The following is a 72,089-nucleotide window of genomic DNA, read 5'->3' as shown; positions in this document are numbered from 1 at the left end:
CATGCCAATCCCAGTGCAATGTGAAAGATAACTTGGGGTGCAATGGCCAAAACCCAGGAAATTATTGCTTAAGTTGCGCAAGCCAAACTTGTGGAGAGATACCATTCTCTAGGGCTGCAAAAGCCTGGACGATCATAGCCTTTCCTTGGCTATGATGAGCTCTTAGGCGACAGAAAAGCCACAGACAAAGGACAACCCCAAAACAACACATCGCTCCAAAAATGCCTACTCCCACCCATTCCTTAAAGAAAGAAAAGGCAGAAGACAGCCAATTCGTAAATTGGCCCAATGTCACAGGGTCCACACGAGTGTTGTTCAACATGGCAATTTGTGTCAGTTGGGTCTGGATCAACTTCTCTGCTTCCATGGACCAGTTTCCGGCCAGGTACTGTCCGATGATTTGAGAGGTATTTCTGGAATCATTAAATCTGAGAGATGTTATACATAGATGTGCACGATGATCAACACAACCCAAATGTACTAGGTCTGACAATTCCTCAATCTGAGCTTGGAGGAGATCCACCCTTTGATTAACGGCCAAAATTCCTGATAAAATATGTTGATTGATTTTACTTTGAGACTCTAAAATGCTGGAAGTTTGTTGGATGACCTGATTAACCATGGCCGCAGTCTGCACTTGACTAGCCATGGCCACTCCAGCAGTGACCGCTGCAGCAGCAGACACTGCGACCGCTGTCACAATAGCTGCCGTGATTCCAAAATCCCTACGGCTCCTGAGCACCTCAATAATAGGGAAGGAGTCCGGATCCGCAGTAACCGGAATTGGGACGAAAGTCGGGACCTTCATAACAACTGCCGTGCTCCAGGATCCATTCCAACACTCAGACAAGACACATGTACAATTAGAACAGTCAATCATATCCGATCCTGTAGTATTGGTATCATTGATCAAAAGGAACAGAAACGGAGAATGAAGACAGACTGCTGCAGGGGGCAGTGTAGCATTGGACACCTGAGAATTGTATGAAATGTTTTTAAGCCTCCTACCATTATCAGTGTCCTGTACAGAGCCAGACACATTAAACAGCCAACTCTGGACTCCTCTCAATTGAGCCAGAGCAGAGACATCGGCTGTGGCCCCCTTTTCATTGGAAATCAACCATTGAAACCAAGACCAGCCTGTTCCTGTAGTGGAATTAGCCTTGGAAGAATTATACAAATACCTTTTAAGAGAAGGGGAAAGACAGAAACCCACAGCAACTTGGCGCTTCTCCCAAGAATGATCTTGACAAGGCGTGAATGTCGGGGGGAAAGAATAGTACGGGGTACAATAAGGAGAGGCCTTAAAATAAGTGGCATTACTAGCGTTAGAAAAAGCCACCGGGAATGACACCTGGGAAATCATAGCCAAAGTGGTGATATTCATTTCGGTCGAATTTGTAGTCTCTCCTGAGCCCTCCTTCATCCCCGCACTCACTTGGCTAAGCGCCGCAAACAAGATTCCCAGTGAGACCCTACTGTTCTGTAAGGGGTCCTCCCAATTGGTCAAATTGTTGCGCTGTAAGCGAATACAAAGGGTTCTCAAGAAACTGAAGCAGAAAGTTCCCGTGATATTAACACGAGAAAGGTTGAAAACCCGTTCCCCGTCTCCTCTAGGGGAGACACAAGGGGCAGACATCTCACATGAAGTAGAAAAAAGAGTGGGGAGGACACTAGAATTTTTATGGACCGGCATCGGCATCGGCCATGTCCGAGCTACCGCCCACCACTGCATCGGTAACATCTGGACCATTATCGTCTGTGATAGGGCCAGGATACTCAGCAGAATGAAGGGTCTCATCGTTGGACTCTTGTAGGGTCCCCCGTTGTTGGTCAGTTGTCTTCGAGACTTTTCTCGTTAGTCGTTCAGGGATCCACACCGGCTCCGCTCGGTCCTGTGGGAAAACACAGACAGAACCTCGTGCATGCCAGCACGGGATCAGGCCCATACCATTGTCCGGAAAAGACATCTTTAACATACCCAAAATTCGGGGCAGAGGGCGAACAATGCCTATCTGCAGCAGAGCGCCCTTGAATGTCCAGATTTTAAAAATTGATAGTAAATAGAGCCAGGGAGAGGCGCTCTTTCGGGGAGTGGCCTAAGCCAATTCCCCCTTTTTGTTTTAGTAACATCTCTTTTAGAGTCTTATGAGAGCGCTCTACAATACCCTGGCCTTGTGGATTGTAAGGTAAACCATGGACAAGTTGGATACCCATCTGGCTGCAAAAGGAAGAAAATTGTCGCCCAGTATATGCTGGACCATTGTCCGTCTTAATGGACTGTGGTAATCCCCAGGCTGCCCAAGCTTCCAAGCAATGTGTGATAACATTTCCAGCTTTTTCCCCAGACAAAGCAGAAGCATAGATAATGCCAGAACAAGTATCTACAGATACATGGACATATTTAAGTTTACCAAAGTCAGGAACATGAGTAACATCCATTTGCCATATAGTTAAAGGCCGTAAACCAGGAGGATTTACGCCTATAGAGGGAGGATGATGTAAAATCACACAATTAGGACAATCCAACACAATCTGTCGAGCATCAGCACGGGAGATGGTAAAGCGTTTCTGAAGTGCTCGTGCATTAATATGAAACTCACTATGAAAGTTTCTAGCTTGATCTAAGGAGGAAATAGGGAACACCCAAGAAGGACGAGTAGCAAGATCTGCCTGGGCATTGCCTGCAGAAAGAGCACAAGGTAAACCTGTGTGGGCTCGAATATGCAAGGGGTAAAAACAGGCGGAACGATTCCAAATCAATGTTTGAATATGGAGAAAAAGGGAAGACATTACTCCTGATGTGTGTATGGGACCCACTGCTTCCAACACCTTTAAAACTTGAACTACATAAACAGAATCTGAGATTAAATTAAAAGGAAATGGACATTGTTCAAAAACTTTTATGACAATTTGCAGCTCCACCCATTGTGGATTACCAGGAGCAAACTGATGTTGGATAGGAGGCTGATCATTTACCACATAGGCTCCAATACCAGTTTTAGATCCATCTGTAAAGATATTTGTAGCTCCTGGAATAGGCGTAGAAGAAGTGATTTTAGGGAAAATGATAGGATGTTCCTTAACAAATGTAATAAGAGGATGTGATGGATAGTGATTATCTATCTCTCCTGGAAAAGAGCATCGTAATATAGCCCAATTATCCAAGTTAGCACATAAGACCAGAATTTGTTGACATGTATAAGGAACAATCACAGACGTTGGAGAGAAACCAAAAAATTGTACACTTTGTTGTATCCCTAACATAGCTAAGGAAGCAACTGCATCAGGATAATACTCAAGGGATTTTCCAGGGGACATACGTGGATGTATCCACAGTAAAGGACCATCTTGCCACAAAACTCCAGTAGGTTGTCGCACAGTGGCGAGCACACATAGTTGGAGAGGTTTATCCTCTTGAAACCTACAAAGGCTAGCATGTTGTATAGCCTCTTCCACTTTAAGCAACACTGACCTGGCTTCCTCAGTAAGATGTCGAGGGGAAGTAAGATCTGAATCACCTTTAAGAATTTCATACAAAGGTTTTAATTCAACATTGGGAATATGTAGGTAGCTTCTAATCCAATTTATATCACCCAATAATTTTTGGAAATCATTTAGCGTCTGTAATTTATCAGTCCTCAGAGTTATCTTTTGGGGTGTGATAGCTTTACGAGAGATAGTAGCACCAAGATAATTAATGGAGTCCCCCATCTGTACCTTATCAGGTGAAATAAGCAAGCCTTTTGACTGTAGCAAATGTACTAAGTCAGTATAAGCGGCCTCCAACATACCTTGGGTCTTTGCTGCTAACAAAATATCATCCATATAATGTATACACCTTAATGTTGGATATTTACAAACATTTGACACATGGTAGGACTATTTGCCATGCCCTGTGGCAGAACCACCCACTCAAACCTCTGATCAGGCTCCTCGTGATTACACGAAGGCAAGGTGAAAGCAAAACGTTCTGAATCTAGAGGATGTAATGGGATGGAAAAGAAACAATCTTTAATGTCTATACATATCACTGGCCAATTTTTAGGGATAGTAGAAAGCAAAGGCAACCCTCTCTGAATAGATCCCATGAGTTGCATTTGAGCATTAATAGCCCATAGATCGTGCAGCAACCGCCATTTTCCAGTCTTTTTTTTATAACAAAGATGGGTGTATTCCAAGGAGAAGTGGATGGCCTTATATGTCCTAACTTTAACTGTTCTTGAATTAAAACATGTGCTGCAGTCAGTTTCTCAGAGGAGAGTGGCCACTGAGGCACCCAAACTGGCTCCCCTGATTTCCAGGTAATGGGCACCTGATCCTCAGTGGCCCCTAAGAAAAACCCAACCCATGTCTGTTAAGTTTTGGTACTGATTGTATGGGACTTCTACGTCCCTGTAAATTTTTACCTAATCCAAGACCTGGTCTATATCCCATGTCTTGCATTATCTTTTGGGCAACTACTGAGTATTCATTACTAAGTTGAAACCCCATGTCCTTCATAAGATCACGTCCCCATAGGGAGATTGGAAGATCAAGTACATATGGTTGAAAAATGCCAGAATGTCCTTCAGAATCTTTCCATGATAGATGTCTACAGCTGACTTGTGGAGCTTGAGCATATCCTAAACCCCTCAGCGATTGATCCGAGAGTTGCACCGGCCACCCCTTTGACCAGTCCTTCATTGCTATTATGCTACGATCTGCTCCAGTATCCAGTAATCCTAAAATTGCTTTGCCTTCTATAGTTAATTTTAATGTGGGACAGTCATCCATTTCTAAGGACAAAAATACACAATTTCCCCCCGTTGTTCCAATCTTATCGTTTAATCTCAAATGGGAGCCAGCAGGAAAACGGGTGTGTAGACTGGGTAAAATTAACAATTGAGCAATCCGGTCTCCTGGGGAGATGGACACAATACCTTTCGGAGCTTCTACCATAACCTTTATTGTTCCTATTGTATCCGGATTAATAATTCCAGGGAAGATGTAAAGGCCTTGTAAAGCGGAAGAAGCACGCCCCACTAACAATCCTACAGTACCAGGTGGCAAAGGTCCTTTAAAGTCAGTTTCCACCAATTGGACTCCCATTTTTGGTGTTAATACGAGTCTGGAGGCGGAACAGAGGTCCAGTCCCGCGGCACCTGTAGTGGTTCTCCGCGATCCTTGGGATGTCGTAGAGATGGCCATGTTTCGCTCTCCAGGGTCCCATTCTCCATTGCCCCATATATTTGTGGGCCCTGAGGTCGAGGGCCCTTCCGGCCGTTTTTTGACACCTGTCTATCTGATATTGGCTGTCCATGAATGTCAAGGACATTCGGGAGTAATGATCTGCATTCATTAGCCCAATGTTTACCCTTCTTGCAACGAGGACATAGTCCTGGCTGTCGAACAATTGAGGATGACCCTTTTTTGTCCTGTAACTGACATGTTTGGGGACAATCACGCTTAAAATGTCCCTCCTGGCCACATCTAAAGCACTTTCCTGTATGAGGGGGTGGCTTTCGGGTTAGCTGGAGAACGGCAGCAGCCAAACCTGCATTAGTAAGTGGCCCACCTATTTCCCTACAGACTTTCATCCATGCCTCTATTCCTTTATTTTTATATGGGGTTATAGCTGCTTTGCATTCCTTAGTACATTGTTCAAAAACAAGTTGTTTGATCAAAGGCATAGCTCTATCAGGGTCCCCGAATATTTTCCCCGCTGCATCTACCATCCGAGCCACAAAGTCAGAAAAAGGCTCTGTGGGGCCTTGAATGATCTTAGTTAGATTACCAGATACTTCCCCTCTGTTAGGCAAGGACTTCCAGGCTCGGATGCAGATGTTGTTGATTTGCTCATATACTTCCGGTGGGTACCCTGTTTGTTGATTGGCAAATCTACCCTGTCCCAAAAGCATGTCCTTATCCCAGGCAGGGCGTCCCGCCGCATGGTTTTGGGCCACCTGCTCTACTGCCCCCTCTAACATAAATGCTCTCCAATCCAGATACTTTCCTGGAGAAACACAGGTGCACACCAGGCTCGCCCAATCAGACGGAGTCATACAAAAGCGAGAAAGGCCCTCCACCTGGGTAAGTGTAAATGCAGCATCCACACCATAGGTTCGGACTGATTCAGCCAATGTCTTGACAATTTTAAAGTCAAGGGGTTCATGATATCGCCCCGGATTGGCATCTTGAAACACAGGGAATGCTAGACCCATGTCCGAATGAACCTTTCTCCAAGTTTGCGCATGAAACGTCCTATTGAGTCCTGGGTTAGGATAGGGTGGAGGATCAGGAGGAATCTCCAAAGCATCCACCCTCTCTTCCTCATATCCCACATCTGTCTTTGGGTTCTTATGTTCTGTGTAGACAGCCTTACGGGGATCACCTCGCCCTTTAGTTTCACCTTTCCCCCTTTTGTCTCTAGCTTGCCGTGACAGCAATTCCAATACTTCCTCATTGTCTGAACTACTGTCTTCCTCAAAGGCTTTCAATTCAGTCAAATCTGGATAAAGTCTAGTCTTTGGCTGACTTGAACGTTTATCATCTCTATCACTTCCCCCACTCTTAATACTTTCAGCTCCCTCGGACCTCTCCTCATGCAATTGTTCAAGAACCTCCTGTCCTTTGGTTAGGGCGTCCTGACATCTACTGTCAGACAAACAACCCTTTACTAACTTCCATAAAGGAATAACCCCACCTTCGGGGGTCCCTTGTTCGTGTGCAAAATCTAAATCCTTACCTAGTTTTTCCCAGCTGGGGGTCGTGAGACTGCCCGAGTAAGCAAACCACGGGGCCGCTAGATCTACTTGTTTTAAGAACATCTGCAAAGTACTTTGTTTAACTTTTAAACCTTTAGATTGTAGCAGTCCATCCAGGGCTAACAGAATAGGGCTAGAAGCAGAGGCGCCCATTGCGTTAATGCAGAAAGCGAAAGCAAAGAAATAAAGCGAAAGTCCAAAAAATCCCCACTCTCTCTTTTTACAGAGGAGCTACCCGCTAATTTTCTGCGGATTCCCACTTACCTGGGAACTTACCGGTGCACCACCCTGACCGCTGAAAGTTCTGGATCCTGAGATTGAGAGGTATTCGGTTCCCCGTATGGGCCACCAATTGTCGCGACCCCCTCGCCAGCAAGGAAGACACGACACAGGATTCTTCTTTCAGCGGTTTATTCAGGCCTTAACTCTAGTCTTCTCTCAAGCGCTCTCCTCTCCGCGCACCCATACACAGCCTAATAAAGCTTACTCAAGTCCAATCCAAAGCTGCCACGCGGTGTTTTCTCATAGGGTATTGAGGGACAGCGCGCCAACTCTCCCAAATAAGGAGTTGTTTACCAAGATCCACAACGGAGACCGGCGCCATCTTCTAATGGCGGCAACGGTCTACAAACACGGCTCACCACATACTACTTTAATCTACGTTAGTGGAGTATGCTTCACATATTTCTTTCTTTTTCCCTCCCCAACCCACCACCACCACATTAAAACATATCCATCACTTGGACCATTTACCAGAAATTTCCGTGTGAACTGACACAAAACTCATGGTAAAAACTAAGAATACCATTAGATTAGAAGAAGGCTAAGGTACTCTGACCAAAAGACCACACAATATAGTGGTGGCCTGGTAATTGAGGAGCAAAGGGGAGGGACAAGAAGAAGGGATTCATGAGGGATTCAAGGAAACTTTGAGGATAATATATTTATTATTCATTGTTGTGATTGTGCTGATTGTTTCAAAGGCATATACTTAAGTCAAACTATAATAATTTTGGGTAGGGGGCTACCAGGAATTGAACTCAATCACTGTGTCACATCCCCAGCCCTATTTTATAGTTTTTTTTTATTTAGAGACAGGGTCTCACTGAGTTGCTTAGTGCCTCGCTGTTGCTGAGGTTGGCTTTGAACTCGCAATCCTACTGCCTCAGCCTCTCAAACCGCTGGTATTACAGGCATGCACCACTGTGCCTGGCAAAATGTAACAATTTTTCAGTTGAAATATGTGCAGGTTATTTTATGTCAAATATGCATCAATAAAGCTATTAACATATGTAGCTCAAATAAGATGAGTTTATTCCTCTATCATGTAAAAATTTGTTCTGTACATTATGACTTGAAAGTTCCATTCCTTAGATGATTCAGGTTCTGCCAATGTTTGTCTTTTCATCTGGCTAGGTTGTTGTCTTCATCTGCAGAGTCAATATTGGTTTTCTGACTGTCCTTCTGGTATAAGTCCATGAGAAGGAGAAAAAGCCAAACTCTAGAAAGGGCGAGTTATCTCCAAGGAGAAATGATGTGGAAGTTCAATTTATCTCTTCTATTCATAGTCCTTTCACAAACTTAAATATATAGTCACACCTATTCCCATGGAAAATTAGAATATATGGATTGGTGCCAGATGGATTTTTTTTTTTTTTTTGTTCAACTAAAACTATATTAGAAAGGAAGAAGGAGAGATGCCATTTTGGGAGGTAACTAAACATCTGCTGAAGCAACTTCATTTGTTGAATTCAAAATCTGTGCTAGGCCCTGTGATAATTACTTTAGTATATTATGTAATTTGTTCTTCCCAAGCCTCCTATGAGCAAGATGCTATTGTTTATTTAACAGATGCATGAACCACACGAGCCACACAGTTTCCATGTTACATAATTCTATGATCTTAATTCATACAATCTGTGTAATGAATGGTGCCTCTAGAATTGTGCAACAAATGGTCTTCACAACTGAACTCTTGGACCCTGTCTAGGACTTAGTAGCATTTATGAACCTCTCCTAGTTACTCGCTCAGTAGGTAAGTGCAGAGCTGGGATTTGAGCCCAAGCATGATGGTTCCAGCTTAAATTCTTAGCACACTAAATTCTTAGCACACTAAATGTGCTAATGGACTAGGAAGTGACTGTAGCTTAATGCATTAATCCTCTCAGCTAATGAATTTTCATCTTAATTGGAATTTTTTTTCTTTAATAATTGGGACTTTATAGAGAAAACTCTGCTTCTTAGCTAGATCAGTGGTTAGCAGTTTTCCCCTCTTTCCTGTAAAGGATCAGATAGTAAATACTTTAGGTTTGTAACCATATGGTTTCTGTCACAAATATTTAACTCTACAATTGTAATATGAAAGCATCCATAGACGATATGTAAATAAACGAGAATGGCTGTGTTTCAGTGAGAATTTATTTTCAAAGACAGGTGCTGGGCCAAAATTGGCTCATCAGCAGCAGACTACTAATTCCAGATTAGATAGTAATTTTAAACCAATGCATTGTACATTATGGCAGGTTGATATTTTGGGCACTCCTCACATAAAACTCAAATGACTTTTATCTAGATGTTCTGCTGAGATTTACTGTCAACTCCTACAAAAATAGCAGCTGTGGCCTGGCATGTTAGCTGCCCTAAGTTATTCTACTTGCCCACAAACAGCTTAACTCTCCAATTTTAAAACTTAATTTCTAGAATTGAAACATAACCATCTGAAATCTGTTGTCCTTTTTTAAACATCAAGACATTATGGTATGACATTAAAGCTCTAAGAGACAGAAATAATGTAAATTATTTTTTAATTGAAATTTATTTTTATTGATGTTTACAAATATAACAAGAGTATTTGTGGGATAACATGGTGATGTTTCAATACATGTATACATTTTATAATGTCTATATCAAGGTGACATATCTATCTCTTCCAACATTGTTTCTTTACAGTGATACTTTTCTGTTTTTAAAGTATATATGGTATTCCATATTTTTGATTGATGTGCATTAATTGTACATATTAATGGGATTCAGTGTGATATTTGAACATTATGCATGTAGCATGCACTTCACTGATGGATCATAGCATTTTTGTTGTTTATCATTTCATTATGTTTGGGGCTTCAAACTCCTCTTTCCTAGATCTTCATTAAACCATTGAATAGGTTCTTGTGAATGATATATATCTCTTTGTGCTGCAGAACACCAGAACTTGTTCCTTCTGTCTAACTATGTTTTGGTATCTGTTACCAAACTATCCTTTATCCATAGTTTCATTTTTATGATGCCCTATCCCTTCTTGCACACTTTGTGCTCTGTGTCACAACTGCTCTTCATGTCTTCAAAAGATAATGCCTCTCATGTTTCCTCCAGGCCACTACTGTTGCCATTCCTACAAGATTAGAAGACCTGCGGTGGGGTGCTGGGGTTGTGGCTCAGTGGTAGAGCACTCACCTCACATGTGTGAGGACCTGGGTTCGATCCTCAGTGCCACATAAAAATAAATAGATAAAATAAAGATCATGTTCAACTAGCACTAAAAAATAAATATTAAAAAAATATTATAAGACTCTTCCTTTCCTCTCTACTTGGTCAATCCTTAACCATCTTTTCAGGCCTGGAGCAAATGGCACTTATACTCTGAAGCTTCTACTACTGGCCTTCCCTTGACTCCAAAAGCGAATAATTCTTCCCTTATCATTACTTCTAAAGTATTTCTTATTCTCTCCTTGAACCAATTGCACACATCTGTCCTGATGAAGGGTGAACATCTGACAAGTAGATCTGTGTTTTAGTCAGCCTTTTCACTGATGTGACTAAAAGACCCAACCAGAACAACTACAGAGGAGGAAAAACATATTTGAAGGCTCAGGTTTCAGAGGTCTCAGTCCATAGAAAGCTAGTTCCATTCTTCCGTGCTTGAGGTGAGACAGAACATCATGACAGAATAGTGGGGCAGAGGAAAGTAGCTCACATGATGATCAGAAAGCAGAGAGAGACTTCACTCACTGGATACAAAATATATATCCCAAATACCTTCCCCTAATGATCCACACCCCACCTGCCTACAGTTTCCAGTTAATCCCATCATTCACTGGTTGGGTTAAGACCCTCATAACCCAATCATTTCTCCTTTAAACCTCCTTTTTTTAAGTTTTATTTTAATTGATGCATAATAATTATACATGTCTCTGGGTCACATTGTAATGTTTTAATATGTCTACATGTGCAATGATCAAGTTATATTAATTGGCATATCTATCACCTCAAATATTTATCATATTTTCATGGCATGAACAAAGTTCTCTCTTGTAGCTATTTTGAAATATACAACACATTATTGTCAACTACTGTCACCTATAGTGCAATAAAACACTAGAACTTGTTCCTCCTATCTAGGAACTTGATGCTCACTGATCAACCTTTTCCCATATTCCACACCCTCTCAAGCCTCTGGGAACTTCTATTCTACTCTACTGCTATGTGATCAACTGTTAAAGATTCCACATGGGTGAGACCTTGCAATTATTGTCTTTCTGTGCCTGGCTTATTTCACTTAACACAATATCTTCCAGCTTTCTCCATATTGCCACAAATGACAGGATTCCTTCTTTATAATGGCTGACTAGTATTTAATTATGTACATACACATTTTCTTTATCCATTCATCCACTGATGGATACCTTGGTCGATTCCATATCTTGGCCATTGTGAATAGTGCTCCAATTAACATGGGAGTGCAGATTCCTCTTTGACATACTGATTTCATTTCTTTTAGATGTTTGTCCTGTAGTGGAATAGCTAGGGCATATGATAATTCTATTTGGGGTTTTTAAGAAACTTCCATACTGTTTTTAATAATTGCTGTACTAATTTATATTTCTACCAACAGTCTGTAAGAGTTTTGTTTTCTCTGTGCCCTAGTCAGCATTGATTATTTCCTCATTTATTGACCTTTTTGATAATTGTTATTCTAACTAGGATAAAATGGTATCTCCTTGTTTTGAGTTGTGTTTCCCTGATAGATCTGCTGGCCATTTGTGTGTCTTCTTCTAAATATATATTAGGTCTACTGACCATTTCTTAAATTGGAATGTTAGGGTTTATTTTGTTTTTACTGTTGAGTTTGAGTTCCTTATATACTGTGAATATTAACCCCTTGTCAGATATACAATTTGCAAATATTTCCCCCCATTGTGTGAGTTGTTTCATTTTTGTCTGATTCCTTTGTGTAGAAGCTTTTTAGCTTTATATAATCTCATTTGTCTCTTTTTTGCTTTCTTGCTGTGCTTTTTAGGTCATAGCCACAAAATCCTTGTCCAGACGAATGTTATGAAGCATTATTTATGTTTTTTTTTTCTAGTAGTTTTATAGTTTCAAGAATTATATTTAAGTCTTTAATGCATTTTGACTTAATTGTAAACGTGGTGTAAGACAAGAGTCCAGTTTTAATCTTGTGTATGTAGATATCCAATTTTCCCAGCACTATTCAAAAAACTGTCCTTTCCTGAATTTTTTTTTGTTTTTGGTGTCTTTGTCAAAATATTTGACAGTAAACGTGTGGATTTATTTCTGTGTTCTATGTAGTGTTCTGTTGGCCTGTGTTCTGTTCATTCTGTTTTTTTTTTTTCTTTATTACTCTCTATGATAATTCATCAACCTATCTTTGAGCTCTGATATTCTCTCTTCCACTTGATCTAGTCTATTGGTGAGTCTTTTAACTGATCATTTTATTTGAGTTGTAAACATCCGCACATTCAGGTTATCTGTTTTGCTCTTTTTCAGAATTTCTCTTTATTAAATTGATCTTTCATCTCCTGCATTGTCTTCTGTAATACATTCAGCAGTATATTTACTTATATTCTTTTTTAATTCATTGATCATTTTAATATCATTATTTTTGAATTCCATTTCCATTTTTTTGGAAATTTATCCTCTTCCATATTTTTGGAATCAGTTATTAGAGAGTTTTGAACTTCTGGCAGAGTCCTGATGCCTTGTTTTTGCATATTTCTTGTATTTCTTTGTTGACATTCGTGGCTTCTCTGGCTGTAATTGGTGCATGTGATGAACACAGTGCATACTTAGTTGAAGCTGGAGACATCCACTTTCTATGCAGGTCTTACAAGAGTTGGATTTCTCTCCAGGCCGTGTGTTATAAACAGCAGAGTGTATGTGATGCACTCTCTGTTGTTACTCCTCCAGTCTTGTCAACAACATGCTGCCTACAAAGTATAAAATTGACCTGTCCTGAGGTCCCTCATAGGTGCAGTGTTCACAACAGTTTTTGTTATTTCTCTCTGCTTTCACTATGGATGTAAATATCCAGGAATGGGACCTCAGGCTTTCCCTAGCCTTGCCTACTTGGGTATAAGACACTGGCTTTGGGCTTTTGTCTCCACTGTCCTTTAAACTGATGTATCCATCAAGATTGGAGTTGGACTAGGTCACGCCAGGAGTAAGGTGCAATTCCTCTCAACCTGGCTGTGGGTATAGCTCAGCAGCAAAACCCCCAACAGTGTGTTCAAGGTGCTTAGATTAATCCCCAGGACCACTCAGACCAAAAACAACAATAACAATTGCAACATAAAAGCAAACCAGATGTAGAAGTAGAGTAACAATACATCACAAATGACAACAAGCACAACACCAATAGCAGAGAAAGGAACGAAAATGTCATAAAATAAACTAAAAAGTTGAAAATTTGTAAAAACTAAGCTTAAAAAGAGAAAGGGGAAAATGAGATTGTAAAGAGAACGATATAGAAAATCTTATTAAAGGATAATGGAAAAATAAGATACAAATAAGAATAAAAGAGTAAAAAATAAATAAATATAACCAAAAGTAGAATGGACATAGGAAATAAGGGGCGAAGGGAATGGGGAAATGAATAAAATATTCCTCCTAGTGAAGGTACTTGAATTAGAAAGGCTTCTTTTTGTGTATTCTAAAATCAGAATCCACCAGGTGTGGATGTTTGGTGGGTCACAGCTGAGATCTATTGTAATTCCTCTTAGTTCCCACCACACAGGTTGGTGCCATATATAGGCTGAGCCCTGCCCTGCATTTCCCATTTAGTGGATTAAAGTGATGTCCTCTGTGGTGAGGATGGATTCACTCCAGAGCTTCTACACTCTGTGGGTGGGCAGAGCTTACTGGCTCTGGATGCTGTTTGATGGTGCAGGCCAGGTTGTGGTGAGATTGCTGTGAGCCTAGAGGAGCTTTTGGGTACGTGAGCCAGTTAGATGCTCCATTGGCTCTCAGACTGTGCATGTGGGGTGTGGCGAGAACTGGAGCCGCTGCAAGTCCCTAGGGGATTCCCTATCCTGTGGGTTGGCCAGGTGCTCACTTGCTCTAGTTATGGAGCCATGGTGCAGTCTGATGAGCTTTGATGGTAGGTGGGCCATGTAAGTGTTCACCCACTCCAGAGATTCTCAGTCTGCATCTCTGGAGCCATGGCAAAAGTCCCAGCTGCCAGCTGCGGTGTATCCCCAAATGCCTCAGGCAGTCGGGAAAGTGGACAGACCACTGAGTTCTGTGTTGGCTGAAGGCAGGGTTTGTGGGAACCATGCAATCCTCAGGCTGCTGTCTCCGGCTTTTAGTTTGCCCCCTCCCTCATCCCCACATCTGTTAAACTTCTCTCAGCAGTTGGTGACAGACACTCCCCTTCACTACTGTTTCTATTGGTCATCATTCACCCAGTTACTATGACAGGTGACCCCAGAGACCATGACTTACGAAGGCCATGTTTTTCGATTCCAAGAGTTAGTTCCTAACAACAGGGTCCCTTCTCAAGATGGCATTCTGAGAAATGGAGATTGAGATACTGGTTTTTCTCTTGAAAGCAAAAACAAAAACAACAAAAAAAAAAAGGCTGGCACGTAATACAGAAGTGATTTTCAGACCATAACCCATTAGTAAATTTAAAGTTTGTGAGAACTGGGATTCTTCTGTGGCTTAGACTGCTGGTCTGTGAGCACTGGAGTTGCCTTGCCCTCTCCCGGCCTACCTTGAGCTTGTGGCATTGGGTTCTCCTCTTCTGTCTGGGAGCTGGAGTTGGAGTTTCTGCTTGCTTCATGTTTTTATGAGTTCTCTTTCTGCTTCTCAATGCCTTTTTAGTTTTCCCATCACGTCTTTCTTGATTCCCAGAACTGTTTCTCCTTTGTGGCTCTGAATATTCTTACCCAAATAATTGTGTGAAGGATAACTGTATTCTGCCCCTCTACCTTGTTACCCTCAGTACCTTTTTAAATGTAATTCTTTAAGTCTAATACAAGTTTTGTATAAGGGGTAACTTGGTTGTTTAAACCCATTAATAGTTCATTCCCTCTCAGAATGAAGTCCAAACTCTTTAATGGTTCTCAGCATTGGTTGCACATAAGTATCAATGGGAACTATTAGAATATGCCCATTTAGAGCCCCAGCCCAGACTGATTCAATCAAAAACTCTGGGAGGGGCACTCAAACATCAGAATGGTTTGATGCTCCCCAGGATTCCAATAAGCAACCCAGGCTGAGAACCACTCAGAATGACCTACAGATACAATTCTCACCTATGCTTGGTAAAAACTGAAATTTTAACTTGAACATATTAGGAAGCACCCTGATCTGCCTCACATTTTAAAAGTATCATTAGTTGTTATGAGGCAGTGCAGATAGTAGAGGGGCAGCGGTGGAAGATAAGTGAATCAGTTAGGTTATTGATATAGTAAGCTATAATTGTAGCAGTCAATGATAGTAAACAATTTTTTTCTGCTTAATTCTCACTTACTCACATAATTAAATTAGTGAGACATTTTTGGAGCATTACAGTGAATTGTACATGTATGTACAATGTACATATGTGTACATATATGCCACATTTGTGATACCATATGTTCCTTTTTAATTATTGAAGGACCTTATACACACTAAGTATTAAAAGCTTTATGTAATTATATCTTACTTGTAAACATCTCACATGTGTAATATGAGATAGCCACTAACATAAACTTTTATGGTGCATTTTCAAGCATGTAAAATTTAATATGTTTTAAAATAATCACTTTCATTTAAAATTTCAGTAGTTACTAGGCATGCACATTTAAGTTAAATAAGAAGGTAAATGTCTAATGAATAGGAGGGCAAAAGATTGCTGAATTAAGAAAGAAGCATTTTTATCACACATTTCATTATGTTTCAGTACTGTTGTGTGACTTTTGGATATTGATGCTTCCAGATGGTCCTCCTGTTTCTAAACACACCAAGATGTGTGCACTATAGCTGCCTCTGGTCCTTCCATCCCAACCCAGTGAGACTTCCTCTAATTGAAACACCACAAAGGTCATATAGATGTGCTACCTACTTATTCATTGAAAAAATATCCTTTGAGCACCTACTTTGTTTACTATACTGTATTAAGTCCTGTCATTGGCAAATTTAGCATAATCTTTCAATGATTGCAAAAACAGGATCTGGAAGTTATGCAGTCTGATAAATTCATGTAGTCAACAAACATTTATTGGGCCTCTACAAGATTTAAGGAATATTACTAAGAGTTTGGAGATTTTCAATAATTCAATAATTAATTGAAGGTAGAATGAAAATAAAAACCTGTCAAATAACATGTAATAAAGAAATTAAAGTCAGAATGTGAATCAGTGGCTCATAAAATCCAAAGTGTTATTTGTCATAAGGCATGGGCAGATCAAGTGCTATGGGGATATAAGGAAGGGAGAGATTGTAACAACTGGAGTGTTGAAGGGAATTGAGGAGAACTTCATGAAGCTGAAGGCATTTGGTTATAGACCCTGAAGGATGAGAAAAAATATGCATCCAGAAACATGTGGGAGAATGTTACATCTAAAATACTTACATGAGCAAAAGCAAGGAGGTAAAAAAAGTACAATAAAGTTGAAATGTGCAAATTTTTTTAAATGTATAACTTAATTTGCAATCTTTCCCTAACTTGAGAAATAAGAGCAAGAGACAGTTTTTTTTAAGAAGGTTTGACTGTTAAGAAAAGTGACTCTTGATTGCAAAACAGCCATTCTCGAAAATGAGACATGTTCAGAATTAGAAGTCACTTCTCAAGTTTGTCCCAAGTTTTCAGTTGAAAAAAATCTGGGTTTGATTCATGTTGAGTTATTGACTATAATCTAATAATTCTCATGCAGTTAGAATCACTTTTTTGGCATAATATGTTCATTTTTTTTTGTTTCTGAGTATCCTTAAATATTGCATTTACACATAGTGCAAAGTAGTCTTTTATTTGCTATTGTACTATAAAGAAAGTCCTACAGTAGCCGTGACCTAGATAGTGGTATTGGGTTAACTGCAGCATGCAGTGCAAAGCTGATGACTGGAACATGTTACATTTCCTGGTAGTCATAATAGCTACATTTTTGTAGATTTTTCTGTGTGTTAGGCACTCTTCAGAGAACTTGACATTCATGACTTAACATATTTCTCACTTCAGCCAGATGGGCTAAATACTAATATTTGTCTCATTTTACAAAGAAGACTATTGAAGCTCAGGCATATCAAATGTCTTTACCAAGGTTATGATAGTTAATTATGATAGGTTTAATTTGGAACTAAAATCTAGGTCCACATTATGCTCACATCCACATTATGCCATGTTTCAGAAGAATTAAGACACTTTCCCTAGCTCCTCTCATTTGCTTCAGTCCATTATCAGGTTGTAATACTAACAGTGCCCAGTGTACCTTATGCATACAAGACTTGAATAGTTATAGCCCTTCCATCTGGATTCAGTATCTCCTGAGCATCAGATTTAAGCATTCAGTCATTAGGTCAGTGAGGCATTGGAGAAAAACAATCAAATCTCTCATCAAATGAAAGAGGTCTTCCATAAATCAACAAAGTTCAATATTATGCCTAAATTGCAAAAAGCAGTTTCAGCATGGTGAAATCTGAAGGGAGAGGCACAATGCACATACCTGGAAATCTGACATTTGTCAACTATTGGACAGTGACAGTTGGCTCAAGTCCCTAGATGCATGTAGGAAGAGGTTTCACAATTCTGGAACTTTGTTTTACTGGGCATGAAACAACTGTTTTCCAAATAGAAGGACTGATTAGTAGTTACAAATAACATTAATAAGGAGATATTAGAGGACAGGAGGCTAAGTCACCATGATCATAGTAAGAGGAACACAGCTTGGGATAGAGTAAGGACCAAAAGGATGGAATCATAGATTTTGCAGCCAGAAATCTGTCTGGATCCCAGCCTTATGAGTCATGGCATCCTGGCTCACTGTGCAAAGGAAGGGCATTTGGTGAGCAATTCAGCTGTGCTACTTCCTCAGCTTCTATTTGGCTGGGTGCCATGCAGAGCGATTGCTCCATGTGCAAACCAATTTAAAACAGCCCAGTCAGCGCTCTTCCATTTCTAATGAATTTATGAAGAAGCTTAAGGGCTATAGAGATAACACAGTTAGGGAAAGAAAATGTGTTAATAAAATAAAATAAATAAATAAATAATTGCTATTAGTAAAGAGTTTGAAGTCAATGTGGCAGTAGAATAATAATCATCAAGACATCAACATTTCCACATTGAAGAGAAACTCAGAGTTAATGAGGGAAATAATGACCTATTTTGTACTGCCATTTTATTTAACTGAGTTAACAACTACTTATGAATCCAATGGGGTCAATCCTAAATTCATATGAAATTCAAGACTACAGAAAAATGGAGATCTGTTAAAAGATGTTTTAGGAAATAATATTCTAAACCCCTTAATTTTTTTTTTCCAAATTTAAGAGACAAGGTCTTTCTATGTTGTCCAGGCTAACCTCAAACTCTTGGGCTCAAACAATCCTCCAGCCTTAACCTTCCAAATTGCTGGGACTACAAATCTGCCCCACTGTGTGTGGTTTTAAAAATTACTTCAATAAAATATTGGCATATATAATACCAACATATTCATATTCAAAAATAAATGTCACAAGTGTTTTTACATGTTTGAGGCTATACATTTGTTTCCACAAAATGTTTTTGATAGAGTACATGCAGAACAATTGAAGTTCATATAAGTGGACAAACTTTGTTAGGCAACCAGTTGGACCACCCTGAAAGTGTTCTTATATTTTTCTGTGACCCTTCTACCCTGGGTGCAGTGGGAGCTCCCCCCAACACCCAGTTGTTACAATATTATGTTTACTATTAAATAATGGTTCCTTGATAATAATGACTTATTGTGTGACTTTGTAAGTTACAGGTAAAAGTCTCTTTTATTTATTTGTTCTACAAAAGTTACATCATTTGTTTAGTTTATTTATTATTTATTTTGTACTGAGGATTGTCCCAGGGTGTTCAACCAGTGAGCCACATCCCTAACCTTTTTATATTTTATTTTGAGATGGGTCTCACTAAGTTGCTTAAGGTCTTGCTAAATTGCTGAGGCTGGCCTTAAACTTGTGATTTTTCCTGCCTTAACCTCCTGATTCACTGGGCTACACACAAGGTATCTTAAATGTATTAACTTAATTTTACAAGTACTGAAATTTAGAATGTCAGTAACGTTAGAGACTGGTTGATAGAAAAGTAAACAAGATACAGATTTTTGCCTCATGATTGACAATATAGTGAGAGAGATGTACAAGAAAAAAGTTAACATATGTTTTGTACTTCTAATATTATCAGGGCATCAAACTCTGAGTGGGATGGAGGAAGATGTCAGGAATATTTTAGGATCAATCAGCTAAGAATTATAATGGGTAGAAAAATGTGCTATCATTTGGGGCACCTGTGGGCTGAGCAGGAGAATCGGTGTATTCTTTTGTTTAATAATGGCTTTGCTTTTCTGATCAGCATATCATCAGTTTGAAGGAAATGGCAGCATTCTGCCTTTGCAAACCCTCAGGAGGTCCCTAAAATCTTGTGTTAGTGAGCTACAGGCTAATGGAAAGATGTAAACTCACTGTCCCACTTCTGACTCTCCTTCTGTATTCTTCTAGGTTATGTTACCATAAACATTGGTGAACAATGGTTTTTACACTAATTTGGCCCATATTTTCTCTACATATGTTACCCATGGAAGAGTATGTATGCATATGAAATTTTGGCAGATTAGAAGATAGAGTTTGAAAGCCTGGATTCATATTCTGATGTATTATGTGGAATTTATGATCTCTTAAGCCATTAATCACATGGTGATCATCATCCATAGCTTCTGAATGACTTCTCTAAGGGTTAAAATTTTCTATCATATTATGCAAAATCCCAAGGATCCTGGGTACCAGACAGAGATTATACAGGGAGGACAGGAGAAATCAAGAACAAATCTAGACTTATATGTAGGAAATGCACAAAGTGATTGTAACATAAGACACTTCTTGTTAAAAAGTTATTATTAAATTGTAGTATAAAGGTGTATTAAGAATTGTAATGCAAAAAAATTATGAATGTAATGCACTCCACTATTGTCATGTATGTAAGAAATAATAAAAAAAATAAATTTAAAAAGTTAAAAAAATGAAAATAAAATAAAATAAAATAAATATTTTATTTTATAAAATAAAATAAAATATGTTCCTCAAAACAAACAGAAAAAAAAAGAATTAGACAACTTGTTTGATTATTACCAGATATGATCAATCTATATGTCAGAGGAATATATTCTATTCTCTGCTTAAGAACTATTTTTTGGTCTTAGGAAGAGGTAAGCTGGAATAGAAACTCCAAGAATAAAAATAAATAGCATGAGATAAATATTAATGAATGTTTCAGCCAAGTTACTTAGAGTAATAATGAGCAATACCAGATACTGATAATGAATGGAAGCTATTTTACTTTTGCACTCTAATTATTTTTAGTGTTGTATAACTCATTAGTGATGAGCAAATAGAATAAAATATTCAAATGACTACCATTGTGTGTGTGTATGTGTATATATGTATATATATATATATATATATATAAAATTTTAATCATGACCTCTAAAAATCCTTATCTTATGATTAAATAAGAAAATTTATTTTTAAATGGTCTTCTTAAAAAAGTGATCTAAATGCATACATGCAAAATTGGCCCAAGTAAGTATAAGACTGTCAAAACTTTTTTTTTTCCAAGAGGAATGAATCTATGTAAATGATTTGGCTAGATAAAAGTCTAATAAAAGTCATTTATTAAGGTGGTTTGGCTTTAAAAGTTCCCATTTCTTTACAGTCTTACAAACGGAGGAGAGAGAAAGGCTGAATTTATTGTTGAAGATAATAAAGAAACTCAAATTAGCTGTGGAAAAGTGTATTGAGAAAATGTAATAGTAATATAATAAGTTATTGCTCTTCTTAATGATACAGATATTTATGGCTGTGACATTCCTATGAACTAGGAAAACCCACCCAAATATTTCTGCATCAAGAAAACACAAGAACTTAAAGAACTTAAGTATATATCACTTAATTGGAAATGCCCTGGCATAGAATATTTTCCTTTTTTCTTTAGTGAATATATTCTCTTTACCTGAAATATCATGCTCTTTGGCTTGGCTGCATTCTGTGCATTAACAAGAATTGAAAAATCCCAGGTGAATCTGTAACAGAGACTAGTAGACAGCTCAAGAAGGTTAAAAGTCAGATGGAGTTGGACTAGGGCACAAACTCAAGAGCAGGGCAAAGGAAATCGTTTAAGACAATTGTGGGTCCAAGAGAGTGGGATTTTTATTGGAGAATTTCCTTTTAGTGTTCATTGAGTTCAGCCTTATTCAAAGGCAGCTATTGAACTGACAACTAGACCACTTATTGATATTTTTTTCTTCTGAAAGTCTTTTGCTGAAATTAATGTTAACACTTGCTTTTCACAGATGTGAGAAGTGTATTGCTTCTTGGAAACTTTTTAAAAATAAAATGTAGTCTAACATTAGAATACAACACAGGTCAACACAGATGCCTTTAAAAACGGGCCAATGTTTTTAAATAAGACACATACATTTTCTCATTCATTAATTAGTTTAACAAATACTTGAGCATATCTTTTGGCCAGACGCTGAGCCATCTTTTGGCCAGACGCTGAGCCAAGTCCTGAAATCAGGTAGTGACCAAGCAGACATGCTGCTGTGACAGAGTCAAAGCCAGTGAAGGCAGCCTGATTAAATATTCTTGACCTAGTTATTCACCAGTACATAACCTGCATTTATTTCTCGATTTCATGTTAAAATTCCTCTCTAATCAATTCAGTTTTTACATAATCTATTTTAATCTGGGTTGACTGTGAACTAAGTTCTTTGGGAAAATACGCATGCTACTCTTGAGATGAAACTACTAGGATGTGGTTGAGTTTCCTAAACCTCAATGGAAAATTGAACTGAATGTACCCTGAATTTTACTCCTGAGTTTATTTCTCTAGTGGATCTATAAGCTCTGCTGAAAGCCAGAATTACTTACTAATGGATCAATAATAAAGCTCAAGAAAGATGGATGTTAATGAAATGGCTGAATATAAAACACTCTAGAAACCTGAATAATGCTGTAAATGTGAATAAAAATATCATATTTTGTGGTGAAGCATATAAGCAAAAGGAATCAATAACTTTTCAGGTGAGCATGATAAGCTCCAAGTATTGTCAGACAACACTCTAAACCAGTCACTGAGACATATTCTCCCAGGATATTTTATCACTGTTAAAAATTGAAAATATATATATAAAGCCAACAAGAGCAATCATATCTTTGCCTCCTATTAGACACCATCATGGCATTCTGACTTGATTAGATCCTGAAAATATGCAAAGCATTTCAAGAGCCCTCCATACGTGAAGGCAGATATTCAGACCAAGACTGCTGAGGAGATGGCATGTTCTGATGAGTCCTACTGAAGTAGTCCAGATAGATTAATCAGTTTGTTCCTTTGACTAACAAACTCAGAGACCCAAACTCAGCTGTCCCAAGAGCCTGTCACAGAATTAGACCCATGAGGGATTCATGGGATCGATGAGAGAGACTGCTGTAAATTAGATTCCCCAGAAGCCGATCCTGAGAAAGCAGTTTGGATAAAAGTAGCTTATCTTGGATGTGATTCCTGAAAGTACCAGGAAGGGAATGGACATTGATCAGAGGAGAGGGCAAAGGCAGTAAAATAAATGCTATCTTGTAGGTTACTTCTATGGGCAGCTGGGCTTAGCCCCCCTGGGGACTTGCAGGAGACAGTATACAACATGCCTCAGAGTTCTAACCAAAGGGTGACAAAGTTGGGATTTTTTTCTCCTGCTCCCCATCTGTCATTGGTTTGATGGCTGCCTCTAGTGACAGTAATTTCCTGGCACTTCCAACTTGCTCTGCATGCAGACCAAACATATTCCCTCAGCCAGAAAATAAAAATAACCCATTTGCAATTGCAGTAGGAAGACTCCATCATTTAGAGGTGATTTCTGATGGGATATGAGACCACAGTATCTTCCACAAAGGTATACAGCTGAAATATCTGTCCAGTCAGGTGTAATTTATGAAGGTTGTATTAGAGCTGAATAGCCCTGGGTTTAAATCTTGATTTAAATTTAAATCTGGGTTTAAATCAAATATGTAACCTTGGTAAAATTCCTTAAGTGTTTTTAGCCTCTGTGTACTCATTTATAAACATATAAAGTCTACATTAAGGGGCAGTTGTAAAGATTAAATGGGACTGTAGATATACAGATCAACACATATTTAGGCACTTATTAATGCCCAGTGACTAGAGGTTTATATATTAATTCATTCAGTAAATATTTAAGTATTTATTCTGGGCCAGTCTTGTGGTAGATATTGAAGTCATAGAGGTGAATGAAACAAAGCATAGCTTAGCTTGTGTTTCACTGGGGATCACATATATTGGGAAAACACATAAATATTTAACCTGAATTTTTTCTTACGACATTTCTCTAAAAGGCCCTCTTCTTGCAGGAAATTTATCTCTGATTCTCTCACACTTCTTTTTGAGATGCTTGTCCTTTTGCTAGAACCTCTTCTACCTCTCCCTAGGGCTTACTGTTGCTGTTCTGTGGTTGCTCAGGGTGACTTTGAAAACTGTCCCTAACCCTCTTCCTGGGCAGTGTTCCTAAAGCGGAACTCTCTACACCTTCCCTCTATCAAAACATACATAGAACATTTTGTTTTGTAGGGAAGTACTTTCTGTTTATTTGTCCAACCAGGAACATTTGGAGATAATCATTCTAAATCAGTAGTCAATAGATGATTTGCCTTAATGAATTACTTTTTTTACAGAATTTTCTGTCTTTGAAATTTCAGGTTAGTAGAGTAGGCTGTTTGGATCAGGAAACAAAATGAATCTTTGTGATGACTGTCTACTCTGTGTGAAAGAGCAGGGAAGGGTGTTTTAGGTGCTTGCCATTGAATGAGCAATATACCTCAGCCTTCATAACCACTCCACAAGGTCGATATTAATATCTATGTTATATGAATAAAGATGTTGGAATTTAGAGAGGTGTTGACTTGTCCAAGGTCATTAGGCCATGACCTGAAGATATGAGTGTTGGAAATCAAGTCTAAAAACCATTTGCATTTTTCTAAAGCATGGTTATAAGGCATGTCACAACGTGGAGGACTGTGGGGATATAGGGCCTCTGGGATGGGTAACTAGAATGCTCTTGTTTTTTTGGTGTTTTTTTTTGAGTGTGTAGCAGATAATTCCCTTGTTTTTGTCATGGTGACGTTTGAGAATGAACACATTTCTGAGGAGCAAAGGTATTATTCAACAGAGATGAATCATATGGGCTGATTTGGAAGGCAGCTATGCTCACCACTATACCACCAACGCTATGGGCTGATTTGGAAAAACAAAAACAAAAATCATGCACACATATATTTCTAGCTTGTGATTGCTTTGTCATTTGGTTATAATTTGGAGAAGTAAAACTGTTTGACAGAAGAAATGCAAAGTTCCACGAGAGATGCCATTTCCTGTGAAGAGATGTCATCTGAATGTGATCCCCAAACAGTGGAACTGGCTTAGGAAGTGGCTGGGCTAAAGAACATTTTCTAAGAAATGCAGTTTGATTACCTTCAAGTTCAAATGCTAACACCACCAATATGTGGATAAGAATGAGAATGAATGTGAGACAGAAAGACAAACTTCAGTCTAAAACCATGATCTCCCAAGTCACACAGTTCCCAACTTCTTTTACATCACACAGTTAAAAGGTGGCAGATCTGGGATTATAAATCCATTGTGAATCAGAACTAGAATTCTTAAAAATGTTCAACCCCATTTGCTTATCAACTGTAATAGTGCTTCAGGTGAGATGTAACCCATGATCCCACTCACAACCAAAAGAAAACCCTGAACCTGACCCGATATTGGCTCATGGCTGCTGGAGCACTGGGCTCACAACTTGATTCTCTAGTACTGTGGGTGGAGCCTTTCCTCAATGCTTCAGCTGTTCCTAAGGGTCCAGATTTTGTTATCCATTGCTGGGGTTCCAGTTCCCAACTCAAACCACTTCTGCTATGCTCCTATGTGTCCAGCATCATCTCCTCCTGCCACTCTTCAAATTAGAGTGACAATTCCTCTCTCTTCCAATTTTCACTGTCTTTACATCCCTTACCTTTTCCACCAAAGCTATACTTTTTCCTTTTTTTATTTCAAAGTTCAGATTAAGCATTAGATTAAATATTAGATTCATGAAAGTGCATAGTCCAGAACTCTTGTCAACTGTTTTCCTCACAGGAATTAAAGTAATTTCTAGGACAAGGTTCAGGCACCAGGATCCATTTCTAAGATAGAAATTGTTACAAAATCTGGAGAAAGTTTTGCTGGGTGGAGTTAATCTTAGACACAAAGGTTAATTCCCAGGCCCTCCCCAGGTGCCAACTACAAGAACCACATACAGTAAAAAGGCAACTGCTTTTCACTCACCTTGGTGCAATTACCCCGGCTCCGCCTTGAATGCTCAGCTTATAACTCTGGTCTTTATTCCTATCTGATTTTCTCTCTTCAGACTTTTTATTGAATGCCCCAAAGGCCTTCCTAATAGTCATTTGTTTGGACTGATTACCTTAGTGTTTTTATTTGCATTTTATTAAGAACACTGCCTCTCTAACCAGCCTCCTGGATCTCATATACTGTCCTGACCCATGCTATCTGGGCAGTAAAAAGTACATTATTATTGTTATTGTCATATAAAACTCTGTGCCACCAACTGCTCAAAACGGTTTTGTCTACATGTCCTTCTGTCTCTGCCAGCACTCTTCCCTCAGCAACCTTCTGTCTCTTCACTCCTTTTACCTTGTTTTCTTGCCTTAGACTTCTCACTGGGTTTGGTAACCAGGTGTTGGGTTCTTTTTTCTCCTTGTATCTGACTCTGCTTTTCAGTGTCTTAGATGAGGTGATGTTGAGTTTTAGACTTTCCTTACACACTGACTACATCATCCCAGGGTACTGACTTCCTCTTCTCCCACCTGATGGGTGTGATTGATCTGCTCCAATCCATCCATCCCTCACAGTGTTCATTGGAAGAGCATGAGCTGAAACTCCAGATGGAGATTACACATGTTCTTCATTTCTCTTCTAGAACTAAAGGTAACTGTGCAAACTCTAGCACCTGATCTCTCCCACAGCTTTTGTTCTAATGTCCAGCTGAACCAAATCCAGCCCCTTTCAGGGAAGACTTTGGTGGTATTCAAATGGAAGGCATTGTCCTGGAGGCAACCTGAGTTCAGGGGACAAAGTTCCAGTCATAGAGGATTAAGGGGACAAAGATCTCCTGGGGCTCTGGGCAGGGTAAAGAAAGGAGTGCTTCCCCCATTAATGGTGATAATGAAGGAAGACATTTCAAATGAGCCTTGAAGAATAGGTAGGTAATATCAATCATTAACATAGTTGCATAACACATTAAAATTAGAATTCAAGTGAAGACCTGGGCATAGAGTTAAATCCTAAGTCTTAGGAATCCTCTGCATAGAGCTTAATAGGCAGAGGGAAAGAGAAAATTCTTCCAATGACAAATCAATGAAGACACAGATGCAGAGCTCAGAGTATGCTCAATTTAAATGGAAAGGAGGATACATCATTTGAAATAGCAAGAGATGAAAGTAGAAAAATATTTTGGAGTAATTTTCAAGCTCTTTGAACCATTTGTCAAGAAGTTTGAGAATAATTTGATCTTTAATTGATTCAGAAATTTTTTATTGAACATTTATTAAGTATGAGGCATTAAGAATGCATTAGTGAATAAAATATTTGCTAATATTGAGAAGGAAAGGGATAGAGTAAGGGCTTGAACGAAGTTCATGATGATTGCTCTGGAGGCTGTTATAGGAGCTTAGCTAGAAATGAGCAAATGAACTGCTGATACTTATTCTGTAAGCAGTTTCACAACTACAAGTACAGGGATAGCACTCACAAAGAGTCACATGAATACCACATTCATTATGACTATCATTGAAAAAAATCTTAATGACCTATGTACATATGGAGCAGTACAATGTGAAGAAGCAAGTTCAATGTTTTTGTCTTTCAAAAGAGCTGCAGGCAAGAAAAAGTAGCCTAAAAGCAAAAAAGAGAATGCAAGGTGTTATTATCCTGGAGAGCCAATGGTGTGTAATAAAAGATGGCTTTGATTTTTCTGCCTTTGAATGCAGGGTGTACATTTTACAAGTTTGAGTTATGGAATGTTACATTAAGCAATATGGTTGTAAAAACTAGGAGGCTTTTCTGCAGAGACCCAGGGTTTTCACTATTCAGCAATATTGACCAGCTGAAAACCATCAGAGTCATCATGCTTTCAAAACAATTGCCCTTGCATTAAATACCACATCTTCTTCCCTTCCCAGTTTTCCTTGCATCTCTTTCCTTCCTTTTTTTCCCATAAGACAGACAAATATTCTTTGAACATTTTAGTTATGCTGTGAGCACTGTTGTGTAGATTACAACTTCTTAATTTAGTAATGACTATAAGATTGTTGGAAGACATGTATGTTCTTCATTGCTTGATAATGTATAGTACTATAGGCAGTGACATTCATAAACCATGAAAATCATAAGATAAAAATTAAAGAGAAAACATCCATTTCAGTAGTGAATTTTAGCTGGGCATGGTGATACATGCCTGGTATTCTAGCAACTCAGGAGGCTGACACAGGAGGATTGGATCACTAGATCAAAGCCAGCCTGGGCAACAGTGAGATCCTGTCTCAAAATCATAGATAAGATGGCCTGGGACGTAGCTTATTTGTAGAGTGTCCCTGAGTTCCTTCCAGTATTGCAAAGTAAAGAAAGAAAGAGAAAAAGAAAAAAAAAGTATTGAATTCTATACAACTGTCTCAAAGCCAATACTGTTACAATTCTGAAGTATACTGCCATATTACCATCCAAAAATGGGCTAAATTTAATCCTCAGATCAGATTTGACCCTTGTTAGAAATCCTCCAACATTTCTCAAGGATTAATGTCACATAGCTCCTTTTTAGTTTGTCTATGGATTGCTAAATTGTCTGGTAGACATGAAGAGAGAAAGCAGGAGTAAAATTTATTATAAAATGAAATAGAGCTTGACTAATTAAAATAAAGAAAAGCATTGAAGGACAATGGAGTTGTAAGGTCGAAGATTTCAGGGAATCAGTATCTTACAAGGTGCAAAGGCTACAATGTTTAGGGTAAGAGGAAACATGGGTTGTTGGCCAGGAATTCTTTAAGTTGTAAAAGTACAACTTAAAAAGCTAGATTCGCCCCACTTTTAACAGACTTGCCGAGCCTTTTTTTTTTTTTAATATCCACCAGGTTGATTCAATATTCCCTTTAGATTTAACATTTTTCTCTAGACCAGTGATCAGTTCCATTAGAGTTAATGTCCTCTTTTTATGATTCTCTAGATCAGTGCTCAGTCCTATTAGACTTAATGTTCTCTTTTTATAATAATTACTTCTTTATGCCTGCTTTACAATTCTGAAATGAAATTAACAAATGATAACCTATTTACAAAGAAAAAAATTTAAAAATCAATATAATGCCATAATTATCTTCCAGGGATATAGTCACTGTGTATTTCACAGGAAGTTGAAGTTCGTCCTTATTATACCAAGAGTTTTCATCTTTGAAATTCAAATGACCTACAGGAACATTGCTTGTAGTATTTGAGGATAGAACATAGCTAGAGCATTCTGAATTTGAAGTTGTACATAGAGTCATATATTGGGCTGCTTCAATATGTCTTCAAATGTAGCCATGCAAGAGTGTTTACATCTTGAGATGCATATTACATTACTTGATTTTTATTTCTCATTTGTAGTTAGAACAATTTTATTATATTTTGAAAAATTTTGTATGTAGATGGATTATCTATTAATTTCATTTTAGAATGGTAAAACAGGCCAGGAGTATAGTAGTCTCAAGACTGAATAATTCATTCATTTGGTTATTGGCAAGATTTTGTTTCTTGTAAACTATTAGACTTATGACTCCAGCTTTTGTAATGTAGACCCCTGAATGGAGTTGTTTACAACATGGAAGACTGATTCCCTCAGGGCAAGTAATAAGACAGGACAAGAGAGGAAGAGAGAGAAGAGAATTAGAGAGACTGAGAAAGAGAGATGAGACACTTGGAGGGTGTACCATGAAAGGTCAAAGGCTGGTATCCAAGAAGAAAAACTAAGGATACATTTAACCTAATTTTCTAAGTGGGATCCCTTTATTCTGCCACATTCTATTTACTAGATACAACTCACTAAATCCAGCCCACACTGAAGGAGAGATCACACAAAGGCTGGAACCAGAACGTGAAGGTTATGGGGCCATTTCTGGGCCAGCATGCTATATGGTGGTCACCCATCCTTCAGAGAAGGGAAGAGGAGATGGAACCCATGTCTTATCTTCATCTTCTGTGTTCCTTTGCATACTTCACCATCCTTGCTTTTGCTTATTTTTCCTTCCCTCAAACGTCCACTCAGTTGATATCAGCAGGTTCCTTTGTGAATGTATCCCTCTCTGCCTTTCCCTCTCATATTAACCTTGAGAAATCCTCTCTCCATTTTCCCTTTCTTTCTTTCATTCTCTTCTAGATATATAACAGATCCTACCTGGTCACAATTTATTGATGTCAGTATTAAGGAAAATAAAAGAATAACCTCATATTTTAAGTAAGATTCATATTAAAGAAATAGAATGGCACCTCCATATTACCATCTCTCCTAGATTTGGAATATTTCCTGAAGTTGACCACTAAACTTTTACAAATCTTCATCACCTTCCTTATATTCATCCACTTTTCTGCAAGCACCTGTTTTTTTTGTTGTTGTTGTTGTTTTGTTTAGAACTGTGTATCAGATATTCTTTCTGATCTATTTTGTTCAACTTACCTACTGCCATTGAAATCATTCCAAGAAAATTGTTCAATTCTTTCTAAAAAGAGCCTACACTCCATCAACATTTATGAGATAACATATTGTAGTGGCATAAGTACTAATCTAGCCGTCCTAAATCCCCTGTTCTTACTTTGATGTTGCCTAGTACTAGTCTATTCCCTGATCACATTGTGAAGCAGATTTGCTATAAACTGGCTACCAACTTGTCTGAGTTCAGCAAGATAGACTACCCACACACAAGGAAGTATTAAAACAGATTTATTACTTACAGATAGGCAGCAAGGGGCAACAGAAGACTGGGATTCATTGCAAGCTGACTCTCATGGCTCAGGAAATCTTGCCCAGGATGGTTGGAGTGGCACTCATACTGCAGCTAAAAGACCACGGAAAGTAGCCACCCTGAGTTTATACCCCTGGGGAAACATTGAAGAACATCCTGTTCCTGGAGAAGAAAGGAATAGAGCATATGCTATTCTAAACAGTTCCTCCTTGTCTCAGGATGTTGAATTTCCAGCACATTCTGCAGTCATTCTGGAGAACAATAAACAAAAAAGGAGGGAGAAATGACTTAACCCAAGGCCTCCTAGGGAACTTCCCTGTGCACATTACCTTGAACAAGTCACAATACCTCTGAGTCTGATTTTGATGATAAGTAAAACCACGACACCTACATAAACTCTTAATGGGTTTCTTCCAAGATTGAAAAAATAATGAAGATATATTTGATATATTTGAAGCTGACAGTAAGGCTGCTTCATATTACTGTAATAAAATACCTAAGGTAATTTATTTATAATGAAAAAAATGATTATTTGCCTCATGGTTATGGATTTTCCAGTCCAAGATCAGGTAGCGTCATTGCTTTGGATCTCTGGTGAGGGCACTGAATGAAAATAGTCAGAGTGCATATGAGACCAAAGTGCCCACAGACTGAGCCAGAGAGCAGAAATAGAAGAAGAGGGTCTCACAATCCCCTTTGATGGCATTACATCAAGACCTCCCAATAGCACCACCCTGAGGACTAAGAATTTAAAACATAGGCCTTTGGGAGACACCATCCATATTCAAACCATGGCAAAACCTTAGGGAGTTATTTATATTTACACAATTGTTTCTATAAGGAAGACTTGAAGTTTAAAATAACACTCACGTGGATGAAATTAGAAAAAACAATCCATTTGTATGTTGGTAGTTTCCTATATTTAAAACTTATGTTTATATAGATAAAATTGAGTAATTTATACATAAATCTTGAGAAGGATATTGACAAATATTTTTATCCAGCTTAAATTTACATTTTTTTTGCCTGAATTATTTTTCAAACTCAATAATCATGTCTTTAAAACACACAAGATTGGGCTGGGGTTATGGCTCAGAGGTAGAGCACTCACTTTGCATGCATGAGGCACTGGGTTCAATCTTCAGCACCACATAAAAAGTAAATAAATAAATAAGATAAAGATCTTGTGTCTACCTATAACTAAACATAAAACAAACGAAGAATGAAGAAAGAGAAGTAAGATACAAAATCTTTCAGTACAAATGTTTTACTTTGGTATCACAAGTGCATAGTGCAAACATACAATAGGCAATTAATGAAGGTCTTTCATGGAAGGCAATTTTAGTCACACATACATAGCCACAGGATACTGTGAAGTATAGAAAACTATTGATTTTTTTAGTTACCTGGGTACCTAAAAAAGAAATTAGTCACAATGAACTCTCAAAATAGCCTCTAATACAGTTAAATTGGTGGAAATATTTATTATTCCTTATAGTCCTCATACTTTGAATCAAAATAATTTCTGAGTTCCTATGTAAAATGCAACTTTGCTGATAAAGTTAGCAAGAGACATGACGGATCATTCTTGCAAGACGTGTGAGGTTGTTTGTGACTAGTGGGAATGATTCTTAACCACCTGGACTTAAAAGTTTTAAGTATTTTCACGTTAACTAAAAAATGCAAGTCTGATTCACTATTTCTTAAACTTCATATTCTGGTTGGATGCAAAGGACAGGCAGAGAGCTACAAGTAAGAAATATTATACTAGTCAGGATATATTTTGAGGATTTGCCAGCATCATGACCCTGATGATCTGATCATTATCACCATTATTGACCATCTAACCAATAAAATATTACATTGTTCTGGGTTATGAAAATAGGCTTATTGCCAGAGAAAACAAAATTAGTTTACAGACAGATGATAAATTAGAAAATGTTGGAGTTAAATGGACTTTTCTTTGTACAGATACATTTTTAAGCAGAATAAAATTAGCTGAAAGATAAAGTGAATAGTAAAGCCTTAAAGTTCAGATTGTAGGTACAACCTCTTTCTTAGGACTGCTCTTCCTTACACTCCTTCCCTTAAGTCTTCAATTTCTTCCTTCCTTTTTTATGTATTAAATATTAATGCTCAGGTTCAATACCTAACATTTTCCAACCTCTGCATAATCACTCAAGTGCATTCCCATTGTTTAACTTCCGTTTGCATGTTGATGATACTGAGCTCCTACATCTATCCCAGGCATCTCTCCAGACCACTACATTTCATTGACTCTTAGATCTCTGGACCCTTGTAAGCTGTCATTCATTTATGTGGACTGAGTACCTTTCCTTGTCTCAGACAAGGAAAGGTCCTTTTAAATAGAATTAATAGAATTAATCCACAATAATGTGGAAACACAGGAAAACAAAATCAATATTATTTGAGAAATTTTTCAGAAGCAGTGCACAAGATGGTACAAGATCAGCAGAACACACTCTACTGAATTCTTGAAAAAGGGAAGAGAAAGAAAATTCTGTAACTGAGTCAAGTTCAGAGACAAAAGAGAGGAAAGGGAAAGGGGTAAGGGTAATATTTGCGGTGGTTTAAAGAATTCAGTTCAGGGAAGATGGTAATGTGCTTTTTTTCCTCTTTATTCACAATAGCCCCACCCACCTTTCTTCAATACGTGCTTGAGTCAAATGGTGGTTGCAAAGTGATTTACTATCACATAGAAACAATGAGTATTGGAATCTCCTAGAGAGGAAAAATGAGGAATCCTAATGACTGGAAGATGAACTAATGGCATTAGGGTTGTTCCTGGCACCAAACTCCACCCCTTTTGTGTAATAATGGAGGAAGGTATAGTAAACAGATATCTCATCCTTGAAAGAATAGAAAATTCTATGATTCCTAATTACTTCAGGAAAATAAACATGGAATAGAGGTGATACATTTTATAAGAGAAAAAATGCAACCAGAGAAACAGAACTGTCAGAGGAAACAAAGGAATTCCATAGATAGTTATCTCAGATGCATAAATGAGAACATACATTAGTTTGACTTCTTTGATGTCAGGACTAAGGATAAACCATAGTTAAATTTTAAAAAGAATTTATTAGCAGAACATAACAAATGTTAATAGAATTAATCTGAGGCAGAGACCCAGGATTAGAAATAGGAGAAGGCCAGGGCCTAATACATAGGGACTATTCTTCTTCAGAGATGGCATCTTCAAGTAATCATACTCCACACATTTTTTTTTCTCTTTATTATCCCTGGGAATCCAAGTTCTGAACACCAATTAATAGAATTACATGGAGGACCAAGAGACCAGCAAGGAGTTAATAATAAGGTTTGGTAGACAGTCTTTTCATGTCATTATTTCAGTATATTTCCTATCACCATTACCTTTTTGACATACGGATCATTTGGGTATTTCTCTAGTTACATTATTTGATTTCTACCTTAATCATATTATAGTTTGAGAATATCCACGAAGTGGTACCAATTCCTTGGAGACTCTTCCTTTGACTAGGATATAGGTTGCTGCATGTTGTGGATTTCCAGGGTATTTCAAGAGAGTTCTGCTCTGCAGTCTCTGAACAGTGTTCTATCTGTGACTATAGGGTGTTAAGACTGTTAATTAGGTAGTTTTACATCTATGTTCTTATCAACTTTTGTTTCTTATATACATTATATCAGATTTAGCTCAATTACATTTCATATTATTTAAAAGATATTTTGTTTTCAAGTTCGGATTATTCACCACTAATGTACATATGAGGTCTGTAGACTCCACTCATATGTGGAAATGCAGCTGATATTTATAAGTTGATTTTGTATCATATAAACTTGCTAAATTGATTTATTCATTCCAGTAATATTTCAGTTGATTCAAAAAGATTTTCCAAGTGGACAATCGATTCTATCAATAGAAAATTCCTAAATAGAAAATTTTACTCTTCCATTCCAAACTACATCATTTTACTTATTTATTTGTGATTCTACTGCACTGAAAAGAGCAATACAACATTACCTCTAACACACTATTGAATTGAAAAATTGAGAGTAGACATTTCTGCCTTGTTCCTGACCTTTGGAGGAAAGCATCTGGTCTTCAGCAAATATTATTGTGAGCTGTAAATTTTTATAGATTGCCTTTATCTAACTGAGGAAATTCCTACCAACTGTAGTATTCTGAGTTTCCATTAGGAATAGATATTGAATTTAAAAAAAAATTTCTTCATCTGTAGAGGGGATAATATAGTTTTCTTTTTAACTGTATTAATAGTTAATGATGTTGATTCATTAAGGGATATGCCAATATTAAATTTCTGGGATAAACCCTACATGAACATGATATATTATCTTTGCATGTGCTGGTGGATCCTACTTGTTGAAATTTAAAAATATTTTCATGTATGTTCATGGTGGCTATAGGTTTCATTTTATTTTCTGTAATGCCTTTGGCTTTGCTATCAGTAACACTAGATTCATCGAATGAGTTGGATAGTATCCCCTATTTTATTCTTTTTCACAAGTGCAGAGTATTCTGTGTGTCTGTGTATCACAGTTTCTTTACGCATTCATCAGCTGATGGACACTTACGTTGTAAATATTAATATTATTTCTCACTTTATGGTAGCAATTATGTTGAAGATCTCTGGGTCTAGAGATTTTGTTTTTTGTCTTGTAGGAAGATCATTAACTATAAATTCAATTTCTTGAACTTGGTTATTCAGGCTATTTCTTCTTGAATAAAGTTTGTGGGAGAAATGTGTCCATTTAATTCAACTTGTTAGATTTATAGGAATAACATTCTCTGACTTTTTTCAAAGTCTAAAAATGTATTGTGGTGCTCGCTTCGGCAGCACATATACTAAAATTGGAACGATACAGAGAAGATTAGCATGGCCCCTGCGCAAGGATGACACGCAAATTCGTGAAGCGTTCCATATTTTTAAATAGTGCCCAAAACCAACAGCGGGAGGTATCTCAGTAAAGGGGGAGGAAAACAACCAAAAAGTAAAAACTAGCCAAACTAAAATAAATAAATAAATAAACATGACTGGAAGTACAAACCATATTTCAATTGTAACCTTAAATGTTAATGGCCTAAACTCACCAATCAAGAGACACAGGCTGGTAACCTGGATCAAAAAAAAAATCCAACAATATGCTGCCTTCAGGAGACTCATATGATAGGAAAAGACATACACAGGCTGAAGGTGAAAGGTTGGGAAAAATCATACCACTCACATGGCCCTCGGAAGCAAGCAGGAGTGGCCATACTCATATCGAATAAAATCAACTTCAAACCTAAGTTAATCAAAAGGGATAAAGAAGGACACTATATCCTGTTAAAAGGAACTATTCACCAACAAGACATAACAATTATCAATTTATATGCACCAAATAATGGTGCAGCAACGTTCATAAAACAAACTCTCCTCAGTTCAAGAGTCAAATTCACCACAACACAATAATTATGGGTGACTTCAACACACCGCTCTCGCCATTAGACAGATCCTCCAGACAAAAGTTGAATAAAGAAACTATAGAACTCAATGACACAATCAATAACCTAGACTTAACCGACATATATAGAATATATCAACCATCATCAAGTGGATACACGTTCTTCTCAGCAGCACATGGATCATACTCAAAGATAGATCATATATTATGCCATAGGGCAACTCTTAGTAAATATAAAGGAGTGGAGATAATACCATGCACCATATCTGATCATAATGGAATGAAACTGGAAATCAATGAAAAAAGAAGGAAGGAAAAATCCTGCATCACATGGAAAATAAACAATATGTTACTGAATGATCAATGGGTTACAGAAGACATAAAGGAGGAAATCAAAAAATTCTTAGAGATAAACAACAATTCAGACACAACATACCGGAATCTATGGGACACAATGAAAGCAGTTTTAAGAGGGAAATTCATTTCCTGGAGTTCATTCCTCAAAAAAAGAAAAAACCAACAAATAAACGAACTCACACTACATCTCAAAACCCTAGAAAAGGAAGAGCAAAACAACAGCAAATATAGCAGAAGACAAGAAATAATTAAAATCAGAGCAGAAATCAATGAAATTGAAACAAAAAAAACCATTGAAAAAATTGATAAAACTAAAAGTTGGTTCTTTGAAAAAATAAATAAGATCGACAGACCCTTAGCCATGCTAATGAAGAGAAGAAGAGAGAGAATTCAAATTACTAACATACGGGATGAAAAAGGCAATATCACAACAGACACCACAGAAATACAGAAGATAATTAGAAAGTATTTTGAAACCCTATATTCCAATAAAATAGAAGACAGTGAAGACATCGATAAATTTCTTAAGTCATATGAGCTGCCCAGATTGAGTCAGGAAGACACACACAATTTAAACAGACCAATAACAAAGGAAGAAATAGAAGAAGCCATCAAAAGACTACCAACCAAAAAAAGCCCTGGACCAGACGGGTATACAGCGGAGTTTTACAAAACCTTCAAAGAAGAATTAATACCAATACTTTTCAAGCTATTTCAAGAAATAGAAAAAGAAGGAGCTCTTCCAAATTCATTCTATGAGGCCAACATCACCCTGATCCCGAAACCAGACAAAGACACTTCAAAGAAAGAAAACTACAGACCAATATCTCTAATGAACATAGATGCAAAAATTCTCAATAAAATCCTGGCGAATCGAATACAAAAGCATATCAAAAAAATTGTGCACCATGATCAAGTAGGATTCATCCCTGGGATGCAAGGTTGGTTCAATATACGGAAATCAATAAATATTATTCACCACATCAATAGACTTAAAGATAAGAACCATATGATCGTCTCGATAGATGCAGAAAAAGCATTCGACAAAGTACAGCATCCTTTTATGTTCAAAACACTAGAAAAACTGGGGATAACAGGAACTTACCTCAACATTGTAAAAGCTATATATGCTAAGCCTCAGGCTAGCATCATTCTAAATGGAGAAAAACTGAAGGCATTCCCGCTAAAATCTGGAACAAGACAGGGATGCCCTCTCTCACCACTTCTATTTAATTTAGTCCTTGAAATACTAGCCAGAGCAATTAGACAGACAAAAGAAATTAAAGGCATAAAAATAGGAAAAGAAGAACTTAAAATATCACTATTTGCGGACGATATGATCCTATACTTAGAAGACCCAAAAGGGTCTACAAAGAAACTACTAGAACTAATAAATGAATTCAGCAAAGTGGCAGGATATAAAATCAACACGCATAAATCAAAGGCATTCCTGTATATCAGTAACAAAACTTCTGAAATGGAAATGAGGAAAACCACCCCATTCACAATATCCTCAAAAAAAAAAATAAAATACTTGGGAATCAACCTAACAAAAGAGGTGAAAGATTTATACAATGAAAACTACAGAACCCTAAAGAGAGAGATAGAAGAAGATCTTAGAAGATGGGAAAATGTACCCTGTTCATGGATAGGCAGAACCAACATCATCAAAATGGCGATATTACCCAAAGTTCTCTACAGGTTCAACGCAATGCCAATCAAAATCCCAACGGCATTTCTGGTAGAAATAGATAAAGCTATCATGAAATTCATATGGAAAAACAAAAGACCCAGAATAGCAAAAGCAATTCTAAGCAGGAAGTGTGAATCGGGAGGTATAGCGATACCAGATTTCAAACTGTACTACAGAGCAATAGTAACAAAAACAGCATGGTACTGGTACCAAAACAGGCAGGTGGATCAATGGTACAGAATAGAGGACACAGAGACCAATCCACAAAATTACAATTTTCTTATATTTGATAAAGGCGCTAAAAGCATGCAATGGAGGAAGGATAGCATCTTCAACAAATGGTGCTGGGAAAACTGGAAATCCATATGCAACAAAATGAAGCTGAACCCCTTTCTCTCGCCATGCACAAAAGTAAATTCAAAATGGATCAAGGACCTAGATATCAAATCAGAGACTCTGCACCTGATAGAAGAAAAAGTTGGCTCCGATCTACACATTGTGGGGTCGGGCTCCAAATTCCTTAATAGGACGCCCATAGCACAAAAGTTAATAACTAGAATCAACAAATGGGACTTACTCAAACTAAAAAGTTTTTTCTCAGCAAGAGAAACAATAAGAGAGGTAAATAGGGAACCTACATCCTGGGAACAAATCTTTACTCCTCAAACTTCAGATAGAGCCCTAATATCCAGAATATACAAAGAACTCAAAAAATTAAACAACAAGATAACAAACAACCCTATCAACAAATGGGCGAAGGACCTGAACAGACACTTCTCAGAGGAGGACATACAATCTATCAACAAGTACATGAAAAAATGCTCACCATCTCTAGCAGTCAGAGAAATGCAAATCAAAACCACCCTAAGATACCATCTCACTCCAGTAAGATTGGCAGCCATTATGAAGTCAAGCAACAATAAGTGCTGGCGAGGATGTGGGGAAAAGGGTACACTTGTACATTGCTGGTGGAACTGCAAACTGGTGCGGCCAATATGGAAAGCAGTATGGAGATTCCTAGGAAAGCTGGGAATGGAACCACCATTTGACCCAGCTATCGCCCTTCTCGGTCTATTCCCTGAGGACCTTAAAAGAGCATACTATAGGGATACTGCCACATCAATGATCATGGCAGCACAATTCACAATAGCTAGACTTTGGAATCAACCCAGATGCCCTTCAATAGATGAATGGATTAAAAAACTGTGGCATTTATACACAATGGAGTATTATGCAGCACTAAAAAATGACAAAATCATGGAATTTGCAGGGAAATGGATGGCATTAGAGCAGATTATGCTAAGTGAAGCTAGCCAATCCTTAAAAAACAAATGCCAAATGTCTTCTTTGATATAAAGAGAGCAACTAAGATCAGAACAGGGAAGAAGAGCATGAGGAAAAGATTAACATTAAACAGAGACGAGTGGGGGGAGAGAAAGGGAGAGAGAAGGGAAACTATGGAAATGGAAGGAGACCCTCATTGTTACACAAAATTACATATAAGAGTTTGTGAGGGGAAAGGGGAAAAAAAACAAGCGAGAGAATTAAACAACAGCAGATGGGGTAGAGAGGGAAGATGAGAGGGAAGGGGAGGGGGGGATAGTAGGGGATAGGAAAGGTAGCAGAAAAGAACAGTCACTAATATGGTATTATGTAAAAATGTGGATGTGTAACCGATGTGATTCTGCAACTTGTATTTGGGGTAAAAAGTGGGAGTTCATAACCCACTTGAATCAAATGTATGGAAGATGATATGTCATGAGCTTTGTAATGTTTTGAACAACCAATTAAAAAAAATGTATTGTGTTATCGATTATATTCTTAGTGATCATTTCTCTGCCTATTAATTATTGAGAAACTGGTATTGAAATATAATTGTTGATACATCTATATCACTCCCATCAGTTTTTTTTTTTCATTCTTTTTTCCCCATACTAAAAATATTTATAGCCTCAAACATTTGACATCTATTTATGGTAAAAACATTCAAATTCTATATTCTACCTTTTGAAACATATAGTACAATTTTGTTCTTTATAGCTATCCTACTGTGCAATAGCATGCTAGAACTTTTCACTCCCATCTATTTGTTACGTGGTACCCCTGGATCAACCTCTCCCTGTCTCTCCCCCATCTTACTCTCTCCAGCATCTCGTAACTACCATTCTATTCTTCTATGAAATAAAGATATTTTTAAAGTTCACATGTTAGTGAGATCATGAGGTACTTCTCTTTCTGTGCCTGGCTTATTTCATTTAAGATGATGAACACCAATCCCATCCCTGTTGCCTGAAATGACAGAATTTCATTCTTTTTTCACAAGTGCATAGTATTCTGTGTGTCTGTGTATCACAGTTTCTTTACCCATTCATCAGCTGATGGACACTTACATTGTTTCCATTTCTTGACTATTGTGAATAGTGCTGTAAAGAACATGGAAAGGCACATTTCTCTTTAATATACATATTTCCTTTCCTTTGGATATGCCCAGTAGTGGTATTGTTGGACCATATAGTAATTATATTTTTAATATATTAAGAAAACTCAAAGCAATTTTTCATAATGACTGATCTAATTTACATTCCCACCAATGCTGTGTAAGAGTTCCCTTTTCTTTGTATCCTTGCCAGCACTTGTTACCATTAGTTTTTTGTATACTATTTATTTTTACTGAAGGTAGATGATATCTTACTATGGTTATGGTTTGCATTTCCATGATCATTAGTGATGTTAAGCATTTTTTTTTCATGTACTTGTTGGTCATTTGCATGTCTTATTTTGAAAAACGTCTATTTAGATTCATTGCCTATTTTTAATTAGGTTATTTATTTCTTTTATGGAGCTTTTGGAGTTTCTTATATATGCTGAATATTAACCCCTTGTCAGATCTATTTGTAAATATTCTCTCACAATATATAGGTTGTTCAAAAAGTCCTTGTCAATTGCAATGTCCCAAAGAATTTCCCCTGTTTTCTTCTAGTAGTTAATAGTTTTAGGTCTTACATTAAAGTCTATAATCCATTTCAATCCAGGTTTGTTCCAAATACATCGTTGGTGTGCTGTTCAGAAAGAACCAAGAGAATTTCTAGAAAGAGTAGTCTATTCCCACAGGCCTCCCTGGGGCCAGTATAGGCCCAGATGCCTCATCCACAGATACAGGCTTGTGGCCATGAATCGCAGGATTCAGTTCAGCTCTGGGTAGAGTCACTGAAGATGAAGCAGCCCCAGGCTCATGTTACACTTTGGGCTTCAATACCACCAAGCTGAGTCATATCCTGAGCTCACAGCTTGCTACCAGCACAACACTGTGGGGAAGACCAAGGCCCACGCTGTAATCAGCTGCCTATTGCTGAAGTAGACTCATGGCTTAAGATCACTGTAGTCACCCACAGGTGATGGTAGCTGAAGTAGTCTAATCGACTGGGCCTATGAAATTGTCACTGAAGCTGGTCTAGAGGTTTCACTCACAGGCATGCCTGGGAATAGTGAGTATTAGTATCTGCCCAGTGTTAAGTTTCACCATCCCAATACTAAGTTCCAGGGCAAAGTTTTGTGCTCTTACTTTCCTACCCCTCAGTAAATGGCTCTCATACCACATTATGCTGCCTGAGGTTGAGGTAGTGCTGGTGAAGGTAGTCTCTTGGCTACTTAGGTAGATGCTAAGCTGGGGCATGCCTGAGTCTCATAGCCATAGGATCCTTCTCAATCTCAGGGATGCACCAAGTCCTCTGCTGGTAGTGATTGCAGGCCAAAACACGAGTCTGTCCAACTTCGACTTGTAACCCAGTACCAGGCCTGCCACAGTGAAACCCAGTCCTGGGCATAGTCCTACGACCACTACTGCCCATGCAGTACTTGTAGACTAAATCACCCCTGGTACTGCATTGGCTGTGTAGCTTACTCCTCCTCCAACCTCCAATCTAGGCTTAATATGTTCTGTCTCTTTACCAGACACTGGTCTTTGCCTCTTAAAGGGGCAATTCTAAAGGCCAGCTCTATCTGTGAGCACTGGCCTCACAGAAGCTGACTGCGGGGGCAGGGTGGTGGAGACAGTCACTTCCAAGACTAACAAACTGGGTGGCATATGAATCTCACTGCTACATGGCCTGTACAGCCTTGGGTCAAAAATTTGATCTGTCCCCCAGGCACACACGTCTCTGGCATATGTTACATTACAGGTCCTTTGGTTTCTACTGGTAGGTAGACCTGCCACTTGGTTCTAAAACAAAACCCTTTGCTAGTGAGCTTTTGTGCCCTGTTCCCAGTGAGCAGAATTTTGGCTCCATCTGTTTACCCAAGGTTGGAGGAGGAGTCATTCTCCTGGCTCATGCAGTTCCAGAGGTTTAGTTGCAGGTGTCATGGGGTTTTGCCCAGAACTGAGTTTCACTGTGCCAAGCCTGGAACTGGGTTGCAAGTCTAAATCTTGAACTTAATTCTCTCTTCACATCACAACTAGGAAGCATCTCTCTCCTGGCTGAGTTGCCTGGAATTGAGGTGGGGTAACCCCGTTATCTCTTTCCTTCCTTCCTTTGATACCTCTTTTCATTTTGTTGTACTAAAAGCAGACACCATGATTTCTCTCAGGGGATAGCCTTTGTGAGGGTAGTTTGTGCATGAATAGCTGTTCAATTTGGGGTTTCTGTTGTGATATGATCACTAGAGGATCTTAGCTGCCAGGTTGTTGGGTCTCCAGTTTCATTATTGATCCCATTATTTATGTTCCTGCCTGTGGGTTTATCAATTTTATTGATTTCAAAAAAATCACATTTTTACTTCATTGATTTCTCTATTTTTTTAAAAATTTCTGCTTTATATCACTTTTCTTCTGAGAATGCCTTTAACAGACATAAATTTCTGCTGGTGATGAATAATTTCAATATTTATATGCCTGAAAATTTATATTTTTTTCATTTTTAAAAGATTTTAAAATATAAACAATGATAGGTTGCTATGGTATATCTCTTAGTGCCCTTAAATATTGTTCCACCATCTTCAGGTCATATTATTTTGGATGAGAAATCTGCTTTTCAACCTTATCTTTGCTCCCCTCTCTATAATGTGCCTTCTTTTCCTGGCTTTTAAGATTATTTTCTTTAACACTGGTTTTAGGAAATGTGATTATTAACATGCCTGTCTTCTTGGTGTGACCCTAAGGGCTGCATCTTTTATCCACCTGTTCCTTACATCTAGTAGAGTATCTGACTAGTATGTATTGATTACACAGTAAACACATGTTAAATGTAAATAATTCATGAATATAACAATTTCTCAGAGATTTCAACCTTCTCCCTTCAGTGAATGTGAGTTAAGCTACCTTAAAATTTGATATTTATTATTGTTATTGTTAAAGAAAACTTTCTTCAAGGAGAAAATATTCAAAAGAATATTTTTCCCTTTGGCCTTACCCAAGGAGGTCATGCCCTATACTTTCAAAGTGGGTAAAATCACAATATTATTATTAAGGTCAATTTAATTCTCATGGTTCTGGGGCTCTTTAACTGTAATTACCTTCTTGTACTACTAATGAGGAAGAGAAAAATGTACACAAAGTAAGACATTCACCTTGACAAAACCAAGTTCCAAACAATTCCAAGATCTTCACTCTTTCCATGGTTATTATATTTTTAAGGGGTCAACATTAAAACAGATTTTATGTCAGGTACTGTGGCACAGGCCTGTAATCCCAGCTGCTCAGGAGGCAGGAGGATTACAAATTCAAGGCCAACTTCAGAAATTTAGCAAAAGCCAGTCTCAAAATAAAAAATAAAGAGGGAATGTAGCTTAGTGAGTTCAATCCCCAGTATCCCTCTCCCCCACCAAACAAAATAAATAAATGAAAAAAAAAACAACAAAGCAAAACAGATTTTAAGCAAATATGATCATTTCCTCAAGCAAATATGACAAAAACCAAAGAATTATAAACATTTAAATTTATAATCTCTATAATCATTTAATCTTTCATAAATGAATTGTTAAAGTTGCAATTGATCATGGCTTTCATTAAAAATTATTTAAAGCTCCCTTTAAGTACTAAAGATAACAGAAAATCAAATAAATTTCTTCTGTGGTTAAAAAAAAGAGGAATGTGGTTATTATGTTATTATGTGCCTTTTTCTGATAGGCTTTGTTGAGCTTCTTGAATCCATGGGTTTATAATTTTAAATAAAATTTTAAGTATTCTTGGTTTCTCTCCCTCCTAACATCTACTGGTTATTCTTAAGAGATTTCTAATTATAAATATTTTACTTCCTTGAAGTTGTCCTTAAATTCAAGAGGATCTTGTTTATGTGTACATACAAATACTTTTTTAAAAAAACTCTTATTATTTTTATTTTTGGTACTGTTTATTGCTACTTCTTCAAGAACATTTTTCTTGTCTTTCACATTGTATAATCTGGATTTAATATGATCCAGGGCAATTTTTCATTTCAGACATTGTATCTCTGCAAGTTTGGTTTGGGGCTTTTTATTTTTCGATGTGTAGTTTAAATGTATAATATTTCTTCTACCACTTTGAAAGTTTAGAATACTGTTATATTGGCAGTTTTAACCTCCTTGTTTACTTATTTTGTCCTGTCTGTTATCTTTCTCCTCATTGTGAGCCATATTTTCCCACCTGTGTGTCTTCCTGGTAAGTTTTTGTTGAATGCCAGATCTCATGAAGTTTACCTTGCTATGTATGGCCCTATATATTCTTGAGCTTTATTCGGGGATATGGTCAAGTTAGTTGTAAGAAGTTTGCTGGTTTGGGGGTCTTGCTTTTTTTAGCATTGTTAGGAAAGACTAGACCCTTGCTTAGTCTATGGTTAATTTCCCCCTAATTACTGAGGCGAGAGGTGGTAGTTGTAACTGAAGCTCTTCAAATTATGAGATTTTCTGCCCTGCATGTTGGAAGCAGGCACCATACCAGCTCAGTATGTTTCAACCATCTTTCTTCTGTAGGGTTCTATCTCTTATTGTAGGAACTTTCTTCATCTCTGTCAGTATATTTAAGATTGTCTTTTAAATGTTTTACATAGTAATCCCTTTTGCATTTTAGTATGTATCTCATACATTTTAGTATCAAAGGTCTGTTTCTTTTTTTCTGCTAATTCTCAAGCATGGCATCCTTTTTTCTTGTGTGGTTACTTACTTTTGATTGTGAATTTATCATTTTAAAATTTATTATTTTGATTGTGAATTTATTACTTCTAAAATTGGTGCTGATTTCTCTGAGGTTTACAGTCAAAGTGGCTTCCCCTAGAGATAATGTGATTTTGCTTTTGCTAGGCATCTAGTGGGCACTACCAATATAAATCCTCTGTAAGATGAAAGGATTTTTGAATCTACGCAAGTGAGAATTTTGTTATCATTTTAAATTTTGATGTCTCGATCTGCTCAGTGGTAAGACGGCTTTTCCTTATAGTGATGAAGGTGGGGATGGGTGGTTTGTGTATTTGGTTTATCTTTATATCTTGGGTGCATCTCTTTGGGGTCCAAGATAAAAAGAAAGAGGTTATCTTGTTAATATTCTCACACTGGAAATAGACTCAATTTGGAATTCTATTCAGCTTTTACTAGTTTATCCCAAAGTAGTAGATAAACCAAATAACCATATCTTACAATAGCAACAGCTTCTTCATTTTTAAGTAAACAACAGCAGTCTGTTTCCTATGTTCCATGTGTCTTCTTAATTCTGGTATGTAAACTTGGAGATTTAATCTAAAGAGCAAAGTATGCCTTATTGCTAAAAACATAATACTTAGATTTTCTTGAATCATACATGCTCCCTCTCCGCCTGCACACACTAATTGTGGTAAAATATATGTAATGTGAAGTTCATACTTTTTAACCATTTTAAGTGTACAGTTCAGTAGTATTAAATTCATTCACTTCATTAACCATCACCAACATTTGCCTCCAGAACTTTTTTCATCCTGCAAAACTGAAATTCTTAACTGGTTGAACAACTCCTTATTTCCCTTCCCCAGTCCCTTGCTTCTGTCATTCTACTCTGTTTCTATGAATTAGATCATTCTGGATACCTTGGGTATGTGGGATCATAAATATTGTTCTTTTTGTGACTGGCTTATTTCATTTAGCATAATATCATGAAGATTCCACCCATGAAGTTATAGAATGTGTTCAATTCTGTTACTCTGAAAGGCTGAACAATCTTCCATTGTATGTATTTATAGCAGTTTGTTTATCTGTTCATCTGTTGATGGACCCTTGGGTTTCTCATAGCTCTGCTGCAATGAATATGAGTGCATAAATCTGTTTTGAGTTTTTGCTTTCAACTCTTTTAGGTACATACCTATAAGTGGAATTGCTGGGTTACACAGTGACATTATTTTCAATTTAATACCAATTTTAATTCTCTTTATTAGGAACCTCCATACTATTTCCCATAGTAGTCATACTATTTTATATTCTTACCAGCAGGGGTTCTAATTATTCCCCATTTTTGATAACATTTATTATCTTCTAATTTTTGTTAACAGTTGATATGTATGACATGGCATCTGACTGTGCATTTCATTTGTATTTCCCTAATGATTAGTCACGTTAAATGTTTTATCATGTGCTGATTGGCCATTAGATGTCTTTTATTATGAATGTCTATTCAAATTCTGTCTCCATTTTAATTGGGTTATTTTTGTTATTGTTATTGAGATGTAATATTCTTTATATATTCTAGATATCAAATCCTTATCAGATATATAATTTATAAATATTTTCTCCTTGTAACTCTGCTGATAGTATCATTTTAATGTAAATTTAGAAAATTGTCATAGTCCAATTTATGTCTTTATAGGAGAAGCAGTTTTCCTAGTATGAGAAATTAAAAGGAAAAAAAATATTTTCTTTATACAAAGTTTATTAGACTCCTTTGTATTCTGAAAAGTTCATCCAAATATTTAAACTTTGAACAATTAAATTTTAATAAAGACAAATTTTCATGAAGGTATTTAGCATGATTCAAAATCAGCCCTAATTTATCCAGTATTTTAAGTTTGATGATATGTAATATAATTAAAAGAAAAATTGTAATTTTTGTAATGGTTATTTTGTGTGCCAACTTGATAGAGTTAAGGGATGGCTAGATAGCTAGTAATTATTTTTGGATGTTTCTATGAAAATGTCTAAGAAGAGATGAGCATTTGAGTGAGTAGGCTGGAGAAGATCATACTTACCTGACATCTTCCAAAGGTGATGCCATAGAGTGGACATCATCCATTCTGTTGGGGATACAAGTAGAACCCAAAGGAGAAGAAAGTGCTCTTTCCACTTGAATTGAAGCATCCATCTCACCATGACCTCAGACATTAAAGGTCTGGCCTCAGGGCTTTGGACTCCAGGACTTAAACCAGAATCTTCCCATCCCCAGGTGGTCAGACCTTTAGGCAGACTGATTTACACCACCACCAGTTTCCTAGTTGTCTGGCTTGCAGATAGCATATCATAGGACTTTTCAGCTTCCAGAATCCTGTGAGTCAATTCACAGGATTTGTCACTCTGTCTTTGTCTCTCTGATCAGTCTTTGTCTCTCTGTCCCTGTCTCTCTTCTGTTGATTATATTTCTCTGGAGTACCCTAACTAATATAAGTCCTTTGGCATCACATCTTTATGTTGTTCATTTTTCTGGAAGGGCAGACATTTGTGAATTTCAAGAAGCCTACAAATTTTCAGCAATTTGATTAGAAGGGTCTAATTTACAGAATTTTCTTCTTCATTTCCCTGGTTGCAATAGCAAATTGAGCTGAGAGCTTATATTGTTGATATTTTATTTTTAGGTTAATCCTGCCCTTCCACACTAAGGCTTATGGTATATAGTGTAGTTCCTTTCGAGAGACACACAAAATAGGAAAACATCTGGTATTGTAATTCTATCAATTGGGGAGGTACTTAAAGCTGTTGTTTTTTGCTGCTAAATTAATATTGTTGAAAATATTGTGTCTTTTCTTATTATTTTTCAAAAAATAGTTCCTTAGGGAAATTTTTCAGATAGCACTGATGTGAAAAGACTTAATTCATTGAATACAATGAATTAAGAAGTTGCATAGAAGATTTTTGCCTAGAGTATACTTTAAACATTTTTCTGAAATGTAATCTCACCTATTACGATTGATATGTTGTTCTTTGTGCAAAATTTAAGCAATAATGCCTATTGAAGTGTTCTTAGTATTCTCTGAACACACTTTGTTTCTAAGACAAAGCTGTAACCTTCAAATAATGTAGTGTCTACTCTGAAGGGTCAATGCATCATTATGCCAGTGGAGGATTATAGGGTGTAGAGTAATTGGCATGTCATTTATACCAGTCAGATAGTAAAACACCTAGTGGGCTTTTTTATTTCTCCTCTTCATAAACCATTCATGGACCAGAGGATTTTGGCTTTTAACCATTCATTTCTATGAGTATAAGATGTAATTTATTGAATAACTCTTCCTTTATCACTTTCACATCTGATACATAAATAGTTACAATCTGACTTTTAATTTTTCCCTTCAGGAAATAGTTTAGAATTCAAGAGATAGGTTCCATGAGAAAATGAGCCTATTGATTTATGATCTGAACCAGAAATGTTTGACTGAGTTCAGCATCTGGGGTGAACAATCCATTCAACTTATATTTCTAAAATTACTATTTTTAGTAAAGTTTTTACCCTGAAAATGACTTCGGTAAATGAACATTCCTTAACATTTTATAGGAATGTTTATTTGAATTCCACAAATTTTATATTTCAATTTACATGGCTGGTGTGGAAATGTGGTTTTTGTCAGATGTGGAAATAACCAAGGCCATTGTAATTGAAACATTGAGTTAGTCTAAAATTATCAGTCTAAAGCAGATATTTGCTATTGATAAGTCAAAAGAAGAGGGAGGAGCAATCTCTAGATGCAGAATACTATCTTTCTTCCCATTTTACTTAAACCCTTGAGAAGAAAGAAAAATAAATTGCTCCTACCCACTACCATATAATTATGGAAAGAATTATAGTTAAAAATTACAGTTATTTCATTCTGAATATAAGTAAATTAATATTAAATGAGTGTTCATAAGGAAATAGTGTTACTACAACACCAAATACTTAGAGGACACCAACACTGAATATGAGAGGAATGCATTATTAAAAGGGCATGTTGAAAACCCAGGAGGTTTTTGAGAAAGCCAAATACTATGAAAATGCAAAGTATGCAATATTAACATTTCAGAAATAAGGAAAATGGAAAGATATAGCTTATTGAATCGTTAAGTACATTGTTTGATATTATTTACTTCAACCTAATAACACACACACACACACACACACACACACACAGGGTGTTCACTGTGTTTCAGGTGGTGTTTCAAGTGCTTTACTAAAGAAATCATTTATTCTTCATTAAACACCACAATGCAGGGCTATTCTTATCTCCACCTTAGAGAGGAAGCTGAGACACAGAGACCCTTGGTACTTTGCTCAGATACCTTATTGTATCATAATGTTTTGATTTTAATTGCACTGTATTAACGTGTATGAAAACATCTGTTAAGCACAAAAGTGCTATAAAATCCCATTTCCTATTTTGTATTATACCATATTCTTATTTTAGATCAGAACTAGATAACAGTTTTATTTATAGTCTGAAATAACTGAGTAAAAATTATCGCAACTACTTAGCAATTACACACTGTTTCAATCTATACATTTTCAATTGAGTATAACTTTCAGCTCAGTCCTGCCAAAGTTAGGAATTTGCTCTGTATAAAACCTACATTCATTTATAGATGTGATCTAATGCATGTGAAAAACTATTAAAATAGTTTTAAATAGCAAGAGTAGAAACAAAGTATTCATCTTAAGAGGTGGGATAAATTATTACAAGATGGTGTATAATCATAGAATTTATTACTGACATCTTTAAAAGGGAATGAGGTACAAGGAGTGATAAATCCAGGTACCTCCTAATAAAATAAGTAAAACATATTGTAGAGCTAACAGTAAGCATGATCCTACATAATAATAATAGATATGTAGACAGATAAATAAACATACAGACTCTTATTCAGACATACAGGAAAATTTGAGAAAAACAGAACTGCTAACAGTGACCTCTGGAAAACGGAAATGCAGACAGGTGTTTATCTTTTATTGTTTTAAATCATTTGGCTATTTAAAAATTTACAGTACAGAAGTACAGTATAAATTTTGTAGAAATGTATAAAATCAACAATTACCTAAAATAAAATTCCACTCTCAAATACCTAAAATGTGTGGTATTTAATCAGAAACACATTAAGAATCACCAGAAGTCAAAGTTCAAACTCTGAAATCTGGTGCATTGGACCCAATAATTAGGCCTCAATGGTCTCTCTTGCCCAGCTCTGCAGAATTCCTCCTTGAATTCGACCTTCCAGGCATCCATAATACATGTAAGTTCAGGAATTAAACATGAAACTGCATGCATTTTTTGCCTTTGTTCTTCTGGCATAATGTCTCAGCAATTCATTTTCTTTGTCTTTACTTCAATAAGTACTAACTGTCATTCCCCTCAAGGTCAACCTATTGCGGAAGGCTGACACTAAGACCGTTCCTGAATCCTGGACACCCCTAATTCTTAGTTCATTCCATGGTCGCTAGAATGCAACGATTGGAGACTTTACCTTTTTTTTCTTTTGTTAATAATTTATTTATTCATTTTTTAAATTAGTGCATGGTAGTTATATAAAATATTTAGGTTAATTTTGATATAATTATAAAAATATGAAATATAATTTGCTCCAATTCAGTCCCTAGAACTTTTTCTTTTTCTACCCCCACCCCCACTCATTTCCTTTCCTTTACTGAACTTTCTGGTATTTATTTATTTATTTATTTATTTATATTTTTAGGAATTAGTGCATATGGATATACATAAAGGTAAAATTCACTGTAGCGTATTCATATATGTACACAGGAAAGTTTGATCAGGTTCATTCCATCATTCCTCTCTTTTCCTCTTCCCTCCCCATCAATTCCCATCCTCTATTCCACGTTCATTCTTCTATTTTCATGGGATTCCCCTCTTCTTTTTTCCCCCTGATTTTGCTCTAGCCTCTCTGCATATGAAAGAAAGTATTCAATCTTAACTTTCTGGGTCTGACTTATTTCGTTTAGCCTGATGTTCTCTATTTCCATCCATTTACCAACAAATATCATAATTTAATTCTTCTTTATAACTGAATAAAACTCCATTGGGTACATATACCACAGTTTCTTTATTCATCTTTTTTATTCATCTGTTGATGGACATCTGGGCTGGTTCTATAGCTTGACTACTGTGAATTGTGCTGCTATAAACATTGATGTGGCTCTATCCCTGTAGTGTGCTGATTTGTATCTTGATACATAGCAAGGAGTTGGATAGCTAGGTCTTATGATGATTCCATTCCTAGTTTTTTAAGGGATTCTCCATACTGCTTCCCACAGTGGCTATACAAATTTGCATTCTCATCAAAAACATGAGTATAATTTTTCCCTCACATCTTGCCAACATTCACTGTTATTTGTATTCTCAATAGTTCCCATTCTGACTGGAGTAAGATAAAATCTCAGTGTAGTGGTTTGTTGTTGTTATTGGTGCTGGTAGTGGTTTTTGTTTTTGGTTTTCGGTTTTGTACCAGGGACTAAACTCAGGGATACTTAACCACTAAGCCATATCCCCAGCCCTTTTCATATTTTTATTTAGAGGCAGGGTCTCACTGAGTTGCTTAGGGCTTTGCTAAATTTCTAAGGCTGGTTTTGAACTCCTGATTCTCCTGTCTAAGCCTCTGGAGCTGCTGGGATTACAGGCATGTGCCACTGCTCCCTGCTTAATTTTTATCTTGAGACAAGGTTTTGCTAGATTGCTGAGGCTGGCTTTGAACTTGCAATCGTCCTCCCTTAGTCTCCCAATCTACTGGGATTATAGGTGGAACCACCATGCTGGCCTCAAAGTAGTTTTGATTAGGCATTCCCTGATTGTTAGGGATGTTGAACATTTTTTTTTCATGTATTTGTTGGCCATTTGTATTTATTATTTTGAGAAGAGTACCTTTAGTTCTTTTGCTCATTTATTAACTGCGCTATTTGTTTTTATATAGTTTTTTTTTAGTTCTTTATATATTCTGGATATTAATTCCCTATCTGAGGAGCAGGTGGAAAAGATCTTCTTTCAGTCTGTAGGCTCTCTTTTCATGCACTTGTTTCCTTTGTTGTGCAGAAGCTTTTTAATTTGCTCTCATCCCACTTATTCATTCTTGGTTTAATTTCTTGGGCCTTAGGGTTCTTGTTAAGGAAGTCAATGCCTGCGCCAATAGGTTAGAGCATTGAGCCTATGTTTTCTTCTAGTAGTTGCAGAATTTTTGGTCTAATTCCTATGTCTTTGATTCACTTTGAGTTGACTTTTTTGCAGGGGGAGAGAGAGGGATCAAGTTTAATTCTTTTACAAGTAGATATCCAGTTTTACATGCAACATTAATTAAAAAGACTATCTTTTCTCCATCACAGTTTTGGATAAATTTGTCAAATATTGGATGACTACCTATGTGGGTTTATCTCTGTGTCTTCTGTTCCCTTGGTCTTTGTGTCCATTTTGGTACCAATACTATGCTGTTATTGTTACTATAGCTCTGTAGTGTAATTTGAAATCTAGTATTGTGACGCCTCCAGTATTGTTCTATTTGCTTAGTATTGCTTTGACTATTCTGGGTTTTGTATTCTTCCAAAAGAATTTTATAATTGTTTTTTTCTATTTCTGTAAAAAAAATTGTTAGCATTTTGATAGGAATTGCATTGAGTTTGCATAGTGATTTTGGTGGTATGGCCATTTTGATAGTATTAATTCTTCTATCCAAGAACCTAGGCTGTCTTCAATTTCTTTCTTCGGCATTCTAGAGTTTTCATAATAGAGGTCTTTTACAAATTTATAGACTTTTTTCCTAAGTATTTTTTTTAAAGTTATTGAGAATGGAGTAGTTTACCTAATTTCTAATTCAGCAGATTCATTTTTGGAGTATAGGAAAGCAATTGTTTGTTGATAGTTATCCTGATATTTTGCTATATTTATTTATTAGTTCTAGAAATCTTCTGATGGGAAATTTGGGGTTTTCTAAATATAGAACCATGTCATCAGCAAACAGATAATTTGACTTCTGTTTTTCCTATTTGTATCCCTTTCATTTTCTGATCTTGTCAGATGGCTCTGAATAGAGTTTCAAGGACTATGTTGAATAGCAATAGTAAGAAAGGGCATACTTGTCTTGTTCCTGTTTTCAGTTTTTCTCTTTTCATTATGGTGTTTGCCTTGGGTTTGTTGTATGTAGACTTTACAATGTTGAGGTAAGTTCCTCCTATCCCTGGTTTATCTAGTGTCTCAAATATGAAGGGGTGGTGGACTTTGCCAAATGCTTTTTCTGCAACTATTGAGATAATCATGTGATTTTTGTCCTTGATTCTATGTGATGAATCACATTTATTGACTTGTACATGTGAAACCAACCTTGCATCCCTGGGATGAAACTCACTTGATCATAGTGTACTTATCTTGTTAATATGCTTTTGAATGTGGTTTGCCAATATTGTATTAAGGATTTTTGTATCATGTTTTTCAGAGATATTGGCCTGAAGATTTTTTTCCTTAATGTGTCTTTATCTAGTTTCGTATCAGGGTGATGCTGGCTTCATAGGGTGAATTTGGCAGTGTTCCCTCTTTTTCTATTTCATGGAAAAATTTGAGGAGGATTCAGCCTTTATCTTTTAAATTATTATTGTGCATAATGGTTTTCACTATAGCCACAGTGTTGGCAGGGATAATTTTTTCTTTTAATTCTATATCCAAGTGCTAATTTCAATATGTAATTCTTTAGATGATTGAGTTAAACCTAAGAATAGCTTGAATTTTGTATTTAAATACTTACCAGGTATAAAAACATGAGATAATCTTGATTTTCAAAATACATGTTTCTATTAGACCCAAACTTGAAATATCTTTTTAATAAATATATTAAGTGAAGAATGCTAAAAAGATCATGAAGGGAAATTGATATGAAAGCCTGAGTTATGTGAAGATATAAATGAAGTAGAACTTTGGTGACCAGGAACTGGGCTGAGGGATGGATGGGGAAAGGGAGGTGCTAGTCAAAGGGCACAAATTACAGTTAAAAAGGAGGTCTGGTTTCTTGTGATATAGCACAGTGACTATAGTCAATAATAATGTATCACATATTTCAAAATAGCTAAAGGATTGGATTTTAAATGTTCTCACCACGAAGAAATGATAAATATTTAAGCTGATGGATATATTACTTAGCCTGATGTATCAAAGCAATACATTACATGTATTTTACCTTACAAATATATACAGTTTTTATTTGGCAATTAAAATAAATAGCAGAAATTACCTTTCAGGATTCCTGTGTGACAATAGAGCATTGAATATAGAAGCTCTATGTAAATTATTATTAAAGAAGATATTGGTATTTAGTAATAGTATGAATTTAAAAGAACTTAGTTATTTCTTTGTGCAATTTGGATAAAGGGTACAAATATATTTATTACTTGGGGTAAGTCTTGTCCTTTTAGGACTTTTCCATTTTTAAATTTTAATTTTAAATTGGTATGATTATAGTACCAGCTATTGAAACAGAATTGTACAGGAAATGGGCAATAATTGTTAGAGAAATGTAGGCTAATTACCGTACTCCTTGTAGCACAATGTTGAAAGCGCTGACAAAACAAATTAGGAGGTTTTCTCATCACCTCAGCAACAATTTTCAACTTTGTTTTGCTTTTCTGAAAATATAACCAGTCAAGCACAGTTAATTTAACTTGAACAGAGTGAAAAATTGATTTTTTTTAGTGATGCAATTAGGCTTTAAAAAAATCAAGTTAAATAATGATATGCACAGTTTAATTTGTTTACAAACCTTTAGGAACTCTTTTTGAGTTATAGCATATAAAGAATTGACTATAAATATGGAAAATGATCTGGCTAGTGAAATGTCTTATTACTTTTTGCTAGTGTCATTCATTTGAAATCAATGATGGATATAAAACAGTAACACCATTTGCTATATTATGACCTTTGTAAATTCTTCTATTGTCCATCTATTAAGTGGCACATTAAAAATTACTCAACCAGTTAACCTGAAATAAATATGTTTTCTCCTAAAGAAATTTATATATTCCAAACAAAAATGAGGAATGCATGGCAGTACTGTGTCTTTGAAATCAGGAATATTCAAATTCTGTTAATAACATAATCAGCAACTATAAATAAATAGCAAAGATTAAATGTGATAGTATTTAAGCTCAAAATTTGTTTTGTTGAAGATTGTTATGTGTATCCAAGCAATTTAATCTTAAATGATATAGAAGAAGTAAAGTACCATTTTTCGGAGAAGATTATGTTATCGAGGTTCACCAAGAAGATTCTTTAATTTTTTTCAAGTTATGAATTCTTATGTTTTCAAAAGTTTTCCTACATAAGTAAATGTATCTTCTGACATTTGTAATATTCTCCCTGTCTGACATTTTCTTCTGTCACTTTTTCATATGATTGACTCAACCTCTCCCTTTACTTTTTGATATAAATGTCTTCTACTTTAAAAATCTATCCTTATCACACTCCCAAAAGGCTTGCTTCATTTTTTTCATTAACTTATTAATTTTTTCATTATACTTACCATAATCTGTCTGTATTCAGTTCCATATCGGAAAGTGCTATAAATGAATGAATGAATGAACTTATGACTAAAGAGAGTTAGAATCTTAGCCTGAGTACACATATCCTCCCATCTCCTAAAAGAAGCAACTCAAGGCATTGCGGAGGAGGAAGAAGATGGTGGCAAGGGGAGTGCATTGCACCCGTGTGCCGCGTCACTGTGTGGGAATATGATGAGTCAGGACGGCTAAAGGCTATCTTGTTAGGAATTTCCAGCAATAGTGGGGTGCTCCGGAACCTGGAGGAAGGATTTCCATCGCACGAGGATCGGCTACGGGGACTCAAACGTGAGAGATTTGTTGCACGGAGGGTAACACTACTTATTCAGCAAATCGCCCCGCGGCTAGAGTCTGCAGCGCGCTCTGGGAAACGAGGAGATAGCGGCCCAGGAATACAGCGCTGCAGTTTCTGCCAGCCTTGCAAGCGCCCTACTCAGTGCTGAATTCTGGGTTTGAGAAGGGGGAAGAAAGCTGTGCATTTCGGTTCTCCACACAGGTCAGACCACAGAGGAGGCCAGCGGCCACCATATTGGAGAGCTGACGTCACCATCCCTGTTTTCGACTGACCGCAGCTCATTCAGCCATAGAACAGGTAATTTCAGGCTGCCATTCGCCTGCGGCTTGCAGACAGATTACTCAGGCTCAGTGCCTGAGTGCTTCTTGGAGCCTCCTCTTATCAGAGCATACACTGAGCACGGAGCGGCCGAGTTCCAGCTCCCGGAACTGCCCTGGCCCAGGGCTAAGGAGCCTGCGGAAACCGCTTCTCGGTACGGGTCCTGCTGAGGACCGGTCAGGAATCACCCGTTGCTTTGGTTACCTGGCAAAGGGAACGGAATGCTGCCATTCGCATAGGATACCAACATGGCAGAGATCTGATGTCATCAGAAAGCGGCAGAGGAGAGAACTTCATCAATACCAGCGGCGACAGAAACAGTTGGTCTCCCGGTAGGGAGGGTGAGGCACAGATACCCGAGTCTCTCTCGATCTGTCGTCGAGCCAGAGGGGAGGAGCCGGGCCGCTGCCCGTGCCCGGAGCAGGCCCAGCGGCTCGCCGGCGTGGTGGTCGCGTGACCCCAAATGGATAGGGGGCGGAGCGGAGCCGCCACCCGGGCCCGCAAGGTGGGCAGATGCCCGACCCAGTGGTACACGGGCGTGGTAGGAGGGGCAGGGAAGAGCCGCCGCCCGTGCCTGCAAGGTAAGCAGACCTGCGACAGACTGGCGGGGCAGGCCCAGCGGCCTGCCAGCGTGGTACACACGTCACCCCAACTGGAGTGGGGGCAGAGCACAGCCTTCGCCCGTGCCTGGATCAGGCCGCACAGGTGTGGTGGTCACGTGACCCCAATTGGAGTGGGGGCGGAGCGGAACCGCCACCGGTGCCCGCAGGATGAGCAGACCTGCGACCAACCTGCAGATCAGGCACAGCGGTCCGCAGGCGTGGTAGGAGGGGCAGGGCAGATCTGCCGCCCGCTACTGCAAGGTAGGCAGACCTGTGACAGACCGGCGGATCAGGCCCAGGATCCTGCTGGCTTGGTAGTCACGACACCCCAATTGGAGTAGGGGCAGAGCAGAGACGCCACCCTTGCCCGAAAGGTGGGCAGACCTGTGACCGACCAGCGGGACAGGCCCAGTGGCCTGCCGGTGTGACAGACACGACACCCCAGTTGGAGTAGGGGCAGAGCAGAGCCGCCGCCCCTGCCCGCAAGGTAGGCAGACCTGCGACCAACCGGTGGAACAGACCCAGCGGCCGGCAGGGGTGGTAGGCACGTCACCCCAGTTGGAGTAGGAACAGAACAGAGCCTTCGCCCACGCCTGGAACAGGCCCAGCGGTCCGCGGGTGTGGTAGACAAGTCACACCAATTGGAGGGGGGGCAGAGCAGAGCCGCCGCCCGCACCTGCAGGGTAGGCAGACCTGCACCGAACGGCGGATCAGGCCCGGTGGCCTGCTGGCGTGATACACTCGTCACCCCAATTGGAGTAGGGGCAGAACAGAGCCGCCACCCGCGCCCGGAACAGGCCCAGTGACCTGCCGGCGTGGTAGTCACTATACTCCAATTGTAGTAAGGAGAGAGCAGAGCCGCCGCCCACGCCTGCAAGGTAGGCAGACCGTGGCCCGACCCTGCGAGGGAGACTTTTCAACTATACAAGAGCAATATAAATATATAGGGGAAGAAAACATTTCAAAAACACAACAGTTTCACCAAGCAGAAAGAAACGCAAGCAGTATGAAAAGACAAGGAAAGAAAGGACCACAAGCAATGCAGGTCAACTCAACTTTAGAAGAGGTAACAGCTGCAGCAGATGGAATGTCAGATAAAGAATTCAGGATATACATGCTTCAGATGATCTGGAGTACCAAGGAAGACATTAGACAGCAAAATCAGACAATGAAAGATCACTTCGACAATGAATTACACAAACAAATCCAGGAAGCAAAGGATCAACTATACAGGGAGATAGAGGTTATAAAAAACAAACAAACAGAAATCCTAGAAATGCAGAAAGCAATAAACCAACTTAAAAACTCAATGGAGAATACTACCAGCAGAGTAGAACACTTAGAAGATAGAACATCAGACAATGAAGACAAAGTATTTCAACTTGAAAAGAACATAGACAGCTCAGCAAGACTGTTAAGAAACCATGAGCAGAACATCCAACAAATATGGGATAACATCAAGAGACCAAATTTAAGAGTCATTGGGATACAGGAAGGGACAGAGTTTCAAACCAAAGGAATGAGCAATCTCTTCAATGAAATAATACAAGAAAACTTCCCAGACTTGAAGAATGAGACAGAATCCCAAATCCTAGAAGCCTACAGGACGCCGAATGTGCAAAATCATAAGAGATCCACACCTAGACACATTATAATGAAGATGCCCAACATACAGAATAAGGAGAGAATTTTAAAAGCTACAAGAGAAAGGAAGCAGATCACATTTAGGGGTAAGCCAATCAGGATAACAGCTGATCTTTCAACACAGACTCTGAAAGCTAGAAGATCCTGGAATAACATATTTCAAACACTGAAAGAAAATGGGTTCCAACCAAGAATTGTGTATCCAGCGAAATTAAGCTTCAGGATGGAAGATGAAATTAAAACCTTCCACGATAAACAAAAGTTAAAAGAATTTGCAGCTAGAAAACCATCTCTTCAAAACATCCTTGGCAAAACATTACAGGAAGAGGAAATGGAAAATAACAATGAAAACCAACAGTGGGAGGTAGGACAGTAAAGGGGGGAAAATAATCAAAGAGGAAAACAAACCATGTTTAGTAACATAAATAAACAAATATGGCTGGAAGAACAACCCATATCTCAATAATAACCCTAAATGTTAATGGCTTAAACTCACCAATTAAGAGACACAGGCTAGTAGAATGGATCACAAAACAAGACCCAACAATATGCTGCCTACAGGAGACGCATTTGATAGGAAAAGACATACATAGGCTGAAGGTGAAAGGTTGGGAAAAATCATATCACTCATATGGACTTTGGAAACAAGCAGGAGTGTCCATACTCATATCAAATAAAATAGATTTCAAGCCCAAGTTAATCAAAAGGGATAAAGAGGGGCACTACATACTGCTCAAGGGAACCATACACCAACAAGACATAACAATCATAAATATATATGCCCCAAACAATGGTGCAGCTATGTTCATCAAACAAACTCTTCTCAAGTTCAAGAGTCTAATAGACCACCATACTATAATCATGGGAGACTTCAACACACCTCTCTCGCCACTGGACAGATCTTCCAAACAAAAGTTGAATAAGGAAACTATAGAACTCAATAACACAATTAATAACCTAGACTTAATTGACATATATAGAATATACCATCCAACATCAAGCAGTTACACTTTTTTCTCAGCAGCACATGGATCCTTCTCAAAAATAGATCATATATTATGTCACAGGGCAACTCTTAGACAATATAAAGGAGTAGAGATAATACCATGCATCTTATCTGATCATAATGGAATGAAACTGAAAATCAACGATAAAAGAAGGAAGGAAGAAGCATACATCACTTGGAGAATGAACAATAGGTTACTGAATGATCAATGGGTTATAGAAGACATCAAGGAGGAAATTAAAAAATTCTTAGAGATAAATGAAAACACAGACACAACATATCGGAATCTATGGGACACATTGAAAGCAGTTCTAAGAGGAAAATTCATTGCGTGGAGTTCATTCCTTAAAAAAAGAAAAAAACAACAAATAAATGATCTCATACTTCATCTCAAAATCCTAGAAAAAGAAGAGCAAAACAACAGCAAAAGAAGTAGAAGGCAAGAAATAATTAAAATCAGAGCTGAAATTAATGAAATCGAAACAAAAGAAACAATTGAAAAAATTGACAAAACTAAAAGTTGGTTCTTTGAAAAAATAAACAAAATCGACAGACCCTTAGCCATGCTAGCGAAGAGAAGAAGAGAGAGTACTCAAATTACTAGCATACGGGATGAAAAAGGCAATATCACAACAGACACTTCAGATATACAGAAGATAATCAAAAATTATTTTGAATCCTTATACTCCAATAAATTAGAAGATAGTGAAGGCATAGATAAATTTCTTAAGTCATATGATCTGCCCAGATTGAGTCAGGAGGATATAGACAACCTAAACAGACCAATATCAATTGAGGAAATAGAAGAAACCATCAAAAGACTACCAACTAAGAAAAGCCCAGGACCTGATGGGTATACAGCAGAGTTTTACAAAACCTTTAAAGAGGAACTAATACCAATACTTTTCAAGCTACTTCAGGAAACAGAAAAAGAGGGAGAACTTCCAAATTCATTCTACGAGGCCAACATCACCCTGATACCTAAACCAGACAAAGACACTTCAAAGAAAGAAATCTACAGACCAATATCTCTAATGAACCTAGATGCAAAAATCCTCAATAAAATTCTTGCGAATCGGATACAAAAACATATCAAAAAAATTGTGCCCCATGATCAAGTAGGATTCATCCCTGGGATGCAAGGCTGGTTCAATATACGGAAATCAATAAATGTTATTCACCACATCAATAGACTTAAAAATAAGAACCATATGATCATCTCGATAGATGCGGAAAAAGCATTCGACAAAGTACAGCATCCCTTTATGTTCAAAACTCTAGAAAAACTAGGGATAACAGGAACATACCTCAATATTGTAAAAGCAATCTATGCTAAGCCTCAGGCTAGCATCATTCTGAATGGAGAAAAATTGAAGGCATTCCCTCTAAAATCTGGAACAATACAGGGATGCCCTCTCTCACCACTTCTGTTCAACATAGTTCTCGAAACACTGGCCAGAGCAATTAGACAGATGAAAGAAATTAAAGGCATAAAAATAGGAAAAGAAGAACTTAAATTATCACTATTTGCAGATGACATGATTCTATACCTAGCAGACCCAAAAGGGTCTACAAAGAAACTATTAGAGCTAATAAATGAATTCAGCAAAGTGGCAGGATATAAAATCAACACGCATAAATCAAAGGCATTCCTGTATATCAGCGACAAATCCTCTGAAATGGAAATGAGGACAACCACTCCATTCACAATATCTTCAAAAAAAATAAAATACTTGGGAATCAACCTAACAAAAGAGGTGAAAGACTTATACAATGAAAACTACAGAACCCTAAAGAGAGAAATAGAAGAAGATCTTAGAAGATGGAAAAATATACCCTGTTCATGGATAGGCAGAACTAACATCATCAAAATGGTGATATTACCAAAAGTTCTCTATAGGTTTAATGCAATGCCAATCAAAATCCCAACGGCATTTCTTGTAGAAATAGAGAAAGCAATCATGAAATTAATATGGAAAAATAAAAGACCCAGAATAGCAAAAACAATGCTAAGCAGGAAGTGTGAATCAGGCGGTATAGCGATACCAGACTTCAAACTATACTAAAGAGCCATAGTAACAAAAACAGCATGGTACTGGTACCAAAACAGGCGTGTGGACCAATGGTACAGAATCGAGGACACAGAAACCAATCCACAAAACTACAACTATCTTATATTTGATAAAGGGGCTAAAAGCATGCAATGGAGGAAGGATAGCATCTTCAACAAATGGTGCTGGGAAAACTGGAAATCCATATGCAACAAAATGAAACTGAATCCCTTTCTCTCATCATGCACAAAAGTTAATTCAAAATGGATCAAGGAGCTTGATATCAAATCAGAGACACGCCATCTGATAGAAGAAAAAGTTGGCTACGATCTACATACTGTGGGGTCGGGCTCCAAATTCCTCAATAGGACACCCATAGCACAAGAGTTAATAACTAGAATCAACAAATGGGACTTACTCAAACTAAAAGGTTTTTTCTCAGCAAAAGAAACAATAAGAGAGGTAAATAGGGAGCCTACACCCTGGGAACAAATCTTTACTCCTCACACTTCAGATAGAGCCCAAATATCCAGAGTATACAAAGAACTCAAAAAATTAGACAATAAGAAAACAAACAACCCAATCAACAAATGGGCCAAGGACCTGAACAGACACTTCTCAGAGGAGGACATACAGTCAATCAACAAGTACATGAAAAAATGCTCACCATCTCTAGATGTCAGAGAAATGCAAATCAAAACCACCCTAAGATACCATCTCACTCCAGTAAGATTGGCAGCCATTATGAAGTCAAACAACAACAAGTGCTGGCGAGGATGTGGGGAAAAGGGTACACTTGTACATTGCTGGTGGGACTGCAAATTGGTGCAGCCAATTTGGAAAGCAGTATGGAGATTTCTTGGAAAGCTGGGAATGGAGCCACCATTTGACCCAGCTATTCCCCTTCTTGGTCTATTCCCTAAAGACCTAAAAAGAGCATGCTACAGGGACACTGCTACATTGATGTTCATAGCAGCACAATTCACAATAGCAAGAATGTGGAACCAACCTAGATGCCCTTCAATAGACGAATGGATAAAAAAAATGTGGCATTTATACACAATGGAGTATTACTCTGCATTAAAAATGACAAAATCATAGAATTTGCAGGGAAATGGATGGCATTAGAGCAGATTATGCTAAGTGAAGCTAGCCAATCCCTAAAAAACAAATGCCAAATGTCTTCTTTGATATAAGGAGAGTAACTAAGAACAGAGTAGGGTTGAAGAGCATGAGAAGAAGATTAACATTAAACAGGGATGAGAGGTGGGAGGGAAAGGGAGGAGAAGGGAAATTGCATGGAAATGGAAGGAGACCCTCAGGGTTATACAAAAGTACATACAAGAGGAAGTGAGGGGAAAGGGAAAAATAATACAAGGGGGACAAATGAATGACAGTAGAGGGGGCAGAGAGAGAAGAGGGGAGGGGAGGGGAGGGGGGATAGTAGAGGATAGGAAAGGCAGCAGAACACAACAGACACTAGTATGGCAATATGTAAATCAATGGATGTGTAACTGATGTAATTCTGCAATCTGTATATGGGGTAAAAATGGGAGCTCATAACCCACTTGAATCAAAGGGTGAAATATGATATATCAAGAACTATGTAATGTTTTGAATAACCAACAATAAAAAATTAAAAAAAATAAAACTTGCCTATTTAAAATCTTTCTCTTGATTAACACACCTAGCGAATGATTAGTTTATATTGGATTATCAGTAATTGATTTTTAAGTAAATTTTCAGCTCTTATATTTCATAAGATTTAATGAAATATGTTCCTATATGTTCTAGAGGTGTGCCTCTTTGTGTGTGTCCTGCAGAGGCCCATACCTAGTTGGACATAGGTTATTTTGTTGTGCTGCAAGGGAGTAATAAGAAGTTGGTGAAGTAAGAGAAGAGAAATGGAAATAAGGGAAAAACAGATAGATGCCTGAGAATCAACAATGGTTATATTTGATATTAAGGCCATTTGATTTGGACCACTAGTTTCCAATCTGTGGTAGTTGTAATAATCACATGGGAAATATTTAAATAAGTGTGTCCAAATTTTAATCTACATGGACTGATTAGGGGTTGTGAATTAGCCCATATATTTTTAAAACTCTGTAGGCTATTATGATATATGACTCCCTCCTCATCCCCGCAAATCAATTAACAGAAAGAAACTATTCATGGAAAATCTATTATGTGCCAGAGACAATGTTAGGTATCATAGTATGTCCCAAACATTTGCACACACACAAAAAAAAGAAAGAAAGAAAGAAAGAAAGAAAGAAAGAAAGAAAGAAAAAAGGCTTATACTTTCTTTTTCTAGTTTCCTTTTCTTTTTCTGTTTTTCTATTTTCTATTGCAAAAACAAGGAAACTACACCTTAAAGTCACACAAAACTTCTCCACCCTGAGCCAGGCATTGTGCTACTATTTTTCTTGTATATTCCTTTACTTTTGAAAACTCAGTGAGGTAGGTAAAAATTATTAAAAACATTTATAACGAAGGAAATTGACGCTGAGTGGTCAAGTGACTTTTCTTGCTAGAGATACATACAAAGTGTTATTGGTGTTTTTATGAGGAAGAAAGTTCTATATAAGAAAATGGGCCCTAAAGCTGTAGCACTAATATTTTAAAACTGTAGCACTCAAATTTTTTCTTCTAAGAAATGAAAACTTGTTTGAAACTTGGATTCTTGTTATTTTTTTCTCTCTCTTATCTCACTAAATATTTGGTTTCACTTAATTGTAATTCAGGTATTCTCCTTGATATAAGGCTGGGTATAAGCCAAAAATAAATGGGAAATGGGAATGGGGGAGAACTATATGTAAGATGAGTACTCTTGGTCTAATAATATTCAAATGTTTTTAACTGAGATTTAAATGTGGTGTGTGTGTGTGTGTGTGTGTGTGTGTGTGTGTGTGTGTGTTGGGGTTGGGTAGATGTCATATCAAAAATATTTACCAGGAGTTCCCATCCTTCCAAGTCTGTGTGAACAGAGAGGGATGTTAATAGAGTTTCATTTAAGGTACTCATTTTCCAACATCAAAATGAATTTTTGTTTTCACTTTAAGTTCAGTTTTTTTGTGGGTTTCTATTTTATAACATGCTTCTGTGAAGACTAGACAATAGAGAGAAAGGAGTGACATGTAGTTTTTGGCTGTGGTGAAAAGAGAAGCACATGACATTTTATGAGATCTGTGGTTGTTCTGCATGCTCCCCTTGAGAGACTTTCTCTTTTCTGTTCATTTATACAACCATTCCATGGTGGAGAGGATATACAATTGTAGGTCTATCTGACTCTAAGCCCAGAGTCTTTACTTTAAATGAGGTAATTTATATGAAGTTCTACATAGATTGAGAAAATATAAACACAAAGGAAATCTAAAAATATCAGGAAGTCCCAGACAGAGAAGTGGTACAAATAGTCCAGAGAAGGAAAAGTGAGTTTAAGTAGGGGGAAATCAAGAAAAGGTTCAAGAAGCTGATTGTCTCTGAGATGGCTCTTACAGATGAATAAGCTCTGATAGGTGGGGTTTGGATAGAATTATATGCACAAATAATATAATAAAAAATGGATTGAGGAAGGAATATCTAGGTCATGTTCAGAGAACACAGCTTATTGAAACTAGGCATCAGGAAGAGAAGGTAAAGTCACACAAGTGAACTGGAGTCAAAATACAGTTGAGAACTTTATGAGCAGTGATTAACATGGATGGGTGTACTTTTTAAGAAGGGCAATTAGATACTGATGTGACAACATCGGAGAAATGAGAGAGGGCCTTCTTGTTGAATTTGGACAGATGAGGCTGGATGCCAGGAAGCAGGTTTATTGGCTTCAGACAGGTTCAAAAGGAGGGCTTTTTGCCTCCATCAAACCACCCCTCTGGACCTGAATTCAGAAAGTTTCAGAACTTTATACCCAGTGTGTAAGGGGAGTGGCTCGGAGGCTCACAATCTGTAGCAGTTCACATAAAACAGCATTTTCATTGTTCTGGGCACACAATTCAGGCCAAGGACACTCTCTGTGAAAATCAGTGTTTGGGAAAGGGAGAGTCCTCCTCCCCTTTCTTCCCACAGGCTGGCTCTGCAGGACCTGACCATAGTCCTTTGAGATGCAAAGGCCTCTGTGTAGGCTCCAGACCCAAGCTGGAGGACTTGAATCTTTTATCATACTCTGTCTCTGCAAACACACCCTCCACCTTAAAACTTGTAGAAATTTTTGCTGATAGTTTAAGAACAATTCTGTTTCACAGAAATTTTGAGGGTCTCTGGAGAAGCTTAGTTATGGCAGGGGGCAGGGATGTTTTGGGTGGGGGTCTCTGGCCTGCTTTAGGGTGAGTTAAAAAAGGTCTGGTGGGTGGGTGTATAACAATAGGAGTGGAAAGACCTTCTTCTCTCTCTGTGTGTGTGTGTGTGTGTGTTTGTAGTAAAATTGATGAGATTTAGGGCAGAGTCAGTGATACTTGCAAGATTTTGAGCCTCTTAATTAACAGCATACTGAATTTCATTAGCAGGAAAGTCATGCATCTAGTTTAGGGTAGAGAGAAATAGGAGTTAAAAATATCTGTTTGTGACACACTGAGGTGGAAACAGCCATTGTGGAGATCCTACAGGGGACCAGACACATAAGTGTGGGGCTTGGAGAAGGGTAAGTAAGCTAGAGAGATATGTAGGTGTCTTCCGTGCATGGAGATTAACTAAAATCACCATAGATTTTGAAATTAGGAAATCTGTAAAAAGCAGAGATGAGTGGCACAAATTTTGGGAATATGCAGTTTAGGGATGTAGAAGAGAAGTAGAGCTAGAGAGGACAGTGATATCAACAGTCTTGGAAAAGGAGGGGAGGGCAGTGAGTTATTAATGAAGCAAAGGGAAAAGAGGGACTTATGTTGAGATTTGAGGCCAGCTGTTGCATTTGGTGACTTTTAAAAACAAAGTTTTTAGCACTTGTGAAGGTGGAAACCAGATTGTAGGAGATTAAAGTTTTTATTGGGTGTTGAGGAATCCAAAGCTGGGAGAAGAGCCTGATCTTTCAAGAATCCTGAGCATTGAAATGCAGGGGAGAACTGGGACAAAACTTGCCTACTTTGAAACATTAAGGAAGATACTGTTAAGGTAGAAGTGATCCAAGTATGTACTGGAATGGAGAGGTACATGATAATATCAAAGGCCTTTTGCAAGAGTTTAGATTAGGACAGAGTATGAATTCAGAATAGAACCCTGCATGGAGAAGTAAGCTCTGTCCCCAAAGCCTTTATCTTATTCAGGATAGTTTGTGTTTGTACTAGTAAATTTATTTTAAAATGGTTCATTTATTTTGAGAACATTCTGTCTTATACCCTTTCAACTTTGAGCAAGAGTGAAAAATAACACACATCTCTGAGCGTACGTGCTGGTGTACATGTGAGAGAGAAAGAAAAGATAAGGATAGGAGACTCTAAGAATGCTAAATAATGAAGTACGTCCAAAAGATGCCACTGTACTTGGACATGCAGGCCACTATGTTGCTGCTCAGGTAGTTGACACTTGGTGGCACCTTACAACTTCTGTGCCTGGTTCTCAAAAACTTCACAGTAGAGGACATTCTTTACAAAAATGAGTTCAAGTAATGGCACTGAATGGATTTTTTTTTCCCTAAATGTGTCGTGGTCAAACTCATTGATATGTATATCTTGAAAGGGCTTGAAAATGCACCCTCAGTGGATGCAGAGAGATGAATCAATGTTTTACTAGATAGACTTTTCCCTTTATCACTAAAGCTTTATATAATTTAGAAGAGGCACCAAAAATTCCTTTTTACCCATTCTGAACACATTGAAGATGGTTTCCTTGGGAGTCCTTGGTGTAGCTCTGGAAGCATAACTGGCAGTCCACCTTCATAATGATCAGATAATCATCCCTACTGGTAATAGGAGGCCTGAAATTATAGTCAAGACCTTGACGTTGTCTTCAAGTCAGAAGCATGACACTCATTGTTAGTAAATGATGACAAACTATTGCATTGTTAGAAATCTTAAGATTCTCTGGAGTTTACTCTTTTACCTAGTAAACTTTATGGTTTAACTGGAAGGGATTCTGTTCTTTGACAGGTTTATTGTAGACCAGAGGAGGTGTGCCTTTGTGTGTATGTGTAACATCAATTCCATTAAAAAGTGGTATTAGTTTATTTCAGTTCATGTATCTGATTCCCCTAAGTGGGTCTCCTTCAAGTATGTAATCAAAGCTTGGACTGTACAGCCATGGAATGGTGGTGGACCATATGCCGTGGATAATCCCAGGGCTTATTTCCTTGCTGTTTGTTCTTGGAAATCAGCCATCAGACTGGCCTGCTGTCACACACAAATATCATCTTGTCTTCACTTGGGAGGATTAGGAAAATTAGATGAATAAGAGATTAGATGAAAGCCAATTTTCCAAGGCTCCTGATCAGCTTTCAAGTATATAGTAGGAAGAACTGCAGGGACAGCATGTGGACACCTGGGTGGAGCCTCTGCTGCATGTGCACTGTTGGTTATACAGATGTGACTCTTCTAATTCCAGAGATTTTATCATCCTCACCCATCCTGCCAGGGATACTGTTATTTGTCCACCTTTTATTTGTTTTTATTAGTACGTTGTGATATTATCAGCTTTATCTTTTTTATAAGAATCATATAAAATATTGTCTTTTTAGCTTATCTTTGAAGTCTCAAGAGTCTTATTTTGACCTTTCATCAGAAACCTTATTTTGCAATTCCTTTCCTTGTTCTATGGTTGTACTTTTCAAAAATTGTGACAACCTTAGTAGAAATTAAAAATTTAAAGGATCCAGAACTGCATTAGGATTGAGTTCAATTACGTGTTACACAGCTCTGACCATGAAACAATAAAACCTCATGGTCTGAGGCTGGTGCATGGATGTTGTACTGTTAGACATTTCGCAGGTTTTCTCTCTCTTTGCTGTATTCCTTAGTGTATAGTTTTATTCACATGAGCACTTGGAAGCAGGATAGCACATTTATTTCCAATCTTATTTATTATCACTTCTCACTTGGAAGGAAACAAAAAGAAACCAGAAGGAGACTGGTCGTATCAGGAAAACCATGCTTTCCCAGAAACCTCCTCGTCTGTCTCATGGCTAAACTGTCTCCCACAGCTACTTCACACATAAGCAGCTGGAACACTAGGGTTAGGAGGATATTGCTGTCTCAAACAAAATGAGAGTTCCCTTAAAAAAAGAAGGGGATGGGCTGGTGATGTGGTGGCTCTAGCTGTAGTGCGCTTGCCTGGCATGAGCAGGGTGCTGGGTTCCATCCTCAGCACCACATAAAAATAAAATAAAGATGTTGTGTCCACCGAAAACTAAAAAATAAATATTATCTCTCTCTTTAAAAAAAAGAAGAGGTAAGTGGGAGTAAAAAGGATGGTGAGTATTTTTTAAATGAACATCCTTCCCCAAAAAGTTATGTACAAACTTAGTTAATAGGTAAAATGAAGTTTCATAGGAACACAGTGAGGAATAATTGAATAAAGACAGAAGTCGCAAGGTTTGATTATATTTGATTAGATTAGATCAGGCAACAAAGTGGATTAGACCTATCAAAATGATATAAAATCATAGTGATATTTACCTATTAACCTAATTCATGGCATGCCACTGTAACATATTTTGTTCTAATAACCTGAAGGACTTTTTGACTAAAATTATTACTTTTATCCTTGTAGAGAATTTTCTCTAAATTTCTTTCTCATTTTTTTGACTTCTAGATATGGTAGATATCTATATCTGATTTGATTTATCTGATTTCATTGGGATCAGAGATTTTTTCATTATCTAAAAATTTTCTTTAAGAAATCATAAACATTATAGATAATTTCTTAAAAATGACTTTAGGTTTTACAAAAAAAATTAAAAATGGGAAAAGGAGTTGAATACATTTCTCCACATAATAACTTTTAATTTATTATTTACACAGAATAATGTGTGTAACCTAAAACTTACCATTTTAACTTTTTTTCAGTGTTCAACTAGTGGCATTAAGTATAATTCTACTGTTTTACAACCATTACCACAATCCACTTCCAGAATTTTTATGTTATCCCAAATGAGAAATCTATACCCATCAAACATTAACTCCTCATTCTCTCCTTTTCCCAGCTCCTGGTAACCACCATTCTACACCATGTCTCTAGAATTTGCCTTTTCTAGATACCTCATGTGGTTGGAACTATACAATGTTTATTGCTTTGTGTCCAGTGTATTTCAATTACTATAATATTTTCAAATCATTCTGTAGCATGTATCAGATTTTTAATTGCATTTAAGGCTGAGTAATTTCATTATAACTATGTACCACATTTGTATATCCAGCCATATGTTGAAAGAGTTGCTTTCAACTCTTCAGTGCAAATGCATAGAAGTGGAATTCCTGAATTATATCACAGTTCTATGCTTAACTTGTTGAGGAGCTTACAAAATGTTTCCTACAGTGGTTGTAGTCCTTTAAAATATATCCATCCACATTGCATAGGCATCTCAATTGTTCCATATCCTTCCCAATATTTGTTATTTTAATTTTTTTCTTTCCTTTTTAATTTTTAAGTGATATCCTAATGGATGTGAATTGATATCTTATAGTTTTGATTTGCATTTACCTATTAGTGATATGGAGCATCTTGTTGTTTATTGACCATTTGTATATATTCTTTGGAGAATGTATATGCAACTCCTTTTCCCATTTTTTAATTTTTTCACTGTTGGGTTCCAGGAGTTCTTTACATATTTAAATATTAATCCTTTCTTCAGTATGTGATTTGCAAATATTCTCTTCCATAATGTGGACTGTATTTTCACATAAGGGAATATGTGAAATTCCATAAGGTTTTAATTTTGAGGTTTTAACTTTATCTTTTTGCTTCTATCTTTAAACTAATTTTAAGCTAAAATATACTAATAAATGTAATTTAGTCCAACTTTGGAGGAAGAGATGGGCTTTTTCATAGCATTTGCTTTGCTTGGAATTCTCTACGGACTCTCTAGCAAAATGCACATTCAATCTGATTTACACTTTCATGGTTTTTAAAGCCAAATAAAAAGCTGTTGTGAAGCAACCCTGAGACAGAATTCTAGATTTTAGTATTTTATTTCTATTATTTTATTTTCTTGCCCCTACATAATCTTATACAAATTTTAGCATTTTATCTTTTCTGTATTTTTTTTTCAGTCTTTGTAAAGCATTCACTTACTTTGCATGGTATTAAGAACTACTCTATGTACATGATTCAGTACATCACAAGGTGCTTTGCAAAAGGTTTGTGATGATTAATCCCTCATTTCCTTCGATCTTAGAATTATGATTATTTTAATATAATGAAAATAAATTCTAGAAAGTGAAATATAATTCATTTTTGTACAAAACAAATTCTAATTTTTGTTACTAGATTCAGCAGACATAAAATCACACACACACACACACACAAAAAAAAAAAACAATCCTTAAGGAAAAAGGAATAATATTAGAAAATCTGTAGAAGTCATCAATCCAAATGGGATATATAGAGAATTAATATGTAGAACTACTATATTTATAACTGTTTCTCTGCATTTGTGACTAACATATCAAAGGAATGATAATTATGTATGTTAAATACCTTGATGGGCTGAGAATGAGAATCCTGCATATGAATATTTAAAATTTCAGTGTGACAAATGCCCTTGAATCTTGTTTTAAAAGAATTTGAATTGATACTAATGTAATCACAGGGGATAATATACATTTTAAAAGTTTCCATTTTTCATTTTAAATTACAATAGAAAAGAATGGAAGATATTCTAAAAAAATTTTAGCAAAATAATAAATTATTTTTAACTTTTTAAAAATGATATACATGGTGCTGTATTTTCAAAAATTAGTATTCAATTTCAACAGTACCTAGTTCAAATATTCCTACAAAGTAAATTATCTTTTAATAAAAGAAAATTCCATACCTATAAATTTCTTATATATGAATCTTCTTTTGATAGAAAGTAAAATCTGAAATGTTCTTGGAAGTTTTTGTAGTATTTGGTGATAGATTTTCATCAATATGTATTATTGAAATCATTATCTGCTCCATTAATAAATGTTAAATTATAGAACACAGCATAACATCTCTAGAATTTTTGTTCTTTCAACCTTCTAATTTTTGTTTTGAACTTTCAATATGTTCTTAGCTGCCATTTAAAAAATATGTTCTATTTTTACATGTAAGTGTAAAGATTATTTTAAAAGGACCCAAAATCTCAGACAATAAACATGTTTTTGTTCTCCATGGGAATCAAACTTGATATTAGAAATCTTATACAAACTTTATGAGTGTTAATTGTGTAGTTCAAATATTCCAAGTTTTCTGCTTGTAATCATAAAACTCCACAAACAATGAATTGGTTATAATTAGCATTCATATTATTATGATAAAAGTAATAATTTCAAATATACCTGCCTTTATGTATTAACAATTTGTACCATGAAAATAATGATAATATTTCACTGAGCTCACTTTTTTTTTCATTTTTTACATTGATTTATTTTCTGGCATGAATTCCTTACTCCTTGGTAACTACATCAAATTACTTCCTTTCATTGCTTTTGAACATCAAAAGATGTTTTCACAAATA

General features: G+C 37.2%; 1 non-coding gene across 1 annotated transcript; it reads left to right on the top strand.

Annotated features, from left to right (window-relative positions):
• The first annotated feature begins 35,163 nt into the window (after window positions 1-35,163).
• Window positions 35,164-35,270, top strand: LOC124108828 (U6 spliceosomal RNA). The gene has a single exon (XR_006856787.1). It is a non-coding gene; the product is annotated as a U6 spliceosomal RNA (small nuclear RNA).
• Window positions 35,271-72,089: the final 36,819 nt, after the last annotated feature.

Source organism: Marmota monax, unplaced genomic scaffold (assembly GCF_021218885.2).
Source record: "Marmota monax isolate L192 unplaced genomic scaffold, Marmota_monax_Labrador192_F-V1.1 WCK01_AAM20220418_F8-fsc00045, whole genome shotgun sequence".
NCBI classification, from domain to species: Eukaryota; Metazoa; Chordata; class Mammalia; order Rodentia; family Sciuridae; genus Marmota; species Marmota monax.
This window is presented reverse-complemented; position numbering and strand designations above follow the sequence as displayed.